At 31.3% G+C, this 72,089-nt stretch overlaps 1 protein-coding gene and 1 long non-coding RNA gene across 3 annotated transcripts in view; one reads left to right on the forward strand and one right to left on the reverse strand.

Moving 5' to 3' along the window:
- Positions 1-14,282: 14,282 nt before the first annotated feature.
- LOC140040010 (uncharacterized) lies at positions 14,283-41,077 on the forward strand. The gene is made up of 3 exons (XR_011842683.1): positions 14,283-14,391; positions 18,605-18,699; positions 40,403-41,077. It is a non-coding gene; the product is annotated as an uncharacterized lncRNA (long non-coding RNA).
- Positions 41,078-51,751: 10,674 nt separating this feature from the next.
- LOC140040012 (Krueppel-like factor 6) overlaps positions 51,752-72,089 on the reverse strand; it is a 31,496-nt gene continuing 11,158 nt past the window's right edge. For both annotated transcript variants that reach the window (XM_072085631.1, XM_072085630.1), the window contains exons 2-3: positions 63,775-64,360; positions 51,752-56,034 (exon numbers count right to left, since the gene is read on the reverse strand). In XM_072085631.1, the coding sequence (XP_071941732.1) occupies positions 55,859-56,034; positions 63,775-64,348 (750 nt within the window). In that variant the 5' untranslated portion in view covers positions 64,349-64,360 and the 3' untranslated portion in view covers positions 51,752-55,858. The remainder of the gene's footprint in view (positions 56,035-63,774; positions 64,361-72,089) is intronic.

Below are 72,089 nucleotides of genomic sequence, written 5' to 3' on the forward strand. Positions count from 1 at the left end.
TTATGACTTCATCGCATAACTTAGAGATGAGAATAGTTAGTTTTTAGATGAAACTTAAATGACATCATCATCTTTAAGAAGAAATTATAGATGACATCATACCAACTTAAGTCACAATCCCTTATTTGGTATAGTACACAACAAGTGTCCATGACAGGTAAATGTCATAACATAATGGGCCCTTTGGGAGTACCTAGTACAAAAGTCTGCATAGTGTAGTGCTGACTTATACAAGTAATAATATGTTAACAATTATATGAAAATGATTGTGTAAATAATAAAGTTAAAAGTAAAGTCTAAAAGTAAAAATGCATTAAAAATCATGTGGTGGGCTAAACTGTCAGGCTTCTTATATTTATTAGTAGGTAGCAGACACAAATCTACAATGTGGACCTTTATCAAAGCAGTCATTAATTGTTTTAGTAAAAGATACCTGCCCCAGGGTGTGAGTTAATTGCTTCATGGAGACCATGATGAAGAATTCATTATCTTTTAAACCTACCACCAACCCCACCTCAGCTCCTCCTCCCAACCAAGATCCACATACCATACATCCCTGAGATGGTTCAAATGTAGTAAATTTTAAATCAGATTATTTGATACAACATTACCTCTAAATGCCAGTATTTCCTTATACATGAACATTCAAACAAACAAAAATAAGCGAGTTAAAAAAAAATCTGCGAGTTAAAAAAAATCTGCGAGTTAAAAAAAAATCTGCGAGTTAAAAAAAATCTGCGAGTTAAAAAAAAATCTGCGAGTTAAAAAAAAATGTGCGAGTTAAAAAAAAATGTGCGAGTTAAAAAAAAATGTGCGAGTTAAAAAAAAATCTGCGAGTCCAAAAAAATCTGCGAGTTAAAAAAAAATCTGCGAGTTAAAAAAAATTTGCGAGTTAAAAAAAAATCTGCGAGTTAAAAAAAAATCTGCGAGTTAAAAAAAATCTGCGAGTTAAAAAAAAATCTGCGAGTTAAAAAAAAATCTGCGAGTTAAAAAAAATTTGCGAGTTAAAAAAAAATCTGCGAGTTAAAAAAAAATCTGCGAGTAAAAAAAAAATCTGCGAGTTAAAAAAAATTTGCGAGTTAAAAAAAATCTGCGAGTTAAAAAAAAATCTGCGAGTTAAAAAAAATTTGCGAGTTAAAAAAAAAATCTGCGAGTTAAAGACAAATCTGCCAGTTACAAAACAAATCTGCCAGTTACAAAACAAATGCTTGATTTAAAAACATAAATGTTATATATTTATCAGTTACAATTGGATAACCCTTCTCTTTTAACATTTTGGTGAGCCACTTGAGTGTTCATTTCGATTTTAATCTTTTGGATTTTGAACTCTTTACTTTGTTTTGTTTTTGTCTGATGAAATAAATGAAAAAATATACATATTTGAAAATTCTCACTCTGTTTATATATATATGTGTGTGTGTGTGTGTGTGGGGGGGGGGGGGGGTGGTATTAAGGTGGCACATAAGGAGATACTGGCATGTTTGCATTAGTAGTTATTATTTGTTTTTTGTACTAAAAACAAGTTAAATTAAATCAATGGCAATCACATAGATAAAAGAAGATAAAAGTAAGAGATAAACTGGTCACTCATCTGCAAACAATAATAAATCAAAAGGTATTATATTCCATTTTAAATTACTTGAGATTGTTTTACAATGGACCTAAGAGAGTCCTCCCAACCAACACCAACTCCTTCAAATGTAGTAAATTTTAAATCAAAGTAGATTATTTTGATACCTCACTACCTTAAATCCATGCCAGTATCTCCTTATATGCACACTTTACCCTGCACCCTTAAAAAGCTTCCGTCCATCCATGTACAAATTCCGGTTATCACTATCATCACTTTATCTCTCTTCTACCAGAGAAAATCCAGAAGAATAGTGTTCAGAACATTCAGAATACAGACACAGGTAGTGGACTGCACTAAACACTTTAAGCATGTCAAAACACGGGTGTTTCGAAACTAGACCCGAGACCAGAGACCAGAGACCCGAGACCCTATACGAAAAGGGAGACCCCACTATACGAAAAGGGAGACTCCACTATACGAAAATGGAGACCCCACTATACGAAAAGGGAGACCCCACTATACGAAAAGGGAGACCCAAATATACGAAAAGGGAGACCCAAATATACGAAAAGGGAGACCTAAATATACGAAAAGGGGTTGTATGGTGTTAAATCATATGTTACGGGCTCTTGGCCTATACTCATCTCGTGGAGTTTTTGCCTGAGAAACAGTGTTTCTTCACCAAGTGAATCTAATCTAGGCCTACCTCCAGTGCTTAGCCTAGAACTGTAGTAAGCACTGACTTAACTAAAACATAAACAAGTTGAGCATTCAGAAACAAATAATGCTAAAGTGAATAATAAAAAAATATTGTAAGCAGTGTTAAGAAAATAATTAAATTTCTTGCCATTGTCATATATGCCACAATAGGTTAATTTTGGTGATCATCCTACACTATGTACAGAGTCTACACACCTGGGTGGGTTGTATCATGTCGCACTGGTCGCACATATGCGAGCAAAAATGCAGATCAAATATAATGATTAATTGTTTCATATCACATGCTCAGGCAATTTGTTTCTAACATCCACAATACAACCCACTCTATTTTGTTTAGGTAGGACTGGTGTATTTGACCCGCAACTCGCGTTTTCCGACCCGCAACTCGCGTTTTCCGACCCGCAACTCGCGTTTTCCGACCTGCAACTCGCGTTTTCCGACCCGCAACTCGCGTTTTCCGACTCGCAACTCGCGTTTTCCGACTCGCAACTCGCGTTTTCCGACTCGCAACTCGCGTTTTCCGACTCGCAACTCGCACTTTCCGACTCGCAACTCGCACTTTCCGACTCGCAACTCGCACTTTCCGACTCGCAACTCGCACTTTCCGACTCGCAACTCGCACTTTCCGACTCGCAACTCGCACTTTCCGACTCGCAACTCGCACTTTCCGACTCGCAACTCGCACTTTCCGACTCGCAACTCGCACTTTCCGACTCGCAACTCGCACTTTCCGACTCGCAACTCGCACTTTCCGACTCGCAACTCGCACTTTCCGACTCGCAACTCGCACTTTCCGACTCGCAACTCGCACTTTCCGACTCGCAACTCGCACTTTCCGACTCGCAACTCGCAACTTGCATTGAAGTAACACTCCATGAAAATACTTCTCCTCCTCCCTGTCCACCATTTTAATAAACAGTTTAGGCAGGATGGGAGGATGGAGGTTGTAAGCCTGGAGTCAAGGGGGGAGCTCCAATGGGTAGCAAAGATAACGCCCAAAGCTGACATAGAAAATATTTGTATTTTGCGCTATACAAATTAAAAAAATTAAATTAAACCATTAAACAAAGATGGTGTTAAGAAGGTTGAAGTGTTTTGCTTTTTAAGAATAATATTTTTTCAAGTTGGGATGACTAGAGAATACATTTGTGGAGAACTGATGTTAACATAAAAACAGCATGTGTTGCATCATATGTATATAATAGTAATCTTAGATATTTGTGGTTTTATGTGATGACTGGATTGAGTGCTTGGCATTCTGTGTGGGCGTCTTATGATGCATCCTAAGTATTCAATGATTCATCATTCATCATTAGGATTATGTTAATTGTTATTTTAATTTATTTTGTTTGATTTTCATTCATTATTGAATATAAGTATACTTAGTAATTTCTATGCCAATAAACCAACTAACAGTAGGTTATACAGGAAACCAATAATTATTTCATCTTTTCTTCTTTCATCCATTGGTACATTTATCCTCCTTTTTTTTCTTCTTTCATCCCTTGGTGCATTTATCCTCTTTTCATTTTTCTCCTTCATGTTGTTGTCTTTCTCCTTTTTCATTTATCTCATCATTTTTTTACATGATATTTGCTTCTTTTTATTTGGCTTTAAAAATGAATCACAATTTATTCAGTTTTAATTGATTTGCAAATATATACACATATGTAGTATGAATAAAAGTACAGTTATAAAGTGTGGGTGAGTGGCCGAGCGGTTAAGACAGTGGAACCGTAATCACGTAGCCATAACATCGGCAGGGGTTCGAGGCTCACTCACTCCATGGTTCTGGTGGTAGAACGAGTCTTCTCGGATAAGGACTATAAACAGTAGGTCCAGTGTACACAACTTGCTCGTGTGCACTTTAAAGAACCTAGTACATCTTTCGAGACGAGTAGGGGGTTACCCCGGTGTAGTAGTACATCACAGCCACTGATCACCAACTGGGCCCTCTGGGAGACCAGTCTTTGACTGAAGAGGTTACCCAGTATAAATATATATTTCAATCAATCAATCAAGTAAACAAGTAAACATACACTGAACTAAAGTATATACTAGTTATACCACCAGTACCAAAATGAAAGTTTCTAAAATCCAATAAAACACTAACAAATATGTCTTTTGCATCACACATACTTGTGTATTATAACAAATTTGACAGCAAACTTTTCACAGAGGGAATTTAGGAATTTTACAACTGCTTCCCCTGGGCTATTCCACAGGTGACCCAGATTCATCAAAAGAGCGATTGTGTCATATTCAATAGGCACAATGTCAAGTAGCCCTATTCACAGCCAGTAGGTGTGAAATAAATCCTTTTAAGATTTTAAAGTCAATATTTTTATGTGAATTTTACACTTGGTAAAAGCACCAGATGAAAGAGTATTCCAATATTTATTTGATCTGTTTTCCTGTAACATTCTATTAATCAGTGGATAGGAGAGTACAGTACAAACAAACAAAGTTTAATGTAAATATAATTACAAAGTTAATACAATGGATATATCTTTATACAGTCTGGGAAAATGGCAAAAGGCTTCCTACTTTCTAGGAGTTTTATCAGCTTGATGACAGTGCTGATTTTGCCATTTTTTATATATTATATTAAAATATTGTTCCCTCTGTGGGCTCTCTGTACATGGTTTCTCTACAATGAATATCACTCGAGTATGGCACATGAATGGAATAGAAAGAGTGGCATTATTAAATGAATAGATCTGAGGACCTTGACAATCACATTTTCTTCCTTTATTTTCTTCCATTTTCTGTTCTGCTACTTTTCATATTTTGTGTTTCAATTCATTTCACCTCTTTCATTTCAATTCTTTCATTTCACCTCTTTCATTTCACCTCTTTCATTTCACTTCTTTCATTTCACCTCTTTCATTTCACCTCTTTCATTTCACCTCTTTCATTTCACCTCTTTCATTTCACCTCTTTCATTTCACTTCTTTCATTTCACTTCTTTCATTTCACTTCATTCATTTCACTTCTTTCATTTCACCTCTTTCATTTCACCTCTTTCATTTCACTTCTTTCATTTCACTTCTTTCATTTCACTTCTTTCATTTCACCTCTTTCATTTCACCTCTTTCATTTCACCTCTTTCATTTCACTTCTTTCATTTCACCTCTTTCATTTCACCTCTTTCATTTCACCTCTTTCATTTCACTTCTTTCATTTCACCTCTTTCATTTCACCTCTTTCATTTCACCTCTTTCATTTCACCTCTTTCATTTCACCTCTTTCATTTCACCTCTTTCATTTCACTTCTTTCATTTCACTTCTTTCATTTCACTTCTTTCATTTCACCTCTTTCATTTCACCTCTTTCATTTCACCTCTTTCATTTCACCTCTTTCATTTCACTTCTTTCATTTCACCTCTTTCATTTCACCTCTTTCATTTCACCTCTTTCATTTCACTTCTTTCATTTCACCTCTTTCATTTCACCACTTTCATTTCACCTCTTTCATTTCACCTCTTTCATTTCACCTCTTTCATTTCACCTCTTTCATTTCACCTCTTCTTTCATTTCCGTTAGAAAACAAATTCCTTTCAATTCATAGATAAAAATAAAAACACAGTATATTATAAATACTGAAAAAATGTCAAAATATTTTTACATTTTTACAAAAAGCTTTAAATCTCAATTGATTTAATTTGCGTAATATAGTGTTTTTTTTTTGCACTTGTTTGTATGTATATTATTATTAATATTAGATCACCTTGCTTGGCTTCATCACAGATGCTTTATCTAAACATAAACTGATTTATTTACAGATTATAACTCTACAATCTAAACGTAACTTTCTGGTCGATTGTGCACAAGGAATTATTGTCAACATGTTGTGTTGAACAAAATTTGAACTTTGTAGTAGTAATATAAACTATATAATGTTTATTGTATTCCTTGTCACCATCTGACAAGTGTCATTAGCAGAGTTTCTTCAAGCTAACAGATGGTTGATGTTATAAACAATCTCTTTTTATAATATTTTCAAAATTCCTATATTTCAGGTGTTTTATACATTTCTTATCATCAGCTGACATTTCTCCGGTTGATAAAAAACTTGTAAATACGTGCAAATATCCATCATTGGAAAACACATATACTGCTAGATCCTTCTTTATATAGAATAGTTTATATTCCAATCTATACTTTTAGGGGTCAAATTTTATTTATTTTTAATAGGATATATAAATTGATTCATGATGTGTTGGAATGCAGTAAATTGAATAGGTTTTCAGATCTCAGATGACATTTTATAAAATAATGTTTGCACTCAATACATACCTTGTTGACTGTTTACAACAAGCAACAGAAGTAGATTATTTCTCCAGGGAGCAGTATATGTGTTCCACAGGCATTTTTTCCAATTATTGGGGTAATATATGAAGTGCCTGTAGGCCTTGATAATGTGCAGCAACCAAATGGGTTAATGGTTCTACCTACTGCCATATATGACTGAGTATATCCCTATTCAGAATAAAAAATAAACATTTAGGTTAATTTCAGGAACAATAATTTGGTAAATTCTGTTATTGAGTATAATCCGACCTCCTAATTTTGCATTTTCATTTAAAACTCATAGCGTTAAGACTATATACTCAGTCTTTTTGCAACTAGAGGGTACTCCGAGAGTACAAACCTCCTTAGTTCTAGGTGTAAATAGGCTAACTGCACACTACAAAGTTGTGGATGACAGTGTGGTGTAATGGTTATGTATCCAGCCTCTCACAGTTGAGATCGCTGGTTCAAGTCCTGCTGAGGTTTTTTTTTGTATTATTATTTTTTTTTTTTTTGTGGACCTTGATTTTTTACCCTGACCCAAATTTAACCACAATTATATGATAAGTCATTGATCATTGTGGCTAAGTTTGGTGAGAATCGGATAAAAACTGTGGTCTCCAGGCAGTAAAATAGTTTTTTGTTAGTTGTGACCTTGACCTATGACCTTTCCCCTCAAATTCGGACTCGTCCGAGCTTGGCGGAGGTAACTAGTAGGTCATAATTTCATTTTACCTATTCCAGGGGGAGGGGTGCCCCTAGTGTTACTCGCTTTATCGTCCCATGCTCTCCATTCTGAAGTTTGCTATTTTAATACTCAGATTCAAATTGAATAGAAATCTGCATTTCAACAACACTAGGGTATAATAGTTAAGTTGAGAATGCTTTTGTGACACCCACAACAAAATGTTTCATTCTTGTAGGCTACTTAAAAGTGAAAGAAAACTTTCTAGAAATGTTTGTAAATGAAAGAAATAATGGCTTGTCAATTAGGGTATGTATTTCCTATATTGTCCTGTTTATGGTGACAAACCAGTCATAATATACAATATCAAATGCCCAAATATGGTATCACACTGACAAAAAAGAAAGATAATGTCATTATTATCACAATGTTGTGGTTAGATGTGGGTTTGATATTTTATCCAGGACCTTGGCATAAATAAATACTTTTATTTTGAAGTTGTGTGGGTTTTGTGTGCAGACCTTTTCTACCAAAGTACTTTACCATATTTCTGTGGGTTTTTAGGATAAAATAGATATTATACTTTGGGTTACAGGACCTGTTTGAGCAAATAATCAATGTTGAAAAGAAAGTATAGTAGTGGAAGGATTTAGCAAAATCAGCACTGTGGTCATGTTACAGAGTTGTCAAAACTTAACCACATAAAACTCCTACAAAGTAGGAAGCCTTTTGCCATTTTTCCCTGACTGGATTAGGGAAGCCATGTAATGTACTTTGCCTGGATGTTCAGGTTTACTAGGGCATCATTTTCCCAAAGGAAACACAAATAGTGTCGGTAATAAGCTCACCACATGTGGTGCTGTCTGCTACCACCGGAAGGAAGCCAATGTTGGTTTAAGCCCCTTCCTGCTAATGCTTCTAAAAACTGTTACAAGGTGATTACGTTGCTTCAATGTATGTCAGCACATGGCTTGTTACTTCATCTTCTTACATCAAATAATGAAGCAAAATGTTGATAATCAATTCTGGAAAATTACGCAAACACATCCCAAAACTAATAGGTGGCGACTAATCAATGGATTTGTTATAACATGTTTGCACGGTCTGTGATATACCATGTTATTCATTATTAAAGTAAACTTGGTCTTCCAATCAATTTATGTAAATTAAAAAAATGTCTTTAAAAAATCACTAAAAACTAGTATCTTTATGGAAATTAATAATACAATACAATACAAAGATATATTGTTCTGAAAAATGTTTTAAATTTTTTTGTTGAATATGCCATTTTATATCACATAATAGTTTCACTTTTGACCAAAGATTGAATTGGCAACTATTTGCAACTTAAATCCATTCATAGATCTTCCCACAAGTTCAGAAATTCTAAGAATTAAACTTGAGGCACTTCATGTGAAGTGAGAGCCTGTTTTTTTTGCCAAGAAATTTAAAAAAAAGTGTCTGAATGTAGATTTTTATCTATTGTTGGAACATCATTTACCTGGTCTTATTGCTGTACAAAGATAGATAGATAAAAAAGCAGTTATTTTATTGTAATGTATCGTAATTCAATATATTATATTATATTATTCTATATTCAATAACCCACCCACTGATATAAATCCTAGCTTTAAATAAAAGCAACTTCAACGATTTATTTGAATTACACCTGGAAATTATTCAAATTTAGCCTAGCATTTTAGCCTAAAAAAAGACTTTTACTTCCTTGCATCATTTATTTAAATACATTTCTGATCAAATTCTTTTATCTTGTCTCGTTAAATCGTTGATAGTATTCAATATCTGGTGCTCAACCAACGTCTAAAGTAATTACTTATTTTGTGTTTTTGTAAATTAGAGTAAGCAGTATCTGATGATGCTTATTGATTTCAGGATGTGCAACTAGATTCTGCGATAATTAAGAATAATCTGCGTGAATAGTGTGATGGTACAAATTATTATTTTGTTTGCAAACAGTCTCCTTTTAATATACATTGTTCTAATTGCAAGTATACTATAAATAGGAATAATTTCTCTTTAATTTGACTATTCATCAGCTGTGTCATTTGGTTTAACAGTAATTAAATTGCAATTTGTAAATTTTATGATATATAAAGGTGCAGAGAAAAAAGAAATATGCTAAAATACCGTTCATCGCCATCATATAATATAGGGTAATAACGTATTGTAATATAGGAGGCTTAAGAATGAACTAGAATTCCAGGAAAATACCCAGCCTATATTGTTTCTCACTGAATTGTGTACTATAAAGTATCACGGTGCTGACGTCACGACGGTAGGTGGCGCTGCGTGGTTGCTAGCGCAACCAAAAATGCGTTCAGCCTGCCTGAGTGACTCCAAGATCACCAATGGTTTGGAATAGGCTTATTGAAGTAGTCATTTTAAAACTTAATAATTTTCAATAAAAACAAACTAAAATTTTAAAAGATCACTAAATATTGTTTTTAATAATCTATTTATTCTTCAACTACAGTTTAAGTTAAAAAAAATCAAGCTAAGATACATAATTTGATAGAAATACAGATCTTTACTGTTTATCAACATAGTAGCGCTGAACGCATTTTTTAGTTGTCTAGCAATCATGCAGCGCCCTCTATCGTTGTGATGTCACACCGTGATACTCTATATTGTAGATGAATGAGTTTAATTTTAGGTTGGTCCTCATTTTATGCTTTGTATTATCTGTATAGCATTTGATGAAATATAATGTTTTTTGAATTAAATTAACTGTCTTTAATCAACTTTTGAGTTAAATGCTCTGAATTGATGAGGCTAACTTTTCTGGGGTTGAGTTAAAACCCCCTGCTTTTTCTAACTTATTAGTTGAGATATAAATTTACTTAAACTTTTCTTAGATTTTTATGATCTTATATATAACAAATCATATTTTGAATGGAACATTTTTACATAAATTATTACAATATTACATCACATTGAACACCACCCTGAACAATACTATTATTTTTCATTGACTTTATGATCCCTTTTTTGTATGTATTTTTTGTACTATTTAAATCATTTGTATTATTTAAAGTATAAGTTACTTGGTTACTTCCTCTGTGTAAATATTTCAAGGTTAGCCCTCCCACACACATCCCCTACTTTCCTACATAACAGACCATGATGCACTGACGAACTAAATTTAATTTACATTTTGACCATTTTGATGCAACAAGAAAATAAGCAATAACACAAATATTTATTTTATTATTTGTGTTTTGTAGCTGTGAACGTTTCGGCATGTATTCTCATTTCTGATAATATATTTGAACTTAGATATATAGCTTTAAAGCATGTTCCAATTTATCTGAAAATGTACATATATCTTATGTGACTTAACTTTTTGTTTATATAAGCCTACCAATAATAAATTAAGTTGAACTTAAAATGTATATCAATAAAAAAAGTTAAATAAAATTGGGACTGACCACAGGTGGGCATGGACAAGCTTTTTTAGGAATTCTTTCCTTTTATTTAAACAAATTATTGTACTGTATTACCTAAAAAACCTTTGAGTTTGGCTTTTGCTTCACGCTCAACCGACCAATGAATGTCTTCCATTTAATTGTTTACATTTCATTCATACATGACAGTTTCCAATTGGTACGCACAAAACTAAGTGACTAGACACATAGTTGTGAAGTACTTGTACCCTGTTTAATTATAATATCCAATTGAATAACGTAGAAATGGATGTTTTCTATTACGATCCTTAATACTTGCTCGATCAGCCAGAACTTTTCAATATTACGACTCTAAATTCTTATTTCCATGCATCACCAGTCACCAGTAATTGTTATCGTGAAATTAATTGCTTCCAAACAAAATTATATATGACACGACTAGCATATTTATCGTCGTCGTATGGTACTGTAGTACACCACTAATATATTTTTTTCTCATAAAAAAACAAGCATCAATATGAAAAAAGTAGTTTTATTACATTTACTCGGTAGAAAATGTAATCATAAAAAATAATAATCTTAGCTGTAACATGATGCCGCTCACGTATATATTTATGAATACAATATTTGGTACACAGAATCCATACAATAAATTTCATAACATTTTTTATTCATCTAAAAATTAAAAGAATAAACAACAATTCAGCAAAAATTAAACAAATGTTCACAAAGTTCACAAAATTGCTTTTGTGGTCGCATAACCTTTTTGACCTGGCAACTTTCTTTGCTAGAACTCACCTTACTGGTTACAGTTTCCTTTTTGACCCGGCAACTTTCTTTGCTAGAAATCACCTTACTGGTTACAGTTTCCTTTTTGACCCGGCAACTTTCTTTGCTAGAACTCACCTTACTGGTTACAGTTTCCTTTTTGACCCGGCAACTTTCTTTGCTAGAACTCACCTTACTGGTTACAGTTTCCTTTTTGACCCGGCAACTTTCTTTGCTAGAAATCACCTTACTGGTTACAGTTTCATCGCCGTCCTTTACTTTGACTGTTTTTGTAAAACAGTCAAATTCCGTAATTTAATGAGTACATATACAGAGCTGAATTTCTTTATTTCGCTTTCCCACTGTCTTGTTTTATACTATTTATTGTTTTGTTAATTAACAGTGACACTGTTTATCACTTATTAAAGAAAGAACATCCCCAAGTACTTGAAATACACAATTAACTAATGAAACAACTCTGTGAACTAAAAGCTTTTTGATTGGATGAATAGAAATTGGATCAGATGAAGTAAACATGTCAATATAAATTAAAACAGCACAGATATAGATTAAAGATTTATGTTAAATATATTGGTTGAAGAATCAGAAATACGAAAATGTTAGTGTAACAAGTTTCCGCAGGCAGATTAAGCCTACAGTACTTGTGTAGTGGTGGAAGGAGTTGAGGGTAACCATGTTCCAAGTCTAAATTGCCTTTTCAGCCAGTCTTTTCATCTAGCACAACCTAGCACCATAACAATCTTCCGACCCCTTCTCTGTTTTGTTGGCAAAGTTAGTAATAATAACTATTCCTATAAAAAGCACATTAAATTTTACTTATTATATATATTTATTGAAGAAAATATGTGGTGTATTGCAGAAAAATGATTACCATTTTAATTTGTAATTTTTATATTGATTTTAGTGTTAAACGTGACAAACATGTTGCTTTTTGTGTATATAGGTTTAATTAGTTTGATCATAAAAAATTAATGGTTTCATAATCAATCAATTTAATTTGTGTCATACTTACATAATGTTATAGGGAAGAAAATACTCCAAATACAAATGAAATGTAGATCTCCCGATATAATAAATTATTTTTTGATTCATTCATTTGTATTGAAAGATGCTCATGTAAAATAAATTTTATCTTCTGGACAGAGTGATATGTAATTTGCAATGTGATTAATATTGGATTTATCACTTTAGTTGTATTGGGAATTTAGGTATAAAGTACTCATTATTCCATTTTAAAATTCAATTTTAAATGAACTTTTAAAAAAAGAATTTAATTTAAAGACAATGTTTCCTTTTATTTTATAACAAGTTTAAATTTTGTATTGGCCTTGATGTTGGAATTCCTATATGTATGTGTGAGTGGGGTCAGTGTAGCCTACTCTCCCACATACTAACTTTGAGATGCTTAATCCAAATATTACATTTTGCCTGAAAACCATACTATCGTGACCCCTGGATTAAATTAAGCAATCTCCTTCAGTGCGATCCTAGTCAAGCTAAGAAGCTAACCCAGTCAAGGAAGTCCTTCAATAGTCGGCATATATGTGGATGCTAGAGAAGACTGCCTCTTGGATGCGACTGGCATCAGTTGAAGGAATGAAACTGTACTGTACTGTTCTATAACCAATGCACATAAATATTGTTAGCCACCAAATGGTGTTAAAAGTAGCGTAGCTAAACTGTGTCTTGTTTAATAACAGTGTTTTTTTAATACGCAATTGAATTTCACATGCGTAGTTAGTATGTCTGCATTGATATTATTGTAACTTTGTGATGTAACATCGTGGTGTCACTTTGTGATGTCACTTTGTGATGTCACATCGTCATGTCATCGCTTTGTGATGTCACATCGTCGTGTCACTTTGTGATGTCACATCGTCGTGTCACTTTGTGATGTCACATCGTCGTGTCACAGTAAAATTAAACCTGCCATTCTAATTAGAGATCATACCGCAAACACTAAAACCTGATCGTGAATGTGCTATTATACTTTTATATACTATTATAATATTTATTAAAAGTAGGTCTCTATGACATAAAGCTAAGTGGCTTGGCATTTTTCTATTACTGCCTTTGGGCTAGAGACGTTCTAACTCACTACACCTTTTAATAGGTATTGTATTAGAACGTGTTGTTGAATGCATTATAAACCACAACATGAATAAACTTGTATTATTTAGATTGCACATGTGCACCAGTTAAAACTGTAACCAAACAATACTGTATAGGGAGTGGAAAAAAGGGTGTCGAGGCAGTGGCGTAACAGCTATATGAGCGTTCACTGGCTAAACCCTGGGGCTTCAGAGCCGAATGGGCCCTAGAGCATAAGCTTTCCATTCAACTACCCAGCATACCGTAGGAGGGCTCCTTAGGAGTGCTAAACCAATGGTCTCTGCCCCTGTGGTACTGTATGCCATTATGTAGAGGAGAGGAATTCAGAAAGACAAAGCAACATATATTATCATGTAAAACAGATTAATTTAGGTAAACATTTGTTCATACCCTATATGTGATTGCTTCAGGAATTCTCAACAAATACGCTTTTTTTCCATTTTTTATACAATAAATATGAATCATAATGAACCACCTGTACTATATTTTATGTGTGACATTGAAGGTCTACAGAAATTGATTCATCATAAATAACAAAATACAAATTGTAACAGAAATATAAAATAAATTATATGTTTGGGTTTATTGGAATGTGAATTATTTTTATAATTTATGGTAATTTTCTCCAGAGATTTGAGTAAAAATGTTGGCCAATATATCCAGAAAAAAATTGAAATGAAAGAAGGAAGTAATGTTATAGAGTACTAAAGTGACAGTTTAAAACAGCAGAGAATAAAACAGCTAAACTTTGATCATTTTGTACATTAATTATTGTTGATATCATTTGACATTATGTAAGAGTAGACATCATGCACGTAGTAGTCCTATGTAAGACATTATAGTAGGCCTATGTAAGACATTATAGTAGGCCTATGTAAGACATTATAGTAGGCCTATGTAAGACATTATAGTAGGCCTATGTAAGACATTATAGTAGGCCTATGTAAGACATTATAGTAGGCCTATGTAAGACATAGCTTGCAAGTGGTAGCTTGGTGATTAACTTGTTTTATTCCAGGGTATTGATCAGAGATATGACTCAATATTAGGATTTACATACAGTAATCTCAAGTTGTGACTTTAAAAATAAGACATATTGATCTTGCATAGACATTAGTAAGTTCAATTGTTGTGTTGTAACCTTGGTAACCTAATCTGGGCTCTGATTGGTTAAAAGTTACAATTAGTAATCCTTAAAGTTAACTGCAGTATCTTGGTTCAAATAATCAATTAAAATAATAAATAATTTACTTCATTGCTTTAAATGTCAATTCAACAACAATACATTGTCACTTGCTATCCTAGTTTTAACAGGGAAATTTGTCTTCACATTACATCATGAAATGATATATTTATTTAAAAAACCTTTCATTTCCTTCTTTATGGAAATGTTTTATTTATGTATCAGGTGTCCAGTTCATCAGGGATTATGTTCATATTCAGCATCCTCACAAACAGAAATGAAAATATATTTAAGCTACTTTTAGATAAGGAAGTTTGTAATGGCCTCTCAAGGCAAAATCAATCCACACCAGAGGAAGTATTTTGAAAAACTCAAGTATCAATTGCTATAATATTCAGCATTTGGTATTGATTCATTGTAATTGGTGTAACATTCAGTGTACCTGGATCTGCTTGTACCAAGTACTACTATTCATTCTTCCTACCAAATAATTACATCCTGCTGTTCCTATACATTTGAGTTCTACTGTAGCTAGTCAGGACATTACACAATATAAATTGAATGTTGAAGAATATCACTTTCAAATGCAAAGCCTAGAAAGCATTTTCATACCATTTCATTTATTTGTCTCAAGGTACAAAACAATAAAATTTACAGGCATCAAAACGAAAGGAACATGAGACAGGGAACCCGAAAAGTAAACAAAACCATAATAATTATTACATAATCGATAAGTAGAGGTAGGGAATAATGAATGACCCACAATGCTTAGTGTGTAATTGTAAGTCATTTTAATTAGTGTTTGATAGTTTGTATTTATTTGAACTGTACCTAACCTACCTTTATACCAAACAGCATATTTTCCTTTTCACAATTTAATCACTGATTTTCAACCTAATCTTAATTGTCGTTTATCAGAATGAGAAGTAATTTGTCGTAAAATGAACACTTGAAATAATCCTACCCCATTAGGTGTTTAAAATCGACCTAAACAAAATCATATCTCCTTCCAATATTCGTTTAATTTACTCTCTTGATAATCTATCATCTGTAGATGATGCTTCTTCTTATCTTGCTATACTCATTAGCAAATTGCTTTAATTAAACATGCTCACTTCTAAGTGGAGCATGTCGAATGACAGCAATCAACTTGAGTACAACATTCCAAATTTTAATTACTTATAATCACTTTTGACACTAACTATTAATAATGAAAGGCTGCCCATCAAGTAATTACTTTACTAGGCTCAGAGTATCTGACAAAAAAGTAGCTTAGCTAAGTAATAAAGTATGTACCTTTAGTGGGTCATGGGGAGATTCCTGTACCCAATGATAATTACCTTACTAGACTAGTATCTGACAAAATAGCAGCTTAACTCAACATCTTAAAAGTCGTGGTAAGTCATGTCTCGGGTCCATTCTATAGTCGCCGTACAGATAGGCTGCCACAACAGTACTTCTATGAATGGATGGCTAGTTGGTGACAAGAACGCTAGTTGATCATACCCAGTGCTAGTACCGTTTTGATTTTACGATCATTCGAGAAACCACCTCACAACATTTAGGAAATTTGTTCTTAACATTTTTGCAAATGCTTATATTTCTGAATTTAATGATGCCTCTATCCTAAACCACTATGCTTGCTGTATGTACCTCACAAGTAAACAAAATGCCCAAACATACAAGTCAGAATTGGAACAGTGTGCAAGTGCTACAAGTTTCAATTTTTAATTGGAACACTGCTCCAAAAAGAAAACGATTTATGTAATATTCCATAATGGATGCATTTATTAGTAGTTATTGTTAAATACAGCTATTCTAATTTCTTCTTGTCTAATAATTAATCAAAAGAAGAATAATTCTGCTGAACGGAAATTACTCATTTGCATGCAGTTTTATTAGAAAGCTGTGGATAACAACTCATACATTATTTATGATATTAATACCTTTATTATTCTATCGACGTTGTCATATTCTTTCTTTTCTCTTCTTATTTTCATTATAAAATGTCTCAATGTTTTATTCATCATTTCATAATCTTTATTTTATTATAATTCCTCTCTATATTTTTTCAATATTTTTTTTCCTTGTGAAATATTTTTATTTTTTCTCAATTCTCATTACTTTGTAATTGTGTTACCATAGTAAATAAGAGACTATTGTGAACCCTTTATGTTGTTGCAGCCATTTAGTTGTTATATTACAATATATTATATAAACACAGTGCAAACTTACATGCATTCAAATAATGCCTGAAATTTAATAGTTAATTGTTGTACTGTCAATTCACCTGAACACTCTAACTTCCCTAAAATAGGGAGCTGCGGAATTGTGACAATACTTGGAGCCTACACATTGTTATGTTGTTGGTTGTCATCTGGACTTAGAAACAACTAAGACTGTGTTTAAGAATACAGTGAGGAAGCACTGCGACTGCGATCGAAAAAATTAATTTACATGACGTAACTTGTTCCTAGGTCTTTGGTCGTAGCCAATCAAAAGAGGGCTGCAAAGTGTGTGTGAGCCAATGGCACTACCTTACTATCCTGGAAACATCAAAGGAGGGGTGGGAAGTGCGTGTGAGCCAATGGCACTACCTTCTTACTATCCTGGAAACATCAAAGGAGAGGTGGGAAGTGCGTGTGAGCCAATTGCACTACCATCTTACTATCCTGGAAACATCAAAGGAGGGGTGGGAAGTGTGTGTGAGCCAATGGCACTACCATCTTACTATCCTGGAAACATCAAAGGAGGGGTGGGAAGTGCGTGCGAGACCCAATAACGCCACCTTTGCAATATCCTTGGGACACACCCAGCATATAATACATTATTAAATTTTTTATTTGGTTCGCTTTTTATCAATACGATGACAGCGTTTATCATGACAAAAAGTAAAAATGATTGAACGCGTTGAATGTAGGTTAGAAACATCACGCCACACATTCTATGATTGGGTTCAAGATACCTTATTACACTCCTATATTAATAATTCATCTCTTCTCTTTTTATGCTTACCATTTCATTGAATGCACGTTTCGCATGCTGTCTATCTATTTACCAACCAGAGATTTATTTATTTATTTCAACAATATTTTACAAGGGTGGTCCATCCAGCCGAAGCTGGTCATTAGGGACCCTAAAAAAATACATCATGACGAGACATAAACATGAAACAATAACAATTAAATTTAAATAAGCGAACCACTGTATTACCTTTGTTTAAATATACTTTATGAGAACAAAGTTACAATATTACAGATCTTCTCAGTCAAAGCCCTATGTAATAAAATAGTCATGGGGAAGATTTTGTGTATTATCTTTGAGATATGAAGTAAAGAGGGCTTTTTGATGAGGATGACACCTTCTGGCCCTTCCTCTCTCCTTATACAACTATATACAACACCTCCTCTCTGCATGGAGGTTTACCTCCATGCTCTCTCCTTATACAACCTATTCTTCTTAATGAGAATGCCTGACACCCTCTGTCCCTCCTCTTTCCATGGAGGTTTACCTCCATGCTCTCTCCTTATACAACCTATTTTCCACATTTTCAACATAGGCCTGTTGAATCTGCTCATACTTGAAACAAAATAACAAGAGATAGATAAATTAGTAAAACTACTAAATTACTAAAACCAAATGGGACTTGACAATGACAGCCATGTAACTAATTTGTGCTTATTTGTCTGTAGTAGTGTAAGTTAGGTTTGATATTTGTGAATTAATTTTCTGTCATTAAAAACCATCATCGGTAGACCTGTATAATCCTGTCTGGGCGCCTTGTAATACAAATTTTAATATATATTTCTTCTTTTCCTTTTAAGATATGGAAATAAAGATGAATAGTCAATGATGTGTGTCAGATTAATTATAAAAGCTAATCCCAAGCTTACTGACCAAACTGCTTCTTCCAGTATTGGTAAGTAAAGTCAATGAGCCAAATGTGTATTTTTATTTTTAATTATGAAATTTAGGTGTTTTCCTTTCCTCGTTTTTTTTGTGGTTGATGACTTACATGACACAGATGATCAAGGGATAGTGTTTTCCAAAAGTTGGCAGTATTATTTCTGGCTGTTTTACTTTATTGTTAATATATTATTTGTGTATCTCCATTGAGATCCAACCCACATCATTATCATCACTTTTTCTGTAATTTGCCTTTGGACTTAAGTGGGCTTAAATGACACAGAGTTTGATCTTTTAAATGACACAGAGTTTGATCTTGCCTGTCCACACTACCATTTTAGTCATTTTTATTAATTGTATTGATGATGATGATGATAATGATAAAAAATGATTTTCCTTGCACCAACCATGTATACTAAGTACCGTATATTTCGGTGTATAAGTCGCACTTTTGACACGCAAATTTGACCTCTAAATTAAGGGTGCGTCTTATACACCGAACATAAATGCCTCACCACACAGATTGTACATAGGCCTAGGCCTAGTAGGCTATCGTCACCTCGTTTGCTAGGCCTGAGTAGGCTTAGCTACAGTAACTAACTAACGTAACGGCAACCTGCTTCTGCCTAGTTTTCAAGTCATTTTAGCATGATGTTATACTAAATATGATGAAAAGATTTGTTCATTATGGCGCTTCGATAAAATTTCATTTGTAAACGTTTACGTAATTGGAATAGTATTTATTTATACAGTAGTTATACGCACGATCGCCGTACCCCAAGCGCAAGCCCTTTTTTTGGTGTGGTGGCCACATGGTGTACGGTATTCGACTAGTATATTCTCCAGGTGATTATAGCATGGACCTAGCGTACAAACTTCTCAGATACATAGATACTAATCGAATACGATTTTCCGTGAAAACGTGCGCCCTCTCGAAATGATCGAGCGAGGCTAGCGCCCACACACGTGCGTGTTTACACACACGGTCATGCACTCGATGTTGCGGCGAAACTCATGAATAACAAGTTAGAAAGAACTTGTTGAGGCTGGGCGCGGCCGAGCCTAGGTAAGAAAAAACCTAAATAAAGGACGCCGTTGTAGATATTACAAAATATATTATTACAATGATATTGATTACAATTTAAAAAAAACATTGTTTTGATGAAATATAGGGTGCGTCTTATACATCGACGATATAAAAAATACCGATATTTTACTCTCAGTTAGGGGGTGCGTCTTATACACAGGTGCGACGTATACACCGAAATATACGGTATATATTTAAAATTCAATATTTATACCTGAATTCAGTTTCTAATAGTATTAACTTTTGCCATGGAGATGGTGGCCTAGAGATTATAATGCCATTATCACTAATTAGTTAAAAAGCTTATTATACTATACTGTTTTTGATGATCTGTATACATTAATATTCTGGACAGAAATATTGCTGCATGAGCCTGTATCGCATCATTGCAAAACCTGAGTATAATTTGTGCAAAAGCATGATCTTACCAATTTATATTTCTTTCGGCAAAGCTAAAAGATAAAAATAGCTGAAGGGAAAAAAAGCTTTAATCTTAAAACAACATGAAGTAATGATTTCACTAATGTTAATTACATCGGGAAAGTAAATGTTACTGTCGTCGGCAGGCTCACTTCACTATCAATTGTCAATTGCAGCTACTTCAACCACGGCGGCGGCTAATTCATCCATTCTTCAACCTTGACTTTTATACATCTGAAGTACTCACATGATTGTTGATATTCTTTCTTAAAGAATACAATAACAAATTAAATTTATAATCTTCAATAGTTAATTATTCCATGGACAAATGTTCATTTGTCTTTGATTGTGCACCTAATTGTTGTCTTTCTGTTATTGTTGTTTCAAGTGGCTATCTTAACATTCACATATTACAAACTAATTGCAATGGTCATCTGCTTCATTTGCATCTTCAAATTGATGTAATATATTTGTCAATTTCATGACTCATTTTAGCCATTCACCTCACTTTAATTAGTGTCTATTGTCTAGCAAGAATTAATTATCTGACTTCAACTTTGTTAAATTTATTTCAAAAACATTCAGATAAGTATTAATAGGAGCAGTAGTAGCCACAACAAAAAAAGTGGTGCGGTTTTCTTTAAGAAAAGGGAACAATCTCTGTTTAAGCCACTGGGTTGTTAAAGGCCTCTTTCAAAAAGTGAAATAAACCGTACTGGTGGCTACAGCCCTGAATAGTAGTCAAAACAAGTATAAGGGTTGAGAATGTCTCAATGTCTTTTGTTGATATTCGCCATGCAAACCTTTAAACAATGATGCAGTAATAATGTAGTATTTTATTTTAAACATTTATTAAATAATAAAGTATGATACAAGCCTTTACTTCTGTAAATTTAGAAGTAAACAGTTTATTGCTACTTTGCTATTAAATTAAAAGGTATTATACCGAACATAAATTAAATTCTCTCTCTAAATCAATAATAGTTTAATACAAACCACTTTCTCTTCCCCACTTTTCTTTTCCCCCACTTTTCCTTTCCTGCTTTTTTTGCTTTTTCTTTTTCTCCTTTCCTCGCTTTTTCCTCTCCCTTATATAAAAAACCTTACATTAGATGTTTGTAAAATGAGAATCAGTTAAGTCTAAGTACAGTAATGGAAAATACTGTGACGTAGCTTGTTGTGACGTATTACGTTATTTAAAGAATCTGGAAATACTCTGGCATTAACCTTTGTCTCCCCTGACAATTGAGATAGTACACATCTTACTAAGAAGTCAACTACAAACAAGGCTTTGTTTACTAACAACAAAAATGTATTTCTTGAGAATTTCTTTCAAATTTTGCTTACTTCATTGTATTATTTATGATATTCTCTACACAAGTAAAATAAAAGAAAAGTAGCTAAAGGAAACTTTTTGTTTTAATAATTAAAAAAGTAATGGGTGTTTGTGGGTGGGGGAATGACATGTTACAGTTTGGCATAACCTACAGTAGGTTTGACAAGCTGGAAAATTCATGGACACTACTACTGGAAAAGAAACCCATTAATAACTTAGCGTACATGCCTGATTTGTAAAAAAAAAAGTAAAATATTTAGTGCCAATAATTTGTTGCAATGGTAATTATTAATTTACTGTACCCAGCGTGTATATTTTATATCTCATGATATTAACTTAATATTTAAATAACTTTCAAATTAAATACAATTTACAATTGCCAAAAGTAATTATTATTTGCATTTTCTCTTCCCTTCTCTGTCTTTCAATCTTTCTCTTCCCATTAATTTACATGAGGATCCTATACACCAGAGGGTGACTTTTAAATAATTACCGTACCATGCATTTAACAATAGTACACATTAGTCCTCAAGGTAACCTCAATATGGTTTGACAGTTGTATTACAGAAGAAGCTTTACAAATATATTCATAAGCCTCTATAGTAGCAGTTCCTTCAGTAGCTTATACTACTGTATTTACTATCTACTAAATATGTTATTTATTGAAATATTTTAGCATTATACCCTGCCTGGATATTTATTACTTCTCTTTAATTTATTGAACAATTTGCTCTTTGTAGCCTGACGTCTCCCACTCTTTCACATCTTGACTCTGTACACCTACCTATTCATTTCAATGTATCCCTTGCTATTCACTGGTATTCTTGATTTATTAGTACATTTAGTAGAAAAGAAAAAATCTGTTTTGCACAATCAGCTCTTTGTATGCTGATGTTTCCTGCTTCGTTTCATTTATGTACCATGTTGAAATTATTCTACTGCAGTTACTGCAGTAACTACATTTTTTGTTACTTTTTAACCTTGTTTATGCAAGTGTTTAGCAAATTGTTTTCTGGGAATTATTATCATACACACTGTTTATTGCAGTGACTGCCTCATAAACTTCTACATTGAAACAACATTATATTATTGCAGTAAAAATGTAAAGTTACTGCGGTAACTGCAGTACATATGTTTTGACATAGCCTATGATCATATCTTATGGCATGAGAAGAATGATGATGCTAACAATCTCAATTGTCATTGACAGAAATGATGACAAGAACATTAATTAAAAATGGTGAGGATGGTAGAAATGGTGACAATGTCAATTATGGTGACACTGACAATGATGGTCACAATGACAATGATGGTCACAATGACAATGATTGTCACAATGACAATGATGGTCACAATGACAATGATGGTCACAATGACAATGATGGTCACAATGACAATGATGGTCACAATGACAATGATGGTCACAGTGACAATGATGGTCACAGTGACAATGATGGTCACACTGACAATGATGGTCACAGTGACAATGATGGTCACAGTGACAATGATGGTCACACTGACAATGATGGTCACACTGACAATGATGGTCACACTGACAATGTCCACTACATAATGTATAAATTGCCCTAATTTTATTCAGTATGTTGCTGTAATGCTTAATCTCACTCTTAAGTTTCATGAACATTATTTAGTTCTCTAGGGCTGTCATACTAAATAAAAATACCAAAGTAAACACTGTATGTGCAGGCGATGTCTTTAAATCTGCCCATTGCATACTTAACTATATTTAATGTAGTGATACGTTTTACCTGGGGTACTAACTGCTGAGCTAATAGTAGATGGGCTTTAGGCAAACAGCTGCACTTGAATAGAACCTCCACTGGAAGCATGTCTTCTGACAGAAATAGGTTATGCCTAATATAATAGTGTCAGATATAAAGAATATTGAAAATGTTTACTGCATCTCTCATCTCTCTCCATGGTTCATGCATTTATTTTTCCAGTGAGGATTTAAAGGAGTTACTATGGATTAAAACTAATAAATAATATAGCCCCAGGGTTGAGGAGGGAGAGATGTATTTCTGATACACATCTGTTCAAAAAATTCAGCCTAATATATATTTAAACAAATCAAATACATTGTGGGAGGGTGGTAGAAGTATATATTTTACCATTTGTAGACAAGTTGTATTATGACATCTGTGGTTAAGCAGTTTCTTTTAAATTTGCAGTTGACATGTTTTGACATTTTGTGGTTATGTTTACATTTGCAGGTATATATTTATACATTTGTGGTAATTTTTACATTTATGGAGAATGTTTTGGCTACATGGGGATGTATAGGGAGAGGGGCTTATTAGTACATGCATGGAGGTCCTGCATGGTACATACTCTTCATCCCAACCTCTGTAATCCGTCACTGACTGTAACATTATTTCTAACATGTAGTAATCTCATACATACAAGTGTGAATATAAGAAATCAAAGAGCACCGTAAGAACTTAGGAGGATTTATTTTGCGTGTCTAAGTAATGATTTTGACATTTAATATTACACATAAATTATCTTATCAAGTGACTAGTATTGTAACAGATTGAACGGTCATTGCCGTGACAATAACTTACGATGAGAGCTTTTTACATTTTCCACACATTTTACTACATCATTTCATATGACCGTCTTCACAAAACATTCAACAATGTATGCATGAATATCTATGAATATATTTACCTTGTGGTGGAATTCATTATACGAAAAAAATCAATAATTTGGTTTGATGTCTACCGTATATACGAAGTAGGGAATTAAATACTCACGAAAAGTTCAGAATCACTCTTCTGTGGAGTTAAATGTGCTCTCGCGTTGATGTATGACCTACCTTTGGCTGACTTTTATACGGCTTTCAAATAGTACACGACCAATAGTAGTACGTACTTTATTATTAATGATCCTAGCATGTAGTGTTGGTTAAACATAATTAGCAGCTTAGGGAATCATTTGAATCGCTAACCTATGGGTTGAACAAAAGGTTATTTTCTTGATGCGCCTTTAATGACCAATTTGATTTCTATTTTCGAAATTATTAATGTCCATTTAAAAAACATTTGTAATTCTTATGTTTAATAAAAGCAGAATGCTTTTTGATGATCTATAAATATGGTATTATTTTTGTAATTTCAAGGGTTATTATAATAAATCCATTTAGATTTATTCAGTTTGAATCATGAAAGTTTATTCTCTACTTTAATTTTTATTTATTTTTTTATTTTAATCATATTTAATGAGGGTCATCCATCCAGCAGAACAGATACAATACACAAAATACAACAAAAACAGAAAAGTAATATTAATCATTCATATTTATCATTTCAATATTGCATAATACATACAATTCAATTTTGTTTACTGTTGATTTGAATGCCTTATTGATTGATCACTTTATTTCAGAATAAAAATTTCATAACGAACGGAAAATCCCAATAAAACAGAATTTTTTTCAGATTTAGTGTAGAAATTCGAAGATCGTACCAGATAGTTCGTAGTACACCTAGCAAGATCATTTTCACTATTCAAAACTCTTATTCTAAAAGCATAGGCACATTTGCGGATGCTCATAAAAAGAGGGAATTCTTTTTGTGGCAAACATGTTACTAGAATCATCTAAATTGTTACATAAAATATGTCTATAGGTAAGTCACTTCTTTATGTATTTATGTACAAAGGAACTCTTGAATCAATACTGAAAAAAACCCCACTCTAAATCTGATCAGTTAAAACGACAGCATTGCAGGTGCTAATGTAAAATATCGGATCCATGCAACTTAACGCATTCAGTCGATACCGTCAAGCAATTCCACCAGACTTTATTAGAACCGTTGACCGTCAAAAATCCATTTCTAGTAGCGAGATTTAATATCGACGGCCAATCGGTGTTATGTACAAAGTGGCCTGTGGTGATGCAATCTTGAATGAAATTCACCGACTGTTAATGACTCAAAAAACAACAGAAGCCATTCCACAGAACAAAGAGAAATAGTGCATGAATATTCATGAATAGCTCATGAATATTCATGTTAATTAACACTACATACGAAATGAGGATTGTTTAATCACTTTGGCATAATTTAAGTTTTTATTAGATTAATTATTCATACTCAATATTTGGTCCAATCCATTTTGTGAGTTAGGAATATTCATAATAGTAAAGTAAAGTATATAGGTTTGTGCTACACCATGTGAATCAAAGTCACTCACAGTAGATGATGTGCTACACCATGTGAATCAAAGTCACTCACAGTAGATGATGTCTTGAAGTTTCTGTGGTACTATTGTATAACTGGGGGAACTGTGGCACAGTAGGTAAAGCATTGCACTCCAAATCTAAAAGGGGTGAGTGTGGGTTCAAGTTCTGATCCTGTCGCTGTAGAGTTGAGTCCTTGATTTTTATTACTGCCTCCTAGTTGAAGTACAACAACCGCAAAGTACAGACCTCCTCAACTATTTCATCTTCTTTAGGAATTACATATACTTCAAACTTGTTTTTCTTTGCCATACACCCTTTGTAAAATGTTTAACTGTAAATAGTGATAATGATAAAGCTATGGTGCTGTACCAACATTTGCAGTGAGGACGCTTCCTTCTCCTTTTTCCTTTATGATTTTATTCTTCCCTTCTCACTCTCCCTTCCCAACATCCTGTATTTTCCTTTACATAGTTTAATTCACAATCATATCCTCATGTAATGTTTAATAAATGTTACAATATAAAGTTGCTAGACTGGAGGGTTGGTTTTGAAATGGGTATTCAGTAGAACCTATTACCCTCTGCTTTTCTTGTCATTTTTTGGTTATCTTGGACATTTTACAGATCATTTTTGTGTGTGAACCGCTTAGAAACATTGTATTAGGACTAAGACTACCATTCTTATTAATATTATTATTTACTGTAGTTTCCGTTTATCTTTGAAATGACTTCTAGTTGATCATTTCTTAATCAGTTATATTATGAAGCAATAACATCTACTCATGTCAAAATTGATGAAAATGAATAATTCAGTAAACGTAATTATCATATCAAGGTCAGAGTTTGCTTTTTCAGACTTAATCTAAATTTATAATCAACTACTCAACTATTAATTGGAATAATATTAATTGTCTTTTATTTAGAACCTTGATTTGCTTTTCTATTGTACCTACCAGACACTATAGTTATCAATTTATTTATTATGAAAACATTACAATCAATATTGGCTGGTTTAACAGAGGGCCTGTTTCTGCTGCATAGAAAATAACCGGTTAAAATCGGTGTGAATAAATTAAAATCAGTGTGAATAAATTAACTCCATTTTCTTGGCAGCAGAAACAGGACACATTTGTGGTAACCGGTTAAAAGGCAGCGCAAAATAACCGGTTAAAAACACCAATTTAAATCGGTGTTAGAACGCCGTTTAACCGGTTATCGCTGAGCAATTCTTAGCTGCAACACGAAATAACGGTTATTTGATTGACAGTTGTGACCCCGGGTCAGATACCGTCGCATACGATGTGTGTTTTCCTCGTGGTTTTGACAGTCGAACGAAGAAGTGAACATGTATGTGGATGAATGAAATCACAAGATATGTTATTCAGTTGTGGGGGGAGAGAAAGTACGGGGAAGGATGGCAGGGAATAGAAAAGAATCACAGATAATAAATAAGAGCATTTTTGCGAAAGTAAAAGAGGAGTTTGGGGTGGAGTTCCGGGGACTACCCAAGCTAAACAATTTGAGGCGTTAGTACACGCTCGCGAAGGGTATGGATGGTCCCCTATATAAACACCAAAACGGAAACAAAAGGAACTCAGAATGTTGCAAATACCTACCAAACGATAGTAGATAATGGTTAATTAATTATGAAAACCCAAATTTTATAGCAAAAATCATCCGAATTTATGTTATAAACGATGAATTTAGCAACAAAAACTTAATCCAAACGAGCGTATTTATGGCATGCCCTTAGTGCCTTTAATAGGAGAACAATGAACATTCTTACTTTGATCGTTTTACATAATAATTTTTTAGAAAAACATCACATCGACCGAAAACAAAGGTAATTAGAGCCTTTGATAATATATTAAATATGATTTTATTAAGCATAGAAATGTGTTATTATTTATGTTAGTACATAAATATACGAAATAATGTTCAATACTCATTATTTTATTAAAGGCACTATATGCGTGCGATATTCTATGACTTGGATACTCTCGTTTGATTTAAGTTTTTGTGGCTAAACTAATCGTTTTTAACATAAATTCGGACGATTTTTGCTATAAAAGTTGGGTTTTCATAATTAATTAACAATTATCTACTCTCGTTTGGTAAGTATTGCAACATTCTGAGTCTCGTTTTTGTTTCCGTTTGGTGTTTTGTAGGACCGCGCTCGCGAAAGACAACAGTCGTTCACGTGGGAAGGGCCGTATGTCATCGCCTTTGTTGAGGATAAAAATTATCCTAGTTTAGGCGATCGGGCGCTGCACGACCCTCCCCATCATGTTATTGAAGGCGCCATGAGAATTAATTTTATTAGCGATGTAAGTAGGCTTTTGCTCGACGACCACCCATAGATTTAACCGGTTATTTCGGAGCACAAATTGAGCAGAAACGCGGTCTTGTTATTGTTATCTATTTTTAATCTATTTTAAAATAACCGGTTAAATTGCGTTATGCAGCAGAAACAGACCCAGAGAAGATTTGATGATAACCGATGAAAATGCTTTAATATCTATCCACTCTAATTTCATTCTTGACTTTTATAGACAATACAATAAAAATATAAAAGTAATTTGTATGAGTTAATAGTTTCTTTGTTATATTTACCATGGAAACAGCGAGGATTACATCTTTAGTGTATTGATTGCCATCGTATTTTTATATAGAATCTTCTCAGACAAAACAAAATATACATTCATAAAGTTAAAGTAGCACGCATCTCTTTTTACAATACTTTGTTATATTTGAATATTAATCAATGTGCTCAAAAGTATATAGAATAAAACTGGTAATTCTCCACATGCTAAATTATAGAATAATAAAATGGAGCTGGATACATCTTTTGTTGTTGTAAAGATGATAAAACTAAGAGTATAGGCCTACTGGACAAAATTGTCTACAAAAATAAAGTAGAACGTATATTTTTTAATCATAGTTTTGTTATTAAAAATACTGAATGATAAAAGTAATTTTGATACAATCATCAGGTTGTTGTTGTCTTTGTTCTTTATGCAAATTGTAGGATATCAATTTTATTGTACAATATGTAACAAGTAATATATTTTATTGGTCTTTCTTAACTACATATGTTTTGGTGATAGTCTTAGTAATGAGGCATTTGGTGCTAAGGGGTTATTAGTTGTGTTTTTATATTACAAAATTAGCCTCATAGTTTTAGCTTCAAATGTTTTTATTGTTTTATAGTAGTTCATATAAAATCTGTTAATTACAATAACAATATGTAGTAATTCTCAGATAATATCATGTTTTTTTTGTATCATGTCAATGTAATTTAATAGGCCAGAGTATAGTTGAAATAGTTAAAATCAATTTTTGTGGAAACTACTACTAGAGCATTTGATAAATAATACAGAATTTGATATTATTTGTTAAATGTTTGCATGGTGAATTAATACAACAAATAAGTTTTGCGATAGTCAGAAGTCAAGTGTGTTCAACCTCGCTTTTTACAAAAAAAGCTTGTATGACTAGCCCTAATGTAAAACATCTAATTTTATTCTTGCTTTAATATAGTCCCATGGGCCTACATTTTTTAGCTATGCCAATTACTGTAAATTTGCATAATGCAATTTTAGCAAACTAATTACTGTATTCACTGTGATGATTGTAATGTATGATCACTCATCAGCTTTGTGATTACCCTAATATATTTTATTAGATAAAATAAGTATAAATTGTGAAATAGTAAAATATTTTAGAATGATATGTTGACATGTACTGAAATTGAATGGGTAAAAGTTTTATAAATATTTAAATAACTTGTTTTGTTTTTACAGCGGCAACATTGTCAAGCTGATTTGTAGGAATGGTTCAATGTTTTCTAAAGGTTACTGAACGCTAGAAATTTTGTTTGTGATAAAGCCCTCATTTTGCTACATTTAGCGCTCAAACACATAATACAAACAATTTGTAATAATACCACACGTCGACGATGTGCTGAACTTAAGTACATTGTATTTGAGTTTTAACTTATTTACAATTCCCCAATGACTATTTGCGCAAATAAATGACTGTATATTGTTTGCAAAGAGCATTGATTATTAGAGAGCAAATAAATGGAAATAAAGAAAGAAAGCTTCTTTTAGATAACTTAAGCAAATTAAGACATTTTAAGTGTTTTGTATACTCTACATTTAGAGCATATTTTTGCTGTTGATTATGTTACATATCTTTCTTTTTCTGGATTTTCATTCAATCTATTAATAGTTTATACATTTTCTCCCTTGAACTGAAAGCCAATTAACACTTACATTATAAATAAAATGAGAAAGTTCTGTCTACACTATCAAACTATTTGACAAAAAATGTGATGTGGCCAAATAATGATATTGATATGACCAAATATAGTAGTGATATGACATCACCATGTCCACATCACATTTTCCTAAGAAGCAAGAGATTAATTTAATCATGGAGAAATATTAAAATTATTGATGAAGGTGAGAATATCTGGATTATATATATTTTAGTTAAAACTACTGTCTATTCTTAAATAACACTTTTTGCAGTTATAGATAAATTAGTTGATTGACTTGCTTGGTTTGTCGTCTTCTAGATTCATCAAACCAGCTTATATTATCCACAATTTTATGTAGCGGTACATCACAAAGGTTTTAGTCAAAATTAAAGTATATAAAAAGTAACTACCAGTTCTTGTATCAGACTGTACATATTTTAAGTATGTACTGATATAAGAGATTATTGCAGTTATCGTGTTAATGCAATTTTCTGCTCATATTATGTATAGGAATAAATACATTTTGAAATTCAAAGAAAAGATGATATCTCAGTATCTCATGGATAATATATATTGTAAAGGTGTATATTAAATATTGTATTAATAAAATTCTTTCGAAAAGCAGTGGAAAATGAAAAATTAAAAATTCATCTAAACATTTTCTATTACTGTTTAGTAGGGAGGGAAGGAGGTCTGCCAGTTATGATATAAAAATGTGCACCCCATTAATGCCCATCTCATTATCTACACCAGACATATTGTGTCTGTCGCATTCACCACTGTGACAGAAAAATACAACATCGATGTCTCATGTAGTTTAATATCTAAATGATTTAATGTTGAATGTTGATGACTGAAAAATACAACATCGTTGTCTCATGTAGTTTTAAGACCTGAATGGTTTAATGTTGATGACAGAAAAATACAACATCGTTGTCTCATGTAGTTTTAAGACCTGAATGGTTTAATGTTGATGACGGAAAAATACAACATCGTTGTCTCATGTAGTTTTAAGATCTGAATAGTTTAATGTTGATGACGGAAAAATACAACATCGTTGTCTCATGTAGTTTTAAGATCTGAATGGTTTAATGTTGATGACGGAAAAATACAACATCGATGTCTTATGTAGTTTAAGATCTAAATGATTTAATGTTGATAACATTATGGGACATGCTAGCTGTGTGGTGGATTAGGATTCCATTAGGGTGCGTTGTTTTACCGGTGTACCTAAGTACGTAAGTGTCTATAAAAGATCCTTACAAGTTAAAATATAATAGCAGTATCCAGGATGGACACAGCATAAATAATGAAGCTATAAATCTGACATCATCTTAATTGTCTTTCAACATCTAGTTTGTGGCAGAATTATTTATTTCTAGTACCTTGTAGTAAACTCTGCAGCTATTATTATTTATAAGAACAAGAAGTAGTTTTCTTTTCAAATTCTTTTCTTTCTTTTTTTTGTATATTGTGTTTGATTATTTTGTAATATCACAAACTTGTGTAAAACAATCAATGTTGATTGAATGAGTTGTACTGTGCATCAGCCTCGTAAATAAATAAAGTTTATATATAATAAGAGTTAGACTAAATATCCGACTATATCTCCTCAGTCAATGAATAAAACACAGTCATTATTTGTTTTATAACAAACCTAGTGTGCAGGAGTAAAATGTTTTAAAATCGACTGCCGCTTCAATCTAATAAAATGATGCGGCCTTTAAAAAAAAGCTGTTTTTTAAAATTTTGTTGCAGTGCACAACACTGGTTACAGTTTTCGATCATGCTACAGATTATCCTGTATTATTCACAGAAAGAGAGTCCTGGAAATGGTTATGATTTATGAAACTTAAATAACATATAATTCAGCTACCGAATATTTATAGCTTAAGAAATGTGTACAGAATAAAAATTAATTTTTAGACTTGAAATATCCAATAGTAGGACCATAGAGATATTCACTATAATATCTCTATGGTAGGACAAAAGCTAACAAATGCAAACAGAATTTATAAATTCCAAAATTTTAAGCGGATTATTTTTACTTGGATGAAAGTAAAATACATAATCCACTGACAACTGATAGGATTCAGTATTTAAATATAATAATTTCATCATAAGAAATGACATGACATATTTAATGTAAATATAATGAAGTATTTCATTTGAATTTATTTTGACTATTGTTTACATATAAAGTGATAATATTAACTACTAACATTACAAATAAATATTACCGGTACTTATTCTAGAAGGCTGCTTTTCCAGGATATGCCAAAAAGCTTAGTAGCTAATTTCCATTGGTTTTTTTTATAATATAAAATAAATAAAGTGTATTAAAATGTACTAACTAGTTCTACTATAATAAAAGTAATAACCTATTAAAAAGATAATAAAAACTAAAAACTACTTATTTAAAAATTGTTTGCAGATCGCATTGAAGTTTAAGTTATACCCACATTGTAAACGAGTAAAATATTCATTGGGTGAGTTTTTGGAAACATTAATCTGAAATGCATTTGATGATTTTGATTGTTCATTATCCCAAAGCGTCTTCTATTTACATTTCTTATTGAGTTTTTACGGTTGCATGCTAAGCTAGATTATAAAGTCAAAATAATCAATCAATTTTAATTATAATTCAATGTGACTTATATTGTTATATTTCTTTAATCAGTAGTGAGTCACAATCGATTGTGATGAGATTTACGTTAGAGAAATAACCATTTAGGAATTAGATTGCAATAACTGTACTTATGTTGATGTTTTTATAATCCTCCCAAATGTATTTCACATTTAATTTTTGCATTTATCTTGATTCTTTTGTGATATATTAATGCATTTTCTTTACAGTAACTTATTGTATATTAATTGTGGGATTCTATTACTAATACCATATATTATACAAGATCATTTCTAGGTATTGTTTTAATATTTTATTTTGATTATTCAAAAAGTCCCCCAAAGGTTTTGGTAGTTAACGCTACTAATATTGATAATTAATATTAAACCTGCTAAAGAAAAGAATATTTCTCCTATTTTATTAATCCAGTTCGGATGCATTTTGTATACCATAAAGAATCGTTCACTTATATTATTTATTTTTGTTACTTTTACCGTAATTTATTTTAATTTTGTGTTTTTAAATGTATCATTTTACCTGATACACTAGCCTTATGACATCTAGCAATGTTTTAACAAAACTGTGCCCAAATATGGTAGGGATATGCTTAAATATGGTAGTGATATGACATCATCATCATGTCCATATATGGGCACATCACATTTTGTTGTCACATAAAGTTTGATAGTGTAGACAGAGCTTTAAACATCCTGTAGTACCGTGTCTTCTAACAGCAATCTTCATCCCATATGTGATACTGATAAAAAAATACATTCTTGAAGTCAGATATGAACCCAACCTCTGGGATTGGTAAGCAAGGATATCAACCACTACAATGCAACCACACTATCTGAAAATATTAACAAAAGAAACATTTGTAGTTCAAAGGCGTTTTTGCCTGCATTCATATTTTCCTTAACAGCAGCATAATCAATATGTAACATTAAACACCAAAACAACATAATCAACATGTAACATTACAAACACAATAGCATAATCAATAAGTAACATTAAACACCACAATAGCATAATCAACATGTAACATTACAAACACAATAGCATAATCAATAAGTAACATTAAACACCACAACAACATAATCAACATGTAACATTACAAACACAATAGCATAATCAATAAGTAACATTAAACACCACAATAGCATAATTAATTAATAAATTAAAATAGCATATGTAGTTTAAAACTTCATTTCATTTTAATATTGCCTCTCATAAACTGTGTTACCCTAGCATTGTTGTTTTTTTGTAATAATTTGCATTTAATTTTAATCATCATACATACAACAAAATAATATATTATTAAACTCTTTCATAAAATTAAATATTTTAAAATTTGTTTCTCTTTCTTTTCTTTTTTCTATAAATTTTCTGTTTTATTGCCTTTTATGAACTTTCCTGGCAATTAAAACACAAAATTTCTTATCGCATAAAATAAAATCGTGTTGTAAAATTTAAATATATATGGTTGACATCAATTTGTTTCCCAACTGGTCTTTGTTATTCTACATATCATCTGTTCTTTGTTATCATTTTATTAAAATTAATAGCATTATTGTCGTCGTAACAATTCACAACTTTTCTTTGTGTGAAAAAAGCTTTTCTGCTGTACAAGTGTGGATATATGAATTGCACGCAAGTTGCTTACACAGTGCCTAATAAAAGACAATCCACAGTAACAACTCCCTTGCTTGCAATCATTTTAGTTAATTAACTATTGTACAGCTGTTTATATAATTTACTTCACTTTTTATATTATTTTTATTCTAATTAATCAATATTATAACCTGTGTGTGGCCTTAATATATTTATTAATTTTTTTTACTCAATAAATCATTTGTGTCAATATTTATAATTTTAGTAAATTATTGTTTGCAACATTTTTTACATAAGCTTTTCGCTGATCCTGACATGACATGACATGACATGACATGACATGACATGGATAAAGGGGTAGGGTACAGTATTTGATGGGAGGACATTTTTTGTTTTGCTTCTTTCTTCAGTGAACCCCACTCTACTCCGCTTCCACCCAACTTTCAAAATTGTATTGAAACCATATGTACATTGTTTGATTTTGCTATTGCTTATAAAACAACTTTTTTTTCTCTTTAAAATCTCACTTAATTTACAGTATTTTTTCTCGATACAAAAGACACAACATTTGTATTATTAACCATTTGGTTTCTTGAAAAACAATGATGTACTGTAGAGAACCTTTATTATACTTCCTTAGGCTAAATTACATTCCTCTGTAAAATATTAACAAAAACTTTATTGTACTTTTCAACAGCTAAATGAGTACACATTTTCTGACCACAGACCACTTAAAGCACTTAAAAACTCAGCCATAACATTTACTGTGAATTTAGACCACAGTCAGCTGTTAACGTTACCACTCCCACAAACCACATAAATGGTCAACTCCCAAAAAGTCTGGGAGAGAGAGGAATCTTATAAGGTGATCCACCAGGGTGGAAGAAAGCAGTCACCGAATATGGCTGCATCAATTTACGAAAACTCTAGACTTCTACTAAAAAATTAATCATTGCTAGTAATTGACTTAATTTAAACTGCACTGTATTAAAAAGATTAACAGACCTGATAACAGTCATTATTATCATCATCATCATCATCTTTATCTTTACCATCATAGGCTATACACAAAATGTGTGTACACATCATCATTATCATCTTTATCTTTACCATCATAGACTATACACATCATCATTATCATCTTTATCTTTACCATCATAGACTATATACATCATCATTATCATCTTTATCTTTACCATCATAGACTATACACATCATCATTATCATCTTTATCTTTACCATCATAGGCTATACACATCATCATTATCATCTTTATCTTTACCATCGACAGTAGCTTGATTTCTAGTCGAAAATAGAATGGTTGGATTTCATGTTCAATGTGATATATGTCGCGTTGTCCATTCAAGCATGACGATAAAACATGTGTGTTTTCTTATTACCCATGATTCATTGCAGTTGCTTCTTCAAATAAAAAACATCTAATTGACACGATGTGTGCATTTAATGTAAACGCATGAACAAGTAATCAAAGAAGTTGCATGCTTCAATGACCTCATTATGTATACATGACTGATTCACTAATGACACGCTTTTGAAGTGTTCGAGATAGATTTCGTATCTGTCACCTAATTTTGACACGTCTAATTTTTGCTTTGTACGTTGTACTTTGACAGGTTGCGGAAAGAAAACAAAAGATTTTGGAATGTCGTCAGTTTTACGTGGATGGCGAGGTGTCGGGATGATAAAGAACATAGTAACATCTTCTGGTGTTGATGATGGCTAATTAGTGTGATGATGCAATTTAAGCATCTTTGAGAGATGGTATGAAAAGCCACAAAAGATTCTTTGTTCTGTTATCACTTGGTAATTTGTGATACACAATTGTATTAAAAAAAAATCATGATAAAATTATTTTGGAAAAATTATAATAAATATGATCATTCATTCATTCAATCTTATTTCGGAATCTCTGGTCCATAGAATTACACTGATAATGATTTTTGTTATAACAAATGATGAACAAAGATGTCTTACAAATTAATTATCATAATATGAGGATGTCATTAGCATAACCTTTAAGAATTACTTAATGAATCTGGAATAAACACAAACTTATGACTAGATTTTGCCATCACTAGATTCTTTCTTCAATCTTGTTCTCTATTATAATATTGGGAAGCTACTTCTTTGGATGTCAGTATATTTAACAATTTAAATATATAAAGCCTGTTACCACTGCGGACCACATTAGAAATATGTTTTTACATTCTTAATACACTTTTTTTTTAACATAAATAAAATGATGAAATAATTTTACAATACTGCTAAAATAATAATAAGTGCCGCCAGTGCATTAATAAAGATATAATAATATTAAAGAAACATATGGGGATATTGCTGTCACAGTACTTTTAATATTATTCCTCCAACAAAAGAACATTGTTGAAAACAAAAGAATTAAAAATATATAATTCTTGTTAATCTAGATATCTCTATGGAACTTAATTTGCTACTCAATGGCAAGGTTGCCCTAGGCTTGTTGCCACGTTGTACATCAAAGAGCCGTACCGAATTTCATTCTTAATTATGGATTTTTCACTCAAGTGTGTTTCTGTTGTCAAAATAATGAAATCCTTGTGATGTGATGTGATGTGATGAATTTTATCTTATTTTTATATCTTTTCTGTTCTCAAATTTAGTTAATCAGAGCACAGAATTATTATTTTTAGAAATATAATAATTTTATCAACTGCATTTATGGGATACTATACTAGTGGAATTGTACATATTATCGTCTCTTTAACTTCAGTAACTTGAGTTTATTTCTCAGCAACTAGAATAAAGGCTCTATGTTTTAAACTTATTAACACCTGGACAAATTATTATCATTTTAAAACCATTAAAGGTATAATGATTGACAATCAAGGGTACATATTCTAAATACATAACATTTATACTTATTAAACAGATTACTAACTTTTACACATTTCCTCTCGGACAAACATTTGACAGCCCTCTGTACAAGAATATAATAAATCAATAATAAAGCATTTATTATAGCTGTACAATAGAAAAAGATCGCCTGTTAATAATGCTTAAAAACAAAAAAATATACATAAAAATTGACTAAACGTGTAAAATTAATAATAAACCTTTTATGGACAAATGTTGTAAGGTTGGCAGCTTGTGACAGACCTCTGTAAGATTATAATAAATCAATTATAAAGCATACATCATAGCTATAGACAATAGAAAAAGATGCATAAAAAGAAAAAGTATACTAAATATCATCTAATTGTGTAATAATAATCCATGTTGAGGAAAAATGTTATAAAGGTTGGCAGCATGTGGTAGACCTTACTTATTGAGAATTCTTAAAATTTATATCTTTCGATCAATTATTACGCTACTGTGGAATTTCCCTAAGCTATACTCATTTGACACGGCTCACAAACAATCCATTTAGTAAATCTTGCTCTCATTGTACGAGCATTTTCTTGCGTTGCTATGGAAGTCTAGATGTTAGAAATAGTAGTATTCATCCTCAGGCTTTGCTCGCATACTTGGCTTGTGTCCAAAAGGTCATAGTTCAACTGAGTCTGTCTAGAAATGTGCGGATGTTCATTATTCATGATTATTACATTCGCAACTGGCATTTTCTTTCATGATAATTTCTAGTACATTGATTTCAAAGGTTAGTTGCATTGCATGTGTAACTTTTATCTTCAAATCTTATCATCTGATTAAAACAATATTTTGATGGTTAAGCAAAATACTTAATCTCTAATTACTTTACCATTCAAATTTTAGAAAATAAAAGAAATTTATGAATATAAATTATGATGATATTCATATTTCGTGACAACAAATTTATATTAGTCAAGATTTCCGATAAATAATTAATTAAAATTAATTATTATTAATTGATGGGATCACTGCATAATAATTTATCATTTATAGATATTGAAAATGACACTATTGATAAGTATATCAAAGTAAGTAAATCCTCTTTTTCTGCTTTCATTGTAATACTTTTCATAATTACAGTACAACCCTTTTTATGACACCTATTTAGGAGACAACCCAAGTAAAAGGACATCTTGTCATGAAACGAATGAGGGGCAATATATGTTTTAACACTATTGCCAATCCCATTTAGAGAACATTTCTATTAGTGGAAACTTAGTTGGGTCCTGATGGTGTCTTTGTCCCTTTAATGCGGGTTCTAAAGTATTCCACATTTACTGTTATATTTATTATTATTTATATGCAAATAATTATCTCATGAATATCATTACCAACATCTGTTGCAAGGTGATCTCGTCCTTCAGTTTGAACATTAAGCTCTTGATCCTCTATCAAGATGCTATAAATTTTGTTTATTAATGTGAAATCGTGTCATTCATTGTGTGCAATTTGATTTATCTATTCTATGATTTTGTAAGAGTTATTATATATATTATTACAATAGATTTTATAATGGAGGAATAATATCTTGAGTTGAGTTTTAATATATCTGGAACTTTTATGCCAATATATATATTAATTAAAGCACATATAAAATAATTGTATAATAGTATTATTAGTATGATTTTCAAAATTGCAATACTAGTTGGCCTAATCATTATATACTACCAAGCCTATAACCAGGATTTTTAAATGAAGGTTTTTCTTCCTCTAAAATTCACTTTTCCTACTACTGTATGGTTAAAAATTATAATTTAATTATAGGTATGATCTGATTTTCTTTTTTTAACATTCAATGCTGTTTGATTGACCACTAAAATATAAGCAAACCAATCCATCAATTCATGTTTTCCTCAATTATAAAATATTAAAAGAAACCAAATGCAGCTAATTATTAGTGACCGTGAGAATTTTGTTTTAATTGCAAAGTAATTAAGCTTCATCTCTGTCATTGGTAAGGATTTAGCTACCAGGATTTCTGTTATCATTTTGCCACTAATGGATCCTAGGATATTTGTGTTGTACAAATTGCATTTTTTCATTAAATAACAGGCACATTTAAATGTAGTTATTCCAAATGATATATTCACAGATGGGGAATGTCATATCACAACATTATAACGGCTATAGTGACAAACGTTAATGTTTTTCTAAATCATAGGGTGATGTTTGCACTGTTTGCACTGGAGCACGTAATTTTAAAGAACAGCAAAGAATACTCCTGATTGACAAACAAATAAACATAAAACAATTTGTTAAATAAAATATGTTGTGTTTTGCTATTATCGTTATGTCAAACAATAAAATCAATGAATAAGGAATTACAGAATTTCAATTTCAATATTTTTTTTTCCAAGAAATAAATGAATAGGTATCGTTGTTTGGAAACCTTGTGGCATTAAATTAGTAGTACTAGTAGCCACAAAAAAGGCATTGAACATTCCAAGAGAGGACAGTAGTAATATACAACTGACATTATGTTTATAACAACAAACACATCAATGACAAATGAGAACTCAATCTGCTTAATTACACAAGAGTTCATTATGTGATTTGAATTCTTTAGTTCTTGTTTAGAACCTTGATACATCTTGTATCCCTCTTTCACATCGTGGGACTGTGGAGGTCTTTTGTAAGGGCTCAGTCCTAATCGTGATTTGTTGAAACTCTGGACACAAAAGGGAAAAGTAAGCGGACCGTGAGAAAGTCAATTACAGCTTTATATTATACTTGAGATTAGTGTTGTGGATAATGAAGGTATTATGACAGGTGTATTGTCTACATCAATAGGCCTGCGTATATCTTATTCATAGTGTATCAATGTAAATCAATGTTAGATTAACAGTAGTTAAGTTGTATCTTGGTGCTCCACCTTTGATTCAGGTGTCATGGGTTCAAATCCTGTGTATTCACAACAAAACATCTCCATTGCAATAGATTTGTTCAAGGGCATATCCAGCCTTGAAGATGAATGATGGAGACATGAATAATGACAGGGGCCACCATAAACGTGCATTTGAAATGAAACAACCTTAGTGTTGACATTCACTCGTCTACAACACTACAATCGTTTAAAGATAAACTGTTAAAACTTGATACGGTCTATGCGGTCTATGTATAAATATTGTTAATATTAAAATAAGCGATTATTATATTTAGTGTTAGGCATCAGAAACAGGCTCATTATCTAATATTGGTCATTATTATCATCACTCTTTATTTTATTTATCATCCTCAATAGACTTCTTGTCTCATGTTCTCCTTTGTATTGGACATTGGACCATTGATTTGGCATGTGTAGACCACTGGACATTGGACCATAATTTGGTATGTGTAGACCACTGGACATTGGATCATTGGGCATGTGTAGACCACTGGACATTGGATCATTGGGTGTGTGTAGACCACTGGACATTGGATCAATGGGCATGTGTAGACCAATGGACCTTATTGACAATTTAATATACGGTTTTTTTATTAATCCAACTACAAATTCTGGAGAAAAAATGATCATTCTGTGCATATTAACAGGTTGGATCTAATACCCTTCACATTGCTTAGAAAATCTCCAAAACCATGCATGCACACCAAAACAAATAGTTGAGGTTAACAATATGAATAAATCTTAACATTAAACAGACAGAAAGAGCAAAATATACTAGGAAAACTATTATCACCAGGATAGCAATAAAGTAGTTTAAAATCTTCCTTCTGCAATTTTGTTTTTTTTATACCCATGTATGGATGCATGCAAAAGAACAATTTGTATAACAAACAAACGTACAAACTCTCCCAATATAGATTATTATAATATGCTTATTTATACATTTGTGTAATTAATGATTATTTATAAATCAAGGAAGTAATCGTAATTATTATATAGTTGTATTATCATTTGATTTATCTCTTTATTGCTTTATAGGTTGTTGATGTATTTATGAATCTGAACTTCCTTAATGCTCTTGAAAGAGAATTTTCGGTAAAGTTGTGAGTACAATTTATTGCGAAGGAATTAAATGGAAACCATAAAATGTTTGATTTAGTTGTCTAATAAATCATGACGACTATAATTTAATGGTGCAAAATTATTGTTAGAAAAGAATTTCAAATAAAATCGTGAACAATTATTATTATATTTATTATATATTATTTTATATTATTATAAAACTATTATGATAATAATATGTAAACATTTTTAATATTGTTTAAAGGATTACATAACAAACAAATATTAGTAAAGTTAAGTTTGCATTTTGCCATGTGTTAATAATGTTATGAGAACATCTCAACAGTTTGGCTTTTAAGTTTCAATCGTCTTCTCTGTAACTGCACTCAGTACATGGATGGTATAAAAAAACTGATTAAAGATGACCTGGTTCCTCCTTCGCTATCATAGGATCAGGTGAATATATCATGCATGTCTAGAACATTCAAATTAGAATCAATAATATACTGCGAAAAGATATGTAATTGATAGCGTTGCCTATTAACAAACGTACTATGGTGAGACAAAGTAAACTGCACAATCTGCTCGCTAATATTGATGACAGAAATTCAGTCGTTGATGTGTGGCATTCATTTTACAATTCACTTATTCATAAATCATACCTAAGGATGAACACATGAAGTTTGAGATAGCTTTAAGATGAAAACTAAAAGTATTTTAATATTTTTAGACTTTTTTTTTCACTTTTTAGACATTTAGAAATAAATAAAAATGTATTTATTCATTTTTGTTTCGTTAGTGATATGGCAAAATTTGGTAGTGATATTCCTAAATATGCCCATTATGGACATGGACATGATTATGTCATATCACTACCATATTTAGGCACATCACCACCATTTAGGGCACATTTTGTTTGATAGTGTAGACAGAGCTTTATTCTCAGATCTGTTTTAACTGTACATTGGTGCCCAAATATATATTTTGCTCTGACGAGATCTAATAAGATAGAAACTGTACTGTCTGTAGATTGGATATTATTTTTATTAAGCGACAACGCGACAAGTTGATATTTAAAGTTAATTGACCCACATTTGATGCTTGTCTTCTCTTCACGATGACCGAGATATGTTTCTTCTTATGAATGTTATACATTTATTGGTTATTAGCTGATGTGTTTTGTTTCTATAGCAGTTTTGTTTTACACCAAATTATTATATCTACACGCAATATCATGAAAGTAAGAATCAGTAACCTAAATAACATAGTTTAATTAAATAATATTAATTTCCTTCGATATTATTACATTACAAATATACATATAATGACATTAAAACAAATTATTAAAGACAATTATTTGATTACATAAATGTACACATACTGTACTAACAGATTATTGGTATACTGTTATATACATGTTTATTATTACATTACAAATATACATGTAATGACATTAAAGAAAATTATTAAAGAAAATTATTTAATTACATAAATGTGATAGATGTACACATACTATACTATAATATATATAACAGATTATTGGTAGTGTATATACATGTATATAATACACATCCAGTATTATAGGAAATTCTGTAATATTGTATCATTTGGCCATTAGCCTAACCAACCTAATCATAATACAGGTGTCATATGTGATACACATATGACACTTTGTTACATAATTTGCCTATGATACCGGATGGATGATGCAATATGTTGAGATACAGTACAGAGGATCTGGTGACCATACACATAAGAAAACAAAACTAAAACTCTGTCTACATTATCAAACTTGCTTGACAAAAAAAGTGTGATGTGCCCATTTATGGTAGTAATATGCCTAAATATGGTAGTGATATGACATCATCATGTCCATATATGGGCATTTTGTTAGACAGAGCTTTACACTATAAGAAAAAGCAAATATTATTTTTTTCTGTCCTCAACATCATTAACAACATCATCATTATCAAGTTATTGTTACCATAGTCATTATCATCACATAATCAATATTATCATCATCGTCGTCATCACCTTTCGTTGTTTTGTCACCGTGATTACAGTTCCTATAGTAAATGTTGTTTTCATTCATTGTTTTATTATTCATTCTAGTCAATCAGTTTAACTCTTGATATTGATTTGATTAAACACACTAAATTATGCGCTATGAATGGATCAATACAAGTCATGTGACCAATTAGCTGCATATGGTAATTATGCAGTTGATGGTCTAGTCTGTGAGGTGTTGTTAAGTTGTGAAAAAAATAGCAAAATCTGAGTCACAACAGATAAATCATTTGGCATTATCCGTTGAAGATATCATCAATGTATGATAAAAGTAAAAAAGGAAATAGAAAATGAAATAGACAAAACACAAAACCAACCTGCCCATGACAGAGGAAAATGTCATAAAATAAAAAGATATCGTCAATGGTATATCTGATTTAGAGGAAGATAACAATCTACATGTATCATGAAAGTCAAAAAGGAAAGAGAATAGGGAAAACAAAAAACCACCCTGCCCATGACAGAGGAAAATGACATAAAATAGATATCATCGTTGCTATATTTATTTGGGTTGCTGGTTTGTAGGGGTTGCAGACACTTACTTGTTATGACGAATTGTTGCTGATGCAACTCCTTGACCAATTGTGTCGAATTAATAAATGAAAAATGGAAAAAAGGAAGATCAAAATCTAGATGGATCATGAAAGTTAAAAATGAAATAGAAAATGCAATAGACAAAACACAACACCATTCTGCCCATGTCGCAAGACAAGAGGTGTAACTGAGGATGCCTCCTTATAAGTAATTTCTTTCTGGCTAAATAAAAACAGCCGCAATATATTAGACAAGAAACATAGCTTTAACTTTATTAACTTTATCCTAAAGCTCTGTCTACACTATCAAACTAGTTTAACAACAAACAGTGTGATGTGCCAAAATATGGTAGTAATATAACATCATCATGTCCATATATGGGCACATCACATTTTTATTTTGTCACATAAAGTTTGATAATGTAGACATAGTTTGGTGTTTATTGATTCTTTAAATAATAAACAAATTGTGTAATTTATTACCAATATGAGCTAATTAATCAATAAGGGATGAATGAATAAATAATATTTATTAAATAATAAAGAATGAATTAATGAATAAATTAATAAATAAATAAATTAATTAGCTTGAATATAAAACTATTAAACCAATGAATAATTTTGTAATTAGATGGCTATGATAACAAATTATGAAACCAATGAATAAAGTAATGAACGCCATGACAAAATATTGATTAGAATATAGAATATTCTATCATAAAGGGAAAAACTCCAATATTCTATGCATAGAACAGGAGTACTACCATATTTAGAATGTAGCCTACTTTCACGATAGCCACAGGAGAAAGAAAGTAATTCATTCATGTTATTAGTTGCCAGGATGTTGTCGCAACTGTCAGCAACTATCATTTTAAGGAAGTTATCAGCTAAAATGTCCTTCTCAAGGTTGTTCACTTTTCAACAACTAGTGAAAGTTTTCCAGGGTAATATGCCAAACATTCTCTGGAAATAACAAAAGTATGTCTGAGATTCTCTACACATTAATGTAACAGCATTTGACATACATTCTCAATCAACCATTACAATAACCTGACCCAAATATACCAGTGTGGCTTAAGCTATGTCTACACTATTAAACTAGTTCGACAAAAAAAAATGATATGGCCAAATATGGTATTAATATGGCCAAATATGTTAGTGATATGACTTCATCATGTCTATATATGGGCTGTCCCATCCATCCTACGTTGGCTCCAGGGATATTGTCAGTGGGAGTATAGGAAGTAAATCCTCTCCTGTATATCCGGCTTTCAAGGAGCTAATACTACTGACAGCCTTCAAGTATTATTATTATTCTGTGTTCACCCCAGGGTAGTTGTATCAGCCTGTTTATTACCCATGTATTAACCTGGTTCCTGTGTTCACACCAGGGTAGTTGTATCAGCCTGTTTATTACCCATGTATTAACCTGGTTCCTTTGTTCACACCAGGGTAGTTGTATCAGCCTGTTTATTACCCACGTATTAACCTGGTTCCTTTGAGTGTAACAAAAATACAGATAGATTATACAATAGTTTGATGTAATCTTTCTATATGATTGTTATTTTATTTAATTTAATTTAACCATAATATGTAAAATAGTGGAGAATTGGTCTAAGCAAATGGTATAATACTATACCTACAAGAGTCAGCAGTCCCATGATCATAACTAAAATGAATATTTAATAAACAATATTTTTAGATCTGTTATTCTTTCTTCCACATTTTTATTGAATCAAGAAGTAAATAATAAATGAAATTGATTAGAAAAAAATGATGTAACAGTCTATTTTTGTTGTTGTTGTTGATTGAATGTAGATTGTATTTTTAATTTATTTTGATACTGTTAACCAACATTTAAAAAAGATTATTGCTTTTCACATTATTGGATTCTCCAAGGACCAGATTTGCACAATTATCAGAAAAACTGCAAATGAACAAGATACATCATAATCATCAACATCCAGAGCATCTCTACCTTGATGTCATTAGCTGACTACAAGGGATAACTCCCATTTCTCTTCATCAAGTCACTATACAACAACACTTTTTTTTCTATTGCTTGCCCATTAGGACTGTCTGTAAATGTTGAATTGATACTATCAATGACAGACTGTTTGGACATTCAAAAGTCATTGTAGACAGTTGGTAAAAATATCCATTACCTGCTAAAGAGTCTCAATGTATAATAACAATTGCTGATTTCTATTTTCTAAGAATTGTTAATGTGTAGATATTTAAATAGTAAATAATACTCTCTAAATGGTATTTATTATCTTACCTTGAATTTAAATTAAATATTTCCAAACTAACTGACCATTAATTAAATATTTTTTGTTATGCGCTTCCAAACTAAAGCTTATGTTTCAAATTAGGATGTAATGACGTAAATACAACGTAAGTGAGTTGACCAATGACAATTGACAATTTAGATCAACCATCGCTTGTTTTTGGGTAAATTACTTGCGTTGCGCTTACATTACCAAGCGTAATACCAGTACCAGGAGAATATGGCAGCATTTATGTAGAGTGCCCTTGGTGTGTTTGGTCACGTTTCAACCTGATCATTTTTTTTAACAACATCCATTGATTAATTACTATATTTATCTCATCACATCAGTGAATTATTAATGAAATTATAAACAAGAATATAATTCAAATGTGTCTAGAAATGTTAAAATAATGTCAGTGAATAGGGAACTATACCCTATACCATTAGCTTTATTTTGACAGATGTACCGACTAAAATTACGACGAAAGTTACAAATTAGAATTTAAACAAAGTTCAAGTTTAAGAAAATTTGAAATGGAATATAGATCAAGAAATCATGTGCATTGGTATTTGTTGTATATTATATTAAAAACAATGTATTCATTAAAAATAGGAATATATTGTACTATCTGCAAGTAAGTAATATTTATTGCTTTCCAAGAACAGTACAATTTATAAAACAGCATAAAATATGAATGAAAATAAATAAATTGATAATATAAACATTAAACTTGAGAAATTAAACACGGAAAGTAGGGGATAATCCTTTAAGCCCAAAGGCTTGTTTCCATAGATAATAAATAAAATAAATGAAGATGATGTTTCACTTATAAATGAATAAAGAAACACGATAAAATTAATGAATAATATGATCTGTGTATGTCATGCCCTTCATACATGTCGTTTTAAATGAAGCTCCCTGATTGGCTGAAAGTTACAGCTCACTGGCAGACAACAAAGCAAGCATCATACATCTCTACAAGTGTAGATTTTATAAATTTGAATAACCTTGGATTTAACTGATAAAACACTATTTTAACTTGCAGATATTGATATATTTACAGGTTAGTGTTTTTCTTATTTTTGTTATATAGATTGAGTAATTAAAGGAATTAAATAGAATCAGAAATACAAACTTATTCCTAGGCCTACATCATTGTATAATTAGCCTAGACTAAGTCATAAGTTAGTGGGAGATGGTGGTGGTTTGCCTGCTTATGCTTACTATAGCAATCAAGGCCTAGGCCTATCTAAGCTAAAAATAGAATACCTACTTCTATTAATATTAGTTTTAGCATTTATTGCAACAATAAAACTCCTTGTCATTTCTTGATCAATTTTAATTGTAATTTGTGTAAATTTAGTGTTTTATAATTTAGATTCTATGACACAGAAATTCTGTAGGGTATACGGTTACCACCGGTCCTTTGAGACCGCGTAGTAATGATCTCAGTTCATGGTACAGGACGTTCATGTTGTTTGGTACCAGTAGCATGGTGCAGGAGCTTACACGTTTTGTAAACACAGTGTTAAGCTATGTCTACAAATCAAACTTTATGTGACAAAAAATGTTATGTGCCCATATATGGACATGATGATATCATATCTCTACCATATTTGGGCATATCACACTTTTTGTTGTCAAACTAGATTGAGTATAGACAGAGCTTTAGTGAAGGTGGGAAAACAAAAAAATAACAAATAATATGACAATAACCAGCTTTTATGGTAATGACATTTAAAGACCGCCAGGAAATGACGGAAAGCTGTGTATTCTCTCCGTCGCTCCTACACAATATTTGTAAAAAAAAACAAATTGTTTAAAAATTGATAAACACACACAAGATTAATTAAGTGAATGATAGTGTGTTAGAGGATAACAGTGGCTTCACTTGAGTGATATTGAAGAATGGCTGGATTAGTGGTTTACAATAGGTCTCTTTACCAATGGTTTATGAATGAATGTGTAAGCTCCTATCTTGTTTTCTACACCACTCCTTCTAATACAACAATACATTTGTATCCCCTTCTTTTTTCTGACCTTCAAAAATGTTTGTGGTAAAATACCATAAATAATAGCTCCCAATTACTAATTGCAACTGATTCAAAAAGTTTAGATTTGTTAAACTAGATTTCATTGCATATTTTTGTTACTATGAAAATACTGTACATATGCGTTACAGTAGAAGTTTTTATGTATTTAACTTTCTCAATAATTTACGATACATGCAATATATATATATATTTCTCAACAAATTAAAATGTTAAAGTTTACAGTTACTCTTATTATACTTGATTACACAGTTCTTGAAATCTACATGTATATATTATCACACAAATAAAAAACACAAAATGTTATTTTCTAAAGTGAAATTATTTATGAAAAATATAAGATGCAACTTTCATATTATTCATCAAAACAAAATTGTTTTTCTTCTGATTCTATAATAATATATCCTTCGGGTGATGCGGACAGGTTTAATCATCGCCATGACAACTAGAAGAAGAACTTGGCAAACATATTTTGACCTTCAGGGTCATAAAAACATGATATCTGTCTCATATTGAGAGGGAGTGAGTTACCTATTCTCCTCTCAGGACTTCACTAGAATTCTTGAGAGATTGTGTTACATCAGAGAGGTCATTTTTATGTAACCAGGAGATGACCTTTTAATAGGGCAGACTATAATTAGATTACGACCAAGATTTTATTTATCAATTATGTAATAATGTTATTTTAAGGTCACCAATCTGTTAAGTTTTAATTACTAATTTTGTTTCTTTTGACAACAAAACTGCAAAATCTGTTTATAAACAAAATATTAATAAATTTATTCCAAAGATAACTATATTTACAGTATTTTAGTCCATGTATACTACATATGTTAAACAAAACTATTTTTAAACATTATTTTCCATAAATAACTTTTACATAATTACAAATGAACTATTAGCTAACCTACTTAAGGACTTTCCTGAAGAGAATACAAACATTTGAAAAATGTAAAGACGGTCATTAAAAAAACAGATTGAATGTGAACAGATTTGTGAGTTTTCATCATTCCAATATTTCATCACGAGTTGTATTCATTAAGTTGGCATTTTGACTGCGTCATTATACATTTTTATTAATAAAAAGTGCGCATATGATTAATACACAATTAAACATTAATACATTCGTTACATTAGCAACACATTCGATACATTCATTAAAATAGGTATGTTTATTTATAGGTATGAATATTTGCTATGCACATAAACCGGAAATTAGATTTCAACTTTTATAATGCATGAATTTGTGATACAGTGTGTTGAAATATTTTAGGTTGACTACTACTGCTTTAGGATAATGCTTGTCCATGCCTCCATAATCATTCCGACTATGAGCAATCAATACATTTCTCTGAGAGCGATCAGTGGTAACTTCCGCTGAGCCACCTGGCTTTGTCGTTATACAGCTTAGAAATGTCGATCTGTTGTCTCGTAATTAAACCAAGAGAAGACAAACTACTGCAATAAATTTTAATGATGACAATAAATAACTTTGGTAGAAAAATATTTATCGTGAGTATGTTGGTATTGATGGTAGAGGTAGTGGTATTGGGTTTTGATGAAATGGTAACACTGTGGAAGGGTGAAGGTGTTGTGGTGGCAGAAAGGATGATCATGATGGCAATGATTAAACAAATATAATTTGCCGGTTGTGACTATGGCAGTCAATAAAGATAATGGTGGTGATAAAATGGTTCTGGTCATGTTCAATGGTAATAATCAGGTACTGGCTGTTGTCATGTTGATCAATGGTGATACAGTTTGAGGTTCTGGTTCAATGGTAATACAGTAGTAATATGGTTTGTTGTTATGATGAGGTACTGGTTTTGATCAATCGTGATGAGTTACCAAATTGAGATCAGTGATGAGTTGTTGGTGGTAACCAATGATGGTGGTAAATACAATCATGTTGATGTCGGTTGTCCGGTAGGGTGGATGATAAGACTATTGTAGTAATAATGGTTCTGCTGTGTTAGAATATTATAAGAATTATAATTATAAGAATCATGAATTTAAACCATAAATGTAGAAAAGAGACTGTTGTTTAACCTTGAGAAATCCTTATAACATTTGCCTGTCTGCCAATAATCTTCCTATCAAAGTTTGATGAGCTCTGAAGGAGCCTGGCCTAGAAAAAAAAGCCAATTGTCCTAAACTATATCATAATCTATAGTAATATAACATGTTTAAGAGTACCATTACATATGCAGTCTCTTTGATGATTCATCGTCATAAGAAATACAATTTCTATATATGGTGATTAATTAACTGTGTTCGTTTATCTCATGGTAGCGTACACTCATCGTAAACAAATCAATACTTTAGAAACACAAATTAGTCATTTTTTTTCAAAGGTTGTTTGTAGCATTATGAAAATGCTCAATAAACATTAATTAGTAATTGGCAGAAACAGTAAACACATTTATCACTATGACAGAGATTTCATTCATTTGTCATTTTATAGGACTATGTATTATTCTTCTTCAATATACCAATTGTCCTTGTATCCACCAGGAGTATAGCTATAGGTAGACATAGAGCATTGTTGGGGTCTCTTTCCAGAAAAACAATCTTCCTCAATTCAATAATGTACATTGAATTGAAATATTTTATTTATACTTGCCGACCTCTTCAGTCAAAGACTGGTCTCTCAGAGGGCCCGGTGTACATCACCAATTCATACTTTGATTGTCACTTGTCATCATATCCACCAGGCGCATACACTACAGGTAGACACAAAGAGCATTGTTGTCTCTTTCCAGGAAAACAATCTTCCTCAATTAAAAAAATGAACATTGAATTTAAATATTTATTTATACTTGGCGGTCTGTTCATTCAAAGACTGGTCTCCCAAAGGGCTCAGTGTACATCACTAATTCATACTATAGTATAATTGTCACTTTGTCATTTTATCCACCAGGCGTATGGGCAGACACACCCTTTCCAGGAAAACAATATTCCTCAATTAAAATGTATTCATCAAATCATATACAATTGTCACTGTGTCCTTTTATCCACCAGGCGTATGGGCAGACACACCCTTTCCAGGAAAACAATATTCCTCAATTAAAATGTATTCATCAAATCATATACAATTGTCACTGTGTCCTTTTATCCACTATGGGTAGACACATAGCATTTTTGATGTCTCTTTCCAGGAAAACCTTCAATTAAAATGTATACATTAAAATCATACTATTATTGTCACTGTGTCCTTGTCAAGGCGTACATGCTATGAGTAGACACAGCACTGGTGTCCCTTTCCAAGAAAAAACTATTCTTCTTCAATTAAAATTCATCACCAATTCATACTATAATTGTCATTTTGTCAGCATATCCACCAGGCCTATGGGTAGACATAGAGCATTGTTGGTGTCCCTTTCCGGGAAAACAATATTCTTCAATTAAAATTCATCACTAATTCATACTATAATTGTCATTTTGTCAGCATATCCACCAGGCCTATGGGTAGACATAGAGCATTGTTGGTGTCCCTTTCCAGGAAAACAATCTTCCTCAATTAAAAAATGTACATCATCAAATCATACTATAATTGTCCCTTTGTCAGCCCTATTCGCAAGGCGCATGGGGTAGACAAAGAATTGTAATCTTTTTTTTTGTTTTTAGTAAAACAACCGTCTAGCAGGGTAATTCCCTATCTAGCATACGGACTTTCACATTGAAAAAAACCAAAAAACTACAAAGTAATATATTTTAGTTTACATTTTATTATTTATTAGAAGTTTTCAGCTAATATACATTACATTACATATACAATAGAATAAAGACGCATAAGCCTGTTTTAAAAATTGAAATTAATAGTAAAATAATTAGATATAAAATAATTCATTTAACTACTATAGTGCAAATATTCGGATAGAAAATTTTGGTTACCAAAACGAAATTATTTACGCTTTTTATAACATAACATTTTATTATTGATGTTCATTATTAGAAGATATAAAATAACACACGACCTTTTTAGCTGTAAGGTCAAGCAAACAGATAATATGCACAGAACGGTTGTCTGCCAGCCGATTGGCTGACAGCCAGTACAGGCTGACTAATTAAGAAGCCAACAGCATATTCATATGACCTTATATGGCAATAGCATATGCACATGAAATGAGCTGTACTCCAAACAAATTTGATAACAATAACATGGAGTAATATTAATAATGTTATTCTACAAGCTAGATGGGTTTTTTATCAAAATACCCTTAGTAGTAGAGTATACTATTAATTTAAACTAAATCTTATGCCGTATTAATATGGGAAATACATAGCGAGTTGTCGTACACATAGAACAGAGTTGTCGTACACATTAGAACATGTACTCTAAGTAAACATTACTGCTTACTATAGAGTTATGGAAAGAATTACATAAAATACAGTAATAATAATTCAATATACATCCTTTTCTACCATTATATATGAATTTGATAAATATCAGTAAATTATATACGATTATAAAAAAAAAGGTATAAATTCATACTAAACTCTAATTTGTATACATACATTAATGAATTTTGTAAAACAAAAATTAATACTTAAATAAATGTTACAATTAATTTTCCCATATTAGCTGCAGTTACTTTTCAAATAATTTTCTTATTACAATATTTTGCTTGTTATTATTTTGCTTTTATTTTTCTGCAGTTTTTGCGTTGAATTATTAATAAAAAATATCTGACCAAAATTGATAAAATTGCACTAAAATGGTACCAACTTATTTTCTTATCAGGTACTTAAAATACAAAAAGAACTTAGGTAAAAATATCACCATATCATCTTCTTAAATTAAAGTATTCACTCCGATGAAGTTCACCTTCTTAAGTATGAAATTTGGTCAAGTTTAAGAGGAGAGGAGATAGTGTCAATATAGGCTCATCATATCAGTATCAGATGTTATATGTTAAAGTATGTTTTGCCACATTTTGACATCGCACTACAAATACTATCTATATCCAGATATTGTTAATGATTACATGATTATATTTAAAGTATTAGTCATATCTTCCCACAAATATACTATTTAATTAAATTTTATCTCTTTCCTGAAGCAATGGTTTTAAATTGGGTACGTTTTTAATATGGTAAAAAAAAGACATATTCAAATAATAGTAGTTATAGTGCAATAAAACCACAATAAAAGAACTTAATGATATGTGTCCAGTCTTAAGAATGGTTTAGTGGATTACTCATGTAAATTCTATGTTATATTAAAAATGCAGCTAATTAAAAATGCTTCTTCTATTCTGTTATTATGGTAGTATAAATGTTTAAATACTTAATACTAAAACCTTAAGCTACATCAAGAATTCAGAGCTATGGAATCTTAGGAAATTTTGATCACGCAAGTACAATAAAAAGTTCAAAATGGATGTTCATAATAAACATTTGAAACACCAAAAAGATATATCAAAATTATGCATCAAAATAGGCATCGTGTTATTTGTAACAACAGGCAGATGCTAGGCTTAACACAAAGACTCATCGACCATCGGCCATAGCCTAAGCATCTGCTAATAATGTCTGATATTAATTAGAATTACAAAAGGACTTGAATATGAAATGTGCATTATTAATTAGTTATATTCTTACTTTAATATTTAATTTTAACCAATAAAAAAAATCATTTTTTTGTGTAATTTTGGTACTTAATGATATTTTTAATATCATAAAGGACTTTTTTTTATAGTGGATATACACAATATATGTATATATCGCATTATATTATATATATTATATATGTATATATTCTTTATATAAAAAAATAATATTTAAACTTTCTTCCAATAAAAAAAATACTAAGCTACTAGTGTATGCATTGAATAAAGGGATACTATCCTGGTAGACAATGAAACAACATATAATCAAAACAAAGTTTTTCTTACTACATAATTCCAGGCTTCTTTTTTTTTTTTAACTGAAATTAATCACAAATTCAGAATCACAATAGCTGTTTTGCATTGTACAAAATTAAAGCCTACTTTGTTCTACGTATTGAATTAATTTAAGATAATTAAAGAATGGTTGTCGGTAATTGTGTTTTTCTTTATGCGAATCTTACTATTGATTGCTTTACAAGGGAAATTGCCTAAAAGCAGGTGTTTTCTGATGAAAAAATCCATGGCTCAACTATTTTTTGCCTGAAAATAACCAAATTTTAACCAACCATATAATAATAGGTTTGATTTATAAGGGTTACTTGTAATTTCACAAAACATTTGACATTTTTTTGTCACATTTGGAATATACCCACAAATACACACATACAACATATAGGATATACTTTGGATACATACTTTAGATTTATCAACGACACTATGTTATACAATTACAATTCACAGGAATATTTTTCTTTCGTTTTTAGTTTTTTTTTTGGTTAGGGATACAGTGGTACTAAACGGTACACACAGGAATCAATACATTTAGTTCAAAAATTTAAATGGCATAAATGTAGTTACTGTTGTCATGGGTTCGAGACGTGATCGGTCACCTATGAGGGACAGTAATTGGTCAAGAACCGGTTCAAACAGTTCACTTTATCCAAAAGGCGATGACAGGATCTCAAAAATCCCGGAAGGAAGCTTCACAAATTAATGACCTTCACAATTTTTTTTTAACTTTTACAAATCTCAACACTTAATATTAATAAGATATTTTTTAACCCTTTTCAGCAGACATAACTAGCATGTACTCATTCGCTAAGTTGACCTCAGGCTCTGTGACCTTTCATGTTTTTGAGTATCAAGGTCGTCACCGAATGCGGTTAACACTTCTTCTTTGGATCCATCACATTTACGTTTACAACACTAAATAGTTACACCTAGTTTTTATATCAATTATAGCTATACTTAATTATCCTATATGCTTAAAATACTTGTACAATACTGTATATGCACTTAATTATAGTAACTATTACCATATTATTTTGTCATCCTATGATCCCTAATATTAATTATAATAATGATATGATTAATTAATTACAACAATTATTAATAGTGGCAAGTATCATAATGATTATAAAAATAGAGACAGCATAAGTAAATCCTTACTAAATGTATTAACTGTTTTTGGGGGGTACATACAGTAATGTCTTAATTGCTCTTAAAGTATACCTATATGCTTAACAAACTTTTCCTATACCACTGCCTTGCTCGCTGGAATGGGCCAAGTTTAACAAGTGCACCAAATTATCTCCAAATTTTTGAAATCTAATTGGCAAATTATTGGTTGGCTTAAATCTGTCTTTGGTTTATAAAACTACTTCACCAGCAGTTCAAAGGTCATTCAATGGTTCTGCTTGATTGAACATCTCATCCTGTTCTCACACTAAGTCGACTTTGCTCTGACATTTTAAATAAGCATTCAATAGTTTTAGCTTTTTTTCTGGTAAATTTAGGATTTTTTTCTCTTGCGGACATCAAAAAAATTTTTTTGGCTTCTCATGACCTCACAATAAATGAATAACCCTTGACCTTTACCCTCAACTTTGATACATTTAAACATGCAATCAGATAATGCGAGATATGCGTAACTAAACATGTTTGCCCTAACTAAATACCATTAATGTATTTATAAGATAAAACCAAATTCCACCCAATTTGTAGTCCAGAATACCAAAGCAATCATGGTTATTGTTATGACGACCCTTCTAACTGTCCAATCACTTAAGGATATTTGAAACAAAACAAAATCTATCCTTTTAACCAATGCCTTGGTCATCATACCTCACTTCCTATCTTTCTATGCTGGGTTTTTCGTAACGAATTCCCATAACCACTTATTCCAAGATGTCTCAGAAAAGCGTCGGTAAATACCTCACAAGTGACGTTTCATGTGAAGAGCGAGATGATCGGATCGTGAGAAGCAGCGATCACAGTGATTGCACTTAAACGGCTTAGCACCGGTATGTTTACGATAATGGCGCGTTAGTTCATCAGAACGGGCAAACCGCCACTCGCACCCTTCCCATGAGCACTTGTACGGTTTCTCACCTGGAAAATATAAACAAATGAAAGTATTTAGTTATATGCAATGACAGGTGGTCATGTAAACATAATATGCACATACATTTTAAATGCGATTAAATACCATTAAATACCAACAGTATCGCATTATGGAAATGACATTTTATAATTTATACATACTAATGTTATTATAAAATATTCAATTGGATGTGTAAGATTATTATAAATAAATATGATATAAAGTTGTATTAATATATTTCAAATTATCTAAACCAATATAACTGCACTGTCAAAACATCACATGGTTAATTTTAACTACGCACATGTTAAATACACTTTATTTGCCAACCAGCATGTAATGTATTTTTTAAACCAATCACTGATCAAGATTTCCTCGTAAAACTATATTACTATATTGATGTTAATCATAAGACTATGACGTTGAATTAACAATATTACAAAACATTCCTTTTAAAACAAGACTCACTAAATTAAAACGATTAAATATAATTAAAATAATTCATAAAACATTGATTATACAATGAATTTTACCTGCAAATAAATGTTTTACAAAAGAATATTTAAAATCTAATTTTTTTAAATTATTCTAGGTCATCGGATAATAATTCTGAACATGACAGTAGGGCCTCCTTTATTGCGATCATGAGTTATTTTTCAACTAAACAAGATCACATGATCAACTCATATTAGACATCAACCACACATCTTATAAAAAGAAACCATTTCACAATAAAAATACTAGATTCAGAAAGCCTATAGAAACTACATTATGGAAAATCTATAGATGGAACAGTGTTATTTGTTGAACCTAGTGTAAACTATATAGCGAGTTTAATTCCTAAATTTAACTAACTTCCAAGTCTGCATGTTGTACAAATTTGTACATTTGATTGGCATTATATCTAAAATTAGACCTGATTGTGATAATGTATGTAAAGTGGTGTAGTAACTGTACATTAATGTTGACCTTACATCACCACAACATCTGGACAAAATTTGACTGTTAAAATGAACAACATATACCATCCCTGGAGAAATACTTAATACAAGCAATTTGCATATTCATGAGCTTGTTTAATGATCATGTGATAGAATCATAATTTCCTTTTAAAATTCTGCTCTAGGGAAAGAATATTCTAAAACTGGTTGTGGCGTCTCTCACTTTCATAGTACATTTGCAGTGGGTTCTCACTTTCTATGGATTTATGTTTTCCTATTAAATTAGTACAGGTAGTTCATAAAAATAAAATAAGCTTCAGTTCGGTATATTTTGATATTAGTTGGTAAACCAGAATTAGTTTTTGTGAACCCTAGCCATCTAAAATAAATTTTAATAAATGCTTCTACTTTTGGTTTCATTTTATATTTATTTATTAATGATGCCACTGGATGGTCGGATGGGAGAGGGTCAATATAAAAATAGCACATCTGTATGTAATGTGAATCATTTCTTAAAGATGGACTCTAAAGTTGTCATCCCCATAAATAATATTCTGAATTGTTTCAATTAATAGAATAGCCTGATATTAATCATCACTTTTACTAAAAACTGAAAGTAAATTTGGTTGTACAGTACTGTATGTACACTATGGCGGTCCAGGGTTGGAAAAATATTAATTTGAACTTGAACACCAAATAATAATATAACAAATAGTTTTTTTCCGGAAGGTCAGTGTATATTAAGGAAACTGACCCAAGGTTTGTACAAGGTCTATGGTCAAGTAGCCACTCAGTAACACAGCTGATGACAGCTTAATAATTAACAAACAACATACTAACTAAGATCAGGGGAGTAATATATTTTACAACTCCCTGCTAAGATATCTATATACTAAATTAAATTTATAAATAAAAAAACATAAATACCTATACTTTGCAATGTCTGGTTTATCTATCATAATGTTTATTTAATAATAAATATTGTTTTCTTATTTTTATGAATCTATAAAAATAATCTATCACACACTTATATTCAAATTGTATATCATTTTACACAAGAATATCCGGTCTCTCTAGCACACACTAAAATTTAAAAACAAAATTGTAAACATTATTGTCATTGATTATTCAATGTCGATAACATAATGTTGGCATTGAAAGGGATGAGAATAGATCTCTTGTCCTTCAACAAACCTTGGTCAAGTTGGTCTGTAATTGAGAAGTACCAGCTTTATGCTAATTTCAACAATTAACCTTTGAAATAAAAAAAAATAAAAATGATATCACATGATTCTAGAACAGGATTCTACTAATTGCTCATAATGTTAGTTTAATACAGTATTATACCACTGTCTTTATTATTTGATGTCCATAATATTTGATGTCATTATTACTCGATGCCATTATTGTTTGAACAGTCTAGTTCAATACAGTATACCACTGTCTCTTATTCGATGTCTATTATTCGTTGGCCATATTATTTGATGTCCATATTGTCCGTGGTCTATATTGACTGTCTACATCATCATTATTCATTTCACTGTTTGCATAGATTTGCATTTGTTGCTATTAAATCAACATCTTTGTAATGCAGATATTAAGATTCTCAATGACATAGATTAATTTTTGTTGTATTCTTCAAATGTATACATTGAGATTGTAGTTTGTATTGTATTGATAAAGCTTAATTCATGCCATTCATATCACACAACACTCTCAAAGGAGATCATCCTTCACTATACAGTGAGATAATCATTTCAATTTTACATATTATTACTAAAAATGTGAATGTACTGTAACTTGATAGTGAATTTGAATTCAAGTTATGCAAAATATTGCATGTATACAATTATAATCGGAAGAACTACAGTAGAAGATACTGTATTCAATTCTTGAAAAAACAACATATTGAGCAGCATTCTACATCAGCAGCTCGTTGATCATTTTTTCGTAGAAGTAGTTGATCATTTTTTAGAACAAGTGTTTGCATTGTATTGTATATATTATATATTGTATAAACTTTAAAAAATTAAGTATACTCAATCCTACTTTTTAACAGAAGTCCTTAAAACGGCCTCTTGGTTACAAACCTAATCGTTAGATAAATCGGTAATAAGCTTTTTAAACAGCCAAGTCGTTTACGAACAGCGGAAGGAACAGACACCAATTATTGTCCTCTTAAAATGTAATGTAAGTTTTCATAGTAAACACCCCAGTCATTAATATTTAGCTTGATTGTAGTAGTTATCCTACTTTAAAACGTAACTATTAACAGACATTATAATACTAGTCACATGCATGCTATTAACACATATGGCAGACGATTGCTGCATCAGACCTTATAAGGTTATTCTAATATTGTTTATATTACTGGATTTACATAAATTAGTGGATATTCAATTCAATCCCAGTTCAATTACAGTACCAGTATCCTCAGTCAGCTTAAATATATCATATAATATTTTTTTTATTTACTGTAGGTAGTTCTATATTGCATCCAACAAAGGACCACTTATAGGGTTTTAGTGGTCCTTAGCAACCATGACATTATAATTTCTTTAGTACAGAATGTCACTAATGACTAATAAAATTCCACAGTTGTAAATTGTGTACTAAGGTATAAATTGTAAGCATTTTTCACCCTCAAGCGTCTGTTGGTATTTGTTTTCTTTACTTTAGAGCTGACCATTACTTATTTATTAGAAAGATATTACATAGTCAATCAGAGTTTGATAGTTTTAAACTGTGTGGGAAGAACGATTTATATGTGCTGACCTAACCCAGGAAAGGAAACTGTGTTTATCAATGATTTATCAGTGTGTTATCCAAGAAGTATAGAATGTACAAGCTTTTAAGAAGGAGGAATTCCCAAACCGTGGGTGATGGACCACTTGCGTTATTCTATCACCCATCAAACTTGTGTAATGGTATCTCAAAAGCCGCTTAAACACAACATGATAGATAATAAACTTGTTGTCCCAAGCTGGGTTTCGGGTCAATTCTAGGGTGTCTCCTGGCTTTTTTCGTGGTGGGATCAAGCGGAGTTTGTTATGGTTAAGTGATCTCAATGATGTGCTAAGATGAGTATTGCCTCTGGATTGCATTTTAGTGGCCCCTGGATCTATTTTATCGGTACCTGGATCAAGGTGGTGAAAGTTATAGCTACCTGATTTCTACTCACTCTGGGGTGTTGTGGGAAAGTGAAATGCTTCACCTGGGAAAATAATAATAAAACTAACACATAGAACAGCCTGGCAAATTCTTGTACACATCATGTTTCCTAGCAACGCAAAACAACACACTTGATGACAGATGCCATAAAAAATGTTGTGGGAAACAAGCCAAAATTTCTAGAATAGATTTCTTTACTACAGTAGTACTAGAACTTATTTTTGTTTCATACTTCCTATCTTTCTGTAAAACATACAGGTCTGTAGCCACCAGTAGATGTTTCAATCTGACCACTTTTTTGCAGAGGTATTTGACAACCTTGTGACCTGCACAGAGATTGTTCCCTCTTTTCTTACAATCACCACACCACTTTATTTCTCATGGCTACATCACAGTATACTACTGTAATACAGTAGTTTCAGCACTGTAAATGATTTTTTTTGTATAAACCTAATCAACAAATTCCCAACATTCCTGGACATCATTACTCATCTGTTGGTCTGATCAGCCTTCTTTACTAATGAACATTAAAGATAATCATTAAAGGCTAAACACTTGAATTGAACCCAATACAAATTGTCAACGCTATACCTAAAAGAATGCATTTATCAAGTAGGCCTTGCTGATAATAAGACCACTTGTGTGAATAAGTTCTCTTTTTGTTCAACGACATTTTGTAATGGTACTTTTTAGTATTCTATCTAAAAATTCCCAGCGCACAGTTTTATTGACCCTTTTGGAAATCTAGAGCAATTGCTTTACCCAAGCTTTTATTATCCATTGGGAAAAGACATTAATCACTGGGAATGGATAAAGAAGAAGAGTTTATTATTGATACACAAATTTAAATCTATCTTGAAATTACACGATTTTTGTTGTGAGAATCGGCCATTAATTTAAAGATAAACATTTTGAAGATTTCACTGTTATTATAAAATCCCATCATGAAAAAATCTAATTCAAGGTAAATACACACAAAAACAGTTATGTTGTCAGAAACATTACATCAATGCAAATTACCCACTTCAAGGCTAAAATAATAGAAAAATCAAAACAATACCATTGACCTAGTTTTACACAAATTTTTAGGATTTTGAAATATGTGGAACTATTTGTGTAATAGTGGAATTACAAACTATGGCAGAATAGTGTCATTCTACAAATGATGAGCTCTGTATCAATGTGGCTAAATATTCCTCCTCTACCTAACTATGTTGCTTGACAAGCAACCTCCAAGTTTAACAAAACCATGTCTACAGTAATGTGAATTCTCCTTTGGTACCTGAATACATGATGTGAATTTTATGTTCACTTGCATGATGTCATATAATACCGTTTTGTATCAGCCCGTTTCAAATGCTGTTAAATAAAATCTTTCTCAACATCTAGGCCTGAAAAATATGATCTGCTTCGTATCGGTCTCCGTTATCACTTATAATATTTAAGAACCATAAAGGTTGGCTAACTATTAAGTACATTGGTATCAGTTTTATCTTTGAAAGCTCTTGCTGTTTATACAATTTTAAAACTTCAATAGTTCAAAAATTTACATCGTTAGTTCTTTATTGAAATGTTGTAATTTAATCTGGTACCACCTGAGGGCTTTCACAAATGTTTTAGGTCTTGTTGAATACCACAAGCAGTAAAATGTATTATGTTACAATATCATAATGAAATATCAAAATCTAAACTCGATTTTTCTAGGTCTGTAATATTGAAACCAAAATGGCCGACTACTGTAGTAAAATATAATACTTTACCTGTGGCCATATTCAATATTCACACTTCTGTAGGCTAAGGTAAAATTCTACTAACTAAAAGTGAATATCACTTAAGTGAATATTTATTGAATTAAGTGAAAGTCTACTATATTTTAAGAGAAATATTTACTGTAAGTTGGTGAATACGGGTATACCGTAGGACTAGTCTATAGTAACCAGGATAGGTTACCTGTACACCTTTGTGATTTTGTCGGAAACCAGGAATAAAGGTCTCAAAATCTATGGAAAACCTGACAAGCTCTACAACTTATGTAAAATTGATCTGTTTTTTTTCATCTGTCGTCCAATTGTCTGCTAACCTACTGTACTATACAATTAGGCCGTTTAAAAAGCAATTTAATTAGAACTGTTCTTTGTTTTAAATCGTTAGTCCATCTGTTCTGGTTAGATGGACTAAATAATACAAAGAACATTACAACAACCGCATTTCAATGTTGTTATTTTCTTTACGTATCAAAACAATACTTTTTAGGTCAGACTTGTGTACAGTAATATATCTTTTGCACTTGCATTTGTAAATCAAGTTTATTAGAAAAGATAGCAGTTCTACTGCACATCTCAAGGTAATGGTGCGCTGAAATGACTCTTAGCTTAGACTTGGTAATCTTTAGCACTAAATTCAAGATAGGTTTTTAAATTAATTGTGGCCAAAAAAGAAATTATTCAATTGAATTATAATTGAGTACAAAATAAAAATCGGATATTTTAATTTACGTATATTTTTAAATTGTATGTTAACTTCTTTTTCTAAATATTACCATAATAATGAATTTCACTGTAACGTTTATCAAGGCCTGTTTAACATGTCAGCAAGTACTGCTTAAGTGGCCTATTTAGCCACCAATTGTTTTTATTACACATTTAACATTCTTAAATGTCACATTTTGTTTGTAAAGTTGCCCCGGTAACCACAAACAAATTCAAAGCATGCCACTAAACATTATAGTCAGAAAAATGACAACATTTCTTATTTCATTATTAGACATTTTGATTGTTTAATTTGTTTTATATTAACGTTGTCACTAATTTCTAGGGCACGTCAAAACTTGTTTTGAGCACTTAAAAATATCCTGCCAGGTATATCGGCCACGATATTGACAAACCAGTCGGCTTCTAGATTTTAATATCTGCGTTAATTAAATTTACTGGCTAGATCAAACACTATCTATCGACCACGATAATTCACTGAACATTTTGTCAATAAATAGTGTGTGTAGTTCAATTTGGTAGTCTATTACTGTATAGCTAAAAGGAAATCACTGTACTTTATGCAAATCTATTTCAACAATGTGATATCGATTCAGGAGTTCACAATGCAATTAAGAACATTGATGAATACAGCATTGTAATACTACAGTATGAATGATAATAAATGATATAAAGTTTGTGGTATACCACTAACATGTAGTAGAAAAAGCAAACAATATAACTGTATTAATAACCAAATTCAAAACAAATAAGCAGTTTTTAGGATTCAAATTAATTGCCACTTATGGCTATTTTTGATATTTTATCTTCAATTAAATATTTTGCTTTAGAAAAATAAAAATGTTTGTCTCAGAGTTCTTAGAAAACAAATCTTCTGAGTACTATATGACATAATACAATGATAGCATTGCCCCTAGAGTCTCACTGTACTGGTAACAGAACTAAGAATAGAATGGGGTCATGAACTTTGTAAAGTATCGTAAACTACCTACCAGAACATAGAAACATGTTGTATTCATGTTAGTGTACACCCTCCCACTTAAACATGGCTATGATATGTGGATGGAAACAAATTTAACATTAAACAATGAAACTAAACATATTATAATAAAAACTACAGTACTATATATAAAGTTAAAATATTCACCTGTATGTGTGCGTTGGTGGGCTTTTAAATGTGAACTTTTAGTGTAAACTTTCCTACAACCATTAAAGGGACACTTATGAATGCGTCTCTTATCATCGTCTTGCGACGACTCAGTTTTCTTTGTAAAGTTACGAGTTTGTGAAATAGTCCTTCCGCCGCGTGAAGGCATTCGAAATCCAGGATTCAAGACGGCATTACCAGAATTCACCACATTTACAGTTAACGTAGTTACAGGAACAGCTACTGGTAAAAGTGTTTTTCTAAGTTCTGGCGATGACGGCGGTGTTAAACTATTCTCCACTAAATTAAAGGTCTTGAATTCTGCTTTAAAAGGGTCGGAGGTTAATGAGGATGCTGAGGGTAAAGGTGAAAGTTCACCTGAACTATCCCATGAAATACTGCTGGAACTAGAGCTAAGACTAATTGTATCAAATTTGCTGTCATTTAATTCAGAATCTGAGCTACTTGCTGATTGGTCAATATCTGAACATCTCATTAAGAATCTATTCCATGGATTTTCTGGTTCTTTAACCTTTGGTGACCTACATGGTTCCGATTTCAAGTATCGTTCCATTTCCAAACAATTCTGAAAGAACAATTAAATTTAACATTCAATTATTTTGAAAATATACAAAAAATAAATCATTCAAATAGTAGGCCTCAGTGTCTCCCACCTAACACTCAAACATTGTAAATGTCACCAGCATTGCTCATTGCAAACAAAATTATCATAAAAGAAACAATAGGCTGCTTTATGACAAACAAGTAAATTATAATTATATATGCATAGTTTAATAATTTGTGTATTAGTACAAGGTGAATACCAACCCAAACATTCCACCAAACACCATTTCGTTTCGTAACACAATATATCTTATTTGAATAGGGCGAAGATGACTAATGATAAGCACTTAAGTACACTGCAATTTAAATAAGAAACCATGGTTTGTTTGCAATAAAAGTACAAACACCACTAAATAAATATTAACAGACTCTATTGATTGTTTACTTAATAGAAACTTAAGTTCCTACAAAATGTAAATGGTGCTGCTAATGTAGTGGTCTAAATATTCCTTGGATTTTTACAACACAATAAAATAACACTTGATGAGGTAACAATGTAGTAGGGACTATTAAATATCATGAAATGTTCTATCTTCACATATTAATGTAACTCCCCAAGAATTGAGTCTTGGTTCAACCAAACTAATTAAACAATTTGAATACATTTAAGTTCAGGAAATAAGCAATCAAAACTAAAAGTGGGAGGAAACGAAATTAGCATCGACATGTGTAGGCCTACATTTCTACTAGGCGATATAAAGTCGGTAAAAAACAATTTCTGTTTTTTCATTGTTAGCAACATTGAGCTGAAGATATAGGAATTGTTTCAACTATTCTAAATGAATATTAAAAAGGAAAAAAAAAATATTGAAAAGAATAAATGCATGTTGTTTGAATTAAATATAGTATCAATCAAGTTGTGGAATGAGGAAGTGTGATTATAAATCTCAAATTAGCTAAGTAAATTATTAAAGTTACTAGAAACGAAACAAAAACAATATAATTAAATACTTCCTGGACAAACTATATCATGACCTAATTCTATTCACAAGTCAATTTTTAAATAATTAGTTATTAATAAAACCAGGGGAGTATTTCCCCTCTCGCAAGAAACATGCGTGAACAATAAAAGATCTTTAAATTAAAATGGGATATTTGTAACCCCACTTTAAATATAATATAAGTAAACAACAAACAACTTATTTTGTTTAGATCATTATTCATGTAGTATTAAATATTCTAAGAAGCAAATTATTATACCGCAAACTAAACTATTTGGAAAATGAGAATTGAATTCAAAATTGAAAATCAATGGTGGATCTAGTCGGAGCACCACAGGTAAATGAAATTAGAAACTACTGTGTGGTAATGAAATGTATACAATCACATTTCAATAAACTGCATATTGTCATTCTACTTCTATACTGCATCATTATAATATTATTATTAATTAGTTCTTTTTAATAATAATTTGAATATATAGGAGCTCGTAACCACTCACTGCGCTTTGTTAAAGACCATACTAAATATGCCACTCAATCTAAATAGAATTTTAATTGTAGTTCATCCAAAATAATCAATCAATATTGCAGACCATGCCTATATAAGGAAGAAACCCAACATGAATCCCCAAAGATTTATTTTCTCGGTTTATTCATTACTGATTCCCGCGAGAATGTGCGTTCGTGATGCATGGGTGTACAGACGCGACAAAAATTGTAATCTAAAAGTAGACAAGATAAAGTCGTGCATGCAATAACGCTAAAGATCAATATGGAGTTGACTCACTGCATACAGAGTCTGAACACTCAGGGACCATCTCAAAATCTCTCTTAAGGGACTCTCTTCTATTATAATTGTCAGAAGCAAACATCGTATCATTCTTTAATTAAAAAGTTCTGTGACGTCGTAAAAGTAACTAATCAATCTACGTTGCTTGATTATAATTTTTTATTTTGAAATATTAAAAGCAAAATCAATTAATTCATGCATAATTAAGGAGATCATGATGAAATAACATTGTAAGGAAATAAATTTACTACACAGTACAATGTTCTTTTAATTTAATGTAATTTAAGGTGGTTTTAATAAAATTACTGTACTGTTTATTTGATTATACAATTATTTCAAAATCTGTAATACTGTACGCAAATATAAAATATGATATGTTTGCTCAAGATAATATACCCATGGTTCAGGAAGTTCCTTAATTTATCTCGTTTTTAAATGCTTTTAAATTGATTTTACACAATAAAACGAGTATGTAATGCGAGTATAAGTAACGTGTTATCAGTAAAAAAATAAGGAAAACAAACCAATTTAAGTAGAATGATAAATAAACTGACATTTGGAACTCATTTGACGCAAGTTCAGACAAAGACTTGTTCTAATTTATGTTTCTTTTAAAAAAAACCACCTTTTTTTTTTCCTTCTTTCTTTCTTTATTTCAATTCAATTCAAATAATCATTTAAACATACATAAATAATCATAGCACAAAACGAAAGAATGGAAAGGGGGAATTTAAACCATAATTGGTGAAGATACAGTATAGCAAAATGAACGTGTTTAAATTGTACCAAAACATATCCAGAAATAATTCTTCAAAAATACATGTTGCAGATCCAACCTACCGGTAATTGTTCTGTATACTTCTTTATGTCATTATAACCAACATTTAACTAAAGTTATCAGTAAAAAAAATGAGGAACAAACTGTGACAAGATTTTTTTGTAATGAATCATTTTAGTCTATAGTTATGTACATTGTAGTATTATTCCTTATACAGTCTTGGAACTGGATGTAAGTGTTTAACCAAGGGAAATGTAAACATAACGGTACACACCTTCATGTACTTATATTCATAAATTAGTACCGCTACGGTAGTATAGTAAATATCCATACTTTACTGTAGATGACATAATATATCAACATTCACAAACAAAATATATTCTAATTTTCAGTGCAGTTTCTTAAAAAGTTAAAAAGCTTTTTTAGAGAAATGTCAGAAAAAACATGAAGCCTGTACGTTAATCATGAAATGTTAATCAATAAAAATGACTTTGATTGGTTGCTTGATGCAAAGCTTACATTCTTACTGCTGATGATCAATTCACATATATTTATCCGTTATTAATTCTGTGTGTCTACAGGCCACCAACATATCAAGTTGTTGTGAAAGAAACATAATACATAAAACAAGAATACATGAAACATAATATATATTTTTTTTTTTAGTTTTTGAGTTTTAATTATTATTCCTTGCAAACATTATTGCAATAATCAATCTTGAGCGAAAGTTTTAATATAAAGCTTACCGTTATTACGCCTTTAAACTCAAGGGAAATCTTAATAATGAAGAGTGCTATGTTGTAATCTGATCAAGGTACTGTAGGCTAGCTATGTTAATATCGATCTCAGTCTCAAGGGCAGTGGATTAACTGACATTTGGTTGACCCCTAAAGGAGCGTCTCATGCTTATATATACCAAATATGAACTTAATATTTGTAATTGCAAACATTTATATCAAATTCTTGTTTGCAAAAAGTCTTACATTACCCCTTTTTTCGTTTCTAGAATTATTTTATCGGATTCTTTGACAGGTTTACCTGGTAGTACAGTAAACTGTCAAAAGTGACAACCCTCAAATATATGAATCATATACAACCTAACAAGCACAAACATGCTGGTATTGTTAACCTATCATCAGCTGACTATGAATTTATAGATTTTATTAAGAAGCAGGCGAAAAATAATATACATGTATGTCCTGTCTCTACAGTATGTACAGTACTACTATACAGTATATACAGTATATACAGTTAAAAATGATATACTGTACATGTATGTCCTGTCTCTACAGTATTTACAGTACTACTATACAGTATATACAGTATATACAGTTAAAAATAATATACATGTATGTCCTGTCTCTACAGTATGTACAGTACTACTATACAGTATATACAGTATATACAGTATATACAGTTAAAAATGATATACTGTACATGTATGTCCTGTCTCTACAGTATGTACAGTACTACTATACAGTATATACAGTATATACAGTTAAAAATGATATACTGTACATGTATGTCCTGTCTCTACAGTATTTACAGTACTACTATACAGTATATACAGTATATACAGTTAAAAATGATATACTGTACATGTATGTCCTGTCTCTACAGTATTTACAGTACTACTATACAGTATATACAGTATATACAGTTAAAAATAATATACATGTATGTCCTGTCTCTACAGTATGTACAGTACTACTATACAGTATATACAGTATATACAGTTAAAAATGATATACTGTACATGTATGTCCTGTCTCTACAGTATGTACAGTACTACTATACAGTATATACAGTATATACAGTTAAAAATGATATACTGTACATGTATGTCCTGTCTCTACAGTATTTACAGTACTACTATACAGTATATACAGTATATACAGTTAAAAATAATATACATTTATGTCCTGTCTCTACAGTATGTACAGTACTACTATACAGTATATACAGTATATACAGTTAAAAATGATATACTGTACATGTATGTCCTGTCTCTACAGTATGTACAGTACTACTATACAGTATATACAGTATATACAGTTAAAAATGATATACTGTACATGTATGTCCTGTCTCTACAGTATGTACAGTACTACTATACAGTATATACAGTATATACAGTTAAAAATGATATACTGTACATGTATGTCCTGTCTCTACAGTATGTACAGTACTACTATACAGTATATATACAGTATATACAGTTAAAAATGATATACATGCACAGCAGTATAATATACAGTACAATGTAATATAAATAAAGACATTATATACATGTACAGTATATATAGTTAAAAATAATATAGGGCCAGCTGGAAAATATATAAATAATATACTGTACATTAATACAGTTAAATACAGTAAAAATGAGTAAAAAGGTTCATCTGGATCTCTTGAATCATAGAGATACTATAATATCTCTATGCTTGAATATAGTCTTCAGTAAAAATTGTTGAATAATGTTGAATAATTTGGTTGATGTTGAAATTATGTATACATTCATACAAGTATAATGTTTACATTGCATTATATTATACAAAATACACAAGCATTTTCTTTATAAAAAGGAAAATTTTTTCCAGGGACTGAAAGTGAAATTGTTTGATACTACCCTGGATGGTGATATCCCACCTGTACCTATATTATGATTGTAACTAGCTTGACCCCAATAGTATTACCCTAGGCTTGTTTATATTACCCATGGGGTCCATCTCAATTTTGTAACAATAAACCTTCCAAATTGGTCAGTAAAAATTAATAAAAACACTACTACTACAGAATGTTAGGCCTTGAGAGAAATTGGTAGTAAAGTATCTAGGTCAAACCATCTAAACAAATTTCAACAATATAGAATATCATTTATTTATTGAATTACAACATTATGAAATTTGCTACTACTGTATTTAAAAAATTTGCAGCATTAAACAAATAAATGTGATTTTTTTTTTTACTAAAGTTGAAAATGCGACATATTTTCTATGCATATGCCACAAAAGTGCCTGGCATACCAGAAATGAAATATGGACATTATCATCATTTATTAACACAATAATCCAAGTAAATTGTTCCATATTAAACCGATAATCCAGTGTCCGATGGTTTAATTTGCAATTTGTATGCCACACACAATTACAAATACAAATCTGCAGTTTTTTCCATATTGATTTTTATGCATCTGCTTGGATTAGTGCCAAAATGTGTTCATTCATCGATACTAGAATGAGGGAGGGAAAATGTGGATAAACAATCGAAAAACAATCAAAACCTTTGAGCTATCTTGTCTTTGTAATCTGCTGTATATTGCATTAAAACTTATATTCAAGACTGAACAAAGTACATCACATAGTATGAATGCAGTACATATAGACTGTACAACACACATGTACTGTACAGTTATCCAGGGTACAGTAGGCGGGAAGAATGTATTTGACCTTGGAAGACAAAAAATAAGAGATACCTACAGTAACAAGAAATATTTAAGAACTTATAACAATATGCGAGCAAAGGAAATGGAAATTGCATGAGGAGGGTAACATTTATCAGAGTGTAAGTGATGACTGGATTGGAGAATTGAAATAAATAATGTGATGATGAATTACCTTTGAGCATACAATGTGCTTTTAACACATACATGAGTACACATGCATCATCTTTTTAAATTAATCATTTACAGTACATCATCTAATGCTTCGTCTTAAGTTGCATTAGATGACTTAAAAGCCTTGGGAAGATAAGTCAATAAGAAACACTTGGTTTTCTAGCTACCCATGATACCAAACACTAATTCGCCCGTCACTCTGAATAATTCACTTCCACGCTAAAACCCAACAAGCTCAGCGTCATCTATTTACATATGAATTAAATTACCATAATTAAATTACCAATGGTTAATATTGACACTAATATAACTATATGATGGGTTTTACAGATTTTCATATTTGTGTGATGAATACAAATTGTTGTAGTTCTTTAATTATGAATTTATAAACAGTAAACCTGGATATTAAATTGTATAACAAACAAGAACTGCACTAACAATTGGAATTTATTTAAATATAGTTTAGTTAGAGTACTTTAATTTTAATATGAGTAAGACAAAACAAAACCGTGGTGACAAAACTGCAACCGATTGTAGATTTCATTGTAGACTAACTTGAATTCACATTAAAATAACAACTGAAAACAACACATACGGTAACATAAAGAGTAGATAAGAGATGATGTACTGTACGACGCCATTTTGAGGCCCGTGATACAGAGTATACAGTCTGCGTATGCTGTCTATTAGTAATTATAAAGCCTTAAAATGAATGCGTACGACCCGGCAAACTCCATTAGTCAGTTGTGTTAATTCTACACTAGAGAATAATTAAGCATCTACTTTAAATTACATTCGGACAATATTCCGTTATTATCACCTGCGAACGTAATTATACAAGTAAAAAACAACGACTACAAACACAGTTTCACACGCTTTAACTAGCTTCTCTCATCCAAGCTCAATAAAGAAAATGTCACCTTTATTTATAAAAAAAAAGAGCTGTATGCAAATGACGTATTTGATTGAATGATAACCTTTTCCCTAGAGTCTTGTATTTCATTATTCATAGAAAATACTAATAAAAAAAATTCTAGATCATATCTTATTGCTTCCAAATTGTTAAATTAATCTAAACTATCTTTTAAAAATAAATTTTCAATTAACCTACTGTAGAAGAATATCATTTTACTATTTAGTATTCCAGCCTTCAGAATTCATCATGTAATAGTGTAATTTCTGTATGATGATATTACCTCATGTTCCTACATTAAATTCGTAATTATCTAAGTACAGTAATAGTGTATAGAATAGAAGATCTATTCATAATTCATCATATTTTCATATTTCATATTATGAAGTTGTAGACTTTCAAATTTAATAAATAGAATTATATACCATCTCATAAATAAGTGTTAAATTTCCCATGTTTGAATCACTCCCAACAGGTTGTAGAATAAGTGAGAATTCCATACCCAGTATGTTGTAGGTCGGAGGTCATGATCAAGTTACATAGTACAGGAATGGAATGTGAAACTGACCCATTTACAGTGCTGCCACCAAGTTCAATAATAAACACCCACTCATAAAGTAAGTTAAGTTAGCATTGGTACTGAAAGAGGAAATGTT

Source organism: Antedon mediterranea, chromosome 2 (assembly GCF_964355755.1).
Source record: "Antedon mediterranea chromosome 2, ecAntMedi1.1, whole genome shotgun sequence".
NCBI lineage: Eukaryota > Metazoa > Echinodermata > Crinoidea > Comatulida > Antedonidae > Antedon > Antedon mediterranea.